Below are 67,354 nucleotides of genomic sequence, written 5' to 3'. Positions count from 1 at the left end.
GCACACACAGTCTCTCTAAAGGTCCATTCTCAGAGGGGCCGGCCCCCCCACCCCCCGAACCAGCGCTCAGGTGGAGCGTGGTTGAGCAGCAAGCCTGCCCAGGTGCTCCCTACAAAGAAGCAGTGTGCTCTGAGCCGCAGATGGGCAAACCCCCGGTGCTGCCCTTCATCTCGCTGAGCTTAAGGGTTTCTGGATGCATCCAACTTTGCAGCATCGCAGATGTCGAGATTTTGATGAGACCCTGGTTGACGTGGGGCCCAGTCCATGAAGGCTGGGCAGCAGGTGGCCAACTGCTGTTACAGGCAGTGGTTCCAGGCTCTTCTGTGTGTGTTTGCTGGCCAAGAAGTAAGCTATCTTGAGTGCTCTGTGTAGAAAACCCTGCCAAACTTCAGAGGATGGACCACAGAAGGAGATCGCGGGCTCTCCTACCACCCCCTCAACTCCCCTCGGATCCAGGGAGGCAGGTACAAGTCCTGGGGTCACGTTTGACCTTGACTGGTTTTTCTAGGTTCTTTTGTACATTTTTCAGCAGAGGCGGAGGGAAGACCCTCAGGGTCAGAGCCTAACAATGATCTTGACCTTCAACAACTGGCTCCTCCGACCCCTCCCCCTCCCCATATGAAGGGCGGATCCCTGTCTGTTGGCGCTGAGGCGTCCACTCCAAATCCTCCCAGGGCCTCAGGTCCTGTCCCAAGCCCAGCACCCTTCCTTACAGATGCTCTAAGGGATCAGTCTCCCCTCCCCCAGCCAGCCAGGGTATTCAATTCAGCCCAAAGGCTCCTCTGCCTCAGCCAGGGCGGTACCAGTTGAGACAAGTCCCAGAGGGTCTAGACCACCAAGGCCAACCAGGAGGTTTGTATGCGAGCACCTCCCCGCTTTCTTCCTCTGATCTGTGTAATCGGAAAAAAATAGTTACAGCACAGCGTTCTGTACATGCCTAGGTACCCAAGTTCCTTGTTGGGGTGGGATCTTATCAGGCAGATCACCTGTTAGTGCTAATCCAGCAATTCCTGATTTTTTTTCCCCCTGGCTGCACCAGAACTTTCTAGTATATGGAAGTTCCAGGGCCAAGGATCAAACCGGCGCCACCCCAGAGACAAGCCAGATCATTAACCTATTGCGCCACAGCGGGAACTCCTCCTGTTCTTTTTACGAGATCATTTTTATTCTTTCTCTTTTTGAAAATAAGAATAAACATGCAATATATGGTCTCTATTTATATGTTAAGATTCCATTCCTGGGTGAGCTGAAACTGTAACTAAGTTGTGTCTCAGTTTGGTGACTTGGGGCTGAACATAAGTGACTCTGGGGCCTGCTGGGTTGGTTTTTTTCAGGGTTTTGTGTGTGTGTGTGTCTTTTTAGGGCTGCACCTGAGGCATATGGAGGTTCCCAGGCTAAGGGTCCAATTGGAGCTGAAGCTGATGACCTACGCCACAGCCACGGCAATGTCAGATCTGAGCCACATCTGCAAACTACGCCACAGCTCATGGCAACTGTGGCTGGATCCTTAACCCACTGAGTGAGGCCAGGGATGGAACTTACATCCTCATGGATACTAGTCAGGTTCGTTAACTGCTGAACCAGGACAGGAACTCTGAGGCCTGCTGTTTTTAACAGCTTACATACATACATGGAGGTGTATGTATGTGTGTGTGATTCCATTTATTCTTTTTAAAACCACCCATATACAACCAGTCTTTTCTCCCTTCCTCCCTTCCTCCCTTTCTTGCTTCCTTTTTTTTTTTCTTTTGTGGCTGCCCTGTAGCATACAGACTTCCCGGGCCAGGGATCAGATCTGAGCTACAGTTTTGATCTATGTCATATCTGGGGTAACACTGGATCCTTTAACCCACTGTGCTGGCCAGGAGAGTCAACCAGTGTCCTGGAGCTGCAGAGATACCATCAATCCTGTTGCATTATAGTGGGAACTCCCACACACACCTTTTTCTTTTTTATTTATTTATTTATTTATTTATTTTTTATTATTCAAATGAATTTATCTCATCTGTAGTTATATAATGATCATAACAATCTGATTTCACAGGATTTCCATCCCACAGAGCAAGCACATCCCCCCAACCCCCAAACTGTCTCCTCCGGAGACCATAAGTTTTTCAGTGTCTGTAAGTCAGCATCTGTTCTGCAAAGTTCGATCTGTCCTTTTTTCAGATTCTACATGTCAGTGAAAGCATTTGATGTTGGTGTCTCACTGTATGGCTGACTTCACTTAGCATGATAGTTTCTAGGTCCACCCATGTTGCTAAAAATGCTGGTATTTCATTCTTTTTAATGGCTGAGTAATATTCCATTGTGTATATGTACCACATCTTCTGGATCCACTCCTCTGTCGATGGACATTTAGGTTGTTTCCATGTCTTGGCTATTGTAGTGCTGCAGTGAACATTGGAGTACACGTGTCTTTGCGAGTCGTGATTTTCTCTGGGTAGATGCCCAGGAGTGGGATTGCTGGATCAAATGGTAGTTCTATGTTTAGTTTTCTGAAGAATCTCCATACTGCTTTCCACAGTGGTTGCACCAATTTACAATCCCACCAACAGCACACACATCTTTTTTAAAAAGACATGAATGGAATCATATTGAATTTATTTTTCCGTGATTTGCTTTTTGCACTGAATACATCACAGTATGTCATGTCAGCATATGTAGAGCCATCTCACCTTTTCTTTTTTTAACATACATACTTTTAAAATTAGAAGGTGGCTGTTTGTGCTCTTTGAGCTGTTGTTTTTGTTGTTGATGATGCTGATTTAGAAATTGGAGGCAGGTGATGAGAATGATTTGGAGAGAGGCTGGTGAGGTCTCCCACCTGGACTGGACGTGAGGTGGCCTGTCCAGAAGGAGCACTGCTATTAACCAGGCTGTGTCCTGGGATGGAGGGGGTCCTGTAATATTATTAGGCCTTAGCTCCTCTGCAAGGGAGGGTGGGGAAAGTTGTGGAAAAATCCCCAAATTCATCCTTTTGAAATGATTTCCATTTTGTTTTAGATTTTCATAGCACAAGCCTATCAAACCTTCAAGGATGTTTTAATGATGTTAAATGGCCCTCCCTTCCCTTTTTATTTCTTTTTCTCTTTTCTAAAAGAATCAAAGGGGAACTTCAAATGTTTAGAATGTCAATTTCACCCAGTTCAATGCTTTTCTAAATGTTGCCAAGAGAGAAATCCCCAGAGGCAAACATGTCAAAATGATCTTTTCTGAAAGGGGAGGAAAAAGCATTTCAAATGGTGATCAGCAATATTCTTGACATATAATTATAGCTTTTGAAATCCTGTGTCTTCCAATTAATTGTCCTAAGATCACAGTTGGGCTTTGATTTCTCAGAACTTTAAAACAACCTCAAATATAACATTAACTGGTGATTTTTCATGAGAATAGCACAGAATCTCCTTCCTAGTTAGCTTGCGTAAGTTAATAAAATGGACCACACGGTAAGCATCGGTGGGACTCAGGACAGGGGTCAAGCGGCTGTGCGGCTGTAGTCCTGCCTGGCTTAGAGCTTTTCCAGGGCAGTTCTGCTCGCCTGGCCTCAGCTCTCACTTAACCGCTGAGATGGCTGGGGAGATGCATGAGCAGAGATTAAGATGAGATGTGAGAGGAGTTCCTATCGTGGCGCGGTGGAAATGAATCTGACTAGGAACCATGAGGTTGTGGGTTCTATCCCTGGCCTTGATCAGTTGGTTAAGGAACTGGTGTTGCTGTGAGCTGTGGTGTAGGTCGCAGATGCAGCTCGGATCCTGCAGTGGCTGTGGCATAGGCCAGCAACTGCAACTTCACTTCGCCCCCTAGCCTGGGAACCTACATATGCCTCAAGTGCGGCCCTAAAAAGCCAAAAAAAAAAAAAAAAGTTGTGATGTGAGAGATATTAATCTTTCTTGTGTTAGTGCACAGGGGATTTTACATAGTGCAATTCTCTTGGCAAAAAATGCCAATGTGACTTTTTTTTTTTTCTGGATTTTTACGGCCACATTTGCGGCATATGGAGGTTCCCAGGCTAGGGGTTGAACTGGAGCTGTAGCTGCTGGCCTACAGCACAGTCACAGCAACACAGGATCCTTAATCCACTGAGCGAGGCCAAGGATCGAACCTGCGTCCTTATGACTGCAAGTCAGATTCGTTTCCGATGAGCCATGATGGGACCTCCTGAAAATCATTTAAAATTAATGTCAAGATAATGTGACTGACTTCTTGCTCCAAAATACATTTCTATGTTAATTTTGGCATTTTCTTGTTAGCTTCTTATTGTCTCATGTGTCTGGGGATCCTCAATTATTCATATTTACTCTTGTCACAACTGTCCTTCATGCAGCTGCTCCTCATGATGGGCTGCCGTGGGCTACACGATAGCAGCAGAGGCGTTATGGTAACCAAGTCAATTTTCCACTGAAATTTTCTCTGACAGAACAGATAATTCTAACCCTAATGTACTGGAAGCTTTGCAGTCAAGAGGCCATCACTTCTTACCTCTGCATGTCACACATCTTATTCAATAATAATAGAAATATAATAACTGAGAATTTTATTTAATAAGATAAACATAAAAACTGAAAATTGTTACTTCAAAACATTAAGCAAATGAATTACTATATTCATGATAGAATTTTTCCCCCAAGGGACAAGGGAGAAAATATATATTAAGCAACTTTCGTAAATTAATAAATATTAAAACAGTCTAAAATGAATTTTATATTGGCATTGCATATCCTAATTTCCGTATCTAGATCAGTTGGATAAGCCAACTTAATTATTTGTGTGCTTGTTATTTATTGTAGATTTTTAGGGCCACACGCATATGATGGCCCTAAAAATCCAAAAAAAAAAAAAGTGACATTGGCATTTATTAAATCTGTCATGATTTTCAGGTATTTCCCTGTTAAGCTTTCAAAAGTACATGTTTAAGTTCTAATAATTTTTCAAAGATTTTCCATAATTTTATTTTTGTTTACCAATGAACAAATTCTTTGGACATGCTGCTTTAGGCAGGAAAGTCAGATAGTATTATAATGAGATAAACATCAACAACATAAATGACTATTCTTCAATTTTTTTCTTTCTTATCCTTTCTAGAGCATAACTATTAAATCAGGCTAATTTAATCAGTCTAATCAGATTAATCTGAATGTCTTTTTTTTTTTTTTTTTGTCTTTTTGGCATTTCTTGGGCCGCTCCCTTGGGATATGGAGGTTCCCAGGCTAGGGGTCGAATCAGAGCTGTAGCCACCGGCCTACGTCAGAGCCACAGCAATGCAGGATCCGAGACGCATCTGCAACCTACACCACAGCTCAAGGCAACGCCAGGTCCTTAACCCACTGAGCAAGGGCAGGGACTGAACCTGCAACCTCATGGTTCCTAGTCAGATTCATTAACCACTGCGCCACGACGGGAACTCCTGAATGTCTTATTCTAAAGACTCAGAACATAACAATGCTTCACGTTGACAGGTTATTCTTACCTAATGAACATTCACCAAATTAACGTGGCATAGATCACTTGTTAAATTGAAGGAAAAAAAACCAATTTGGCTTTATATAAAATGTATTTAGAAATATGAAGTAATTATGAAAACTGTAATAGTTATTAAATGTTTTTCTTACTCTTATACTTAAAATAACTTCTCTGTTATATACACACAAAAACGAAATATCTAGCTACCTATCTAAAGATCTACGTATCTATATTCCAAGCACTGCTCCAAGAATTCATATGAAAATGCAAATGACTTGGACTATCCAAAGAAACCTTGAGGAAGAACAAAATTTAAGAATTTACTTGGATTTCCCTTGTGGCACAGTGGGTTAAGGGTCCAGCATTGTCACTTTGTCATTGCAGCAGCTCAGGTCATTCCTGTGCTGCGAGTTCAATCCCTGATCCGGGAACTTCCACAGGCCCTGGGCACGGCAAAAAAAAAAAAGAAGAAGAAGAAAAAGAATTTACTGTATCTGACTTTTAGATTGCTATTAAGCTATAGCAATCAGTGTGGTCTGAGTGTAATGACAGACAAATCAATGGAACTGAATAGAGAGCCTAGAAATAGACCCACATTCATACAGTTATTTAATTTTTGACTGAAAGAGATCAATGAGGAAAGGCTTTTCAATAAGTGGTGTTGGAAGCACGGATATTCATATGGAAAAATTGAACTTCCACCTATACCTAATCATTACCCAATAAGTAATTCAAAATATGTCACAGACCTAGACTTTAGAGCTAAAACTACAAAGCTTCCAGAAGAAAACACTAAAAAAAACTTCATGACCATAAAATAGACAAAGATTTCTTAGGACCCAGAAAGTAGTAACTACAAAATAAAAAGCTGGTAAATTAGATTTCAGCAAAGGTTTAAAAGTCCTCCTCCCTGAAAGGCACAGTTAAGATAAATAATCAAACAAGAAAATATTTTCAAAATATATATTTAATAAAGGATGTGGGTCCATAATATACAGAGAACTCCTTAAACTCAGAAAAACAAAAAAAAAAGAGTTCCCATTGTGGCTCAGTGGTTAACGAATCCGACTAGGAACCATGGGGTTGTGGGTTCAATCCCTGGCCTTGCTCAGTGGGTTAAGGATCCAGCGTTGCTGTGAGCTGTGGTGTAGGTCGCAGACGTGGCTCGGATCTGGCGTTGCTGTGGCTCTGGCGTAGGCCGGCAGCTACACTTCCGATTTGACCCCTAGCCTGGGAACCTCCATATGCAGTGAGACTGGCCCGAGAAAATGGCAAAAAGACAAAAAAAACAAAACAAAAAAACCCCCACTATTTTTTGGAGTTCCCTGATGACTCAGTGGGGTAAGCATCTAGCATTGTCATCACCATGGCACAGGTTTGATCCCTAGCCCAGGAATTTCCACATGTCCAGGTGTGGCCAAATAAATAAATAAATAAATATTTTAAAACTTTTTTGGGGGGAGGTGTTCCATCGTGGTGCAGCAGAAATGAATCCACCTAGTAACCATGAGATTGTGGGTTTGATCCCTGGCCTTGCTCAGAGGGTTAAGGATCTGGTGTTGCCGTGTAGGCTGCAGACATGGCTCGGAACCCCAGTTGCTGTGGCTGGGAACCTAGCCTGGGAACCTCCGTATGCCATGGGCGTGGCCCTAAAAAGCAAAAAAAAAACAAAACAAAACAAACAAAAAACCACAAAAAACAAAAACCCCAAAAAATAAAAAACCTTTTTTTTTTTTTTTAGTTCTTCTTTAGGGCCACACCTCCAGCATATGTAGGTTCCCAGGCTAGGGATCGAATTGGAGCTGTAGCCACCAGCCTACACCACAGCCACAGCAATGCAGGATCCAGACCTTGTCTGTGACCTACACTGAAGCTTGCAGCAACACTGTATCCCCCACCCACTGAGCAAGGACAGGGATTGAACCTACATTCTCATGGATACTAGTCGGGTTCGTTTCCTCTGCACCATGATGGGAACTCCTAAAAAACTATTTTTTAAAGAGGCAAAAGTTTAAGCAAACACCTTACAAAGGAAAATGAATTAAAGGCCAATAAGCAAATGAAAAAGTGCCCAATATCATTAGTTATCAGGAAAATGCAAATTAAACTACAATTCAGTTACCACTACAAATAACCAGAAAGGCTAAAATTCAAAACATTGACAACACCAGCATGGTGCAAGCTGAAATAGCGGAATCCCTCCTACATTTTTTGTGGTATGTAAAATGATGCATCACTTTGGGGAAAAAAAAAAAAACCTACCTTGTGACTCAACAATTTTATTCTTATCATTTTACCCAAGGGAAATGAAAACATGTTCACAAAAAGATCTGTGAAAGAATGTTTTTTTGGGAGACAACGCCTCATGGCCCTCTGGTTTTCTGAGCTGAGCAGAAGCACTGGCTGCCTTTGTTCTGAGCTATGTTTGTCTAGAGAACAGCCTTGGAAGATAAAGGACAATCTTGAGAGGTTCAGATTCTCTAAGCTTGGAATTTAGTTCCCACGATATGACTGTGTATGGGGGCACCACTTGGAATTGGGGCTTAGCGCCCTGGTGTGAATACTGCTGCTATTGCTGTGAGCAATGAGACCCAGTGTCTGAGGCAGGAGACCCCGGTCTTCCTCCAGCATCCATGAAACTCTGATGGGGTAGTCGGTTATCCTGCAAGTGGGGTAAAACCCCACCCTGCCCTGTTCTTGACATGTTCATAGCAGCCTTTTATCTTAATTGCCCTCAAGTGGAAACCAGCCCAGTGCCTGGCGATGGGAGAGTGGATGAGATGAATTGTGATGTCCGTCAACGATGGAGTAACCCTCAGTAGAAACAAGAAGGAACTATGGAAACCCCACCATGTGTGACTCTTGAGCACAGGCTGAGTGGAAGAAACCTTACCCACAAGAGTGCTGACTGTACGATTGCTCTTACAAAAGTTCTAGAATAGGCAAGATGAATCTATGGCATACAAAATGAGAATGGCAGCAGAGCTGGGGACTCTGATTCCTGGGGACCAGGAAAGGGCGTGATGGAATGTTTGTGGGTAATGGAAGTGTTCTCTATCTGGATAGGTTTGGGGTTGAGTGTTGTGTTTTTTTCTAAACTCACAGGATGGTACACTAAATACGTGTCTATTTTACAATCTAAAAATTTCCCTTAGGGGATCCCGTTGTGGTTAAGTGGGTTGAGAACACGGTGCTGTCTCTGTGAGGATGCAGGTTCGATCCCTAGCCTCGCACATGGGTTAATAATCCAGTGTTGCTGTGGCTGTAGTGTAGGCTGGCAGCTGCAGCTCTGATATGTCCCCTAGCCTGGGAACTTCCATGTGCCACAGGTGTGACCATAAAAAGAAAAAGATTTCCCTTAAAAGAAAAAAAGCTATAAACAAATATTGAGATATAATTCAGTACATGACATAGGCGAGGGATTAGGGATAAAATGTACTCATGTTTGTAACTTTGAAATGCATTAAAAAAAATAAGATCTGGAAGTTCCCGTCATGGCGCAGCAGAAACAAATCCGACTAGGAACCATGAGGTTTCGGGTTCGATCCCTGGCCTTACTCAGTGGGCTAAGGATCTGGCTTTGCCGTGAGCTGTGGTGTAGGTTGCAGATGCAGCTCGGATCTGGCGTGGCTGTGGCCGTGGCGTAGGCCGGCGGCTACAGTTCTGATTAGACCCCTAGCCTGGGAACCTCTACATGCCGTGGGTGCAGCCCTAAAAAGACAAAAAGACAATAAATAAATAAATAAATAAATAAATGATAAATAAGATCAGAGTTCCTTGGTGGTCTAATGGTTAGGATTCAGTGCTCTCATCTTTGTGGCCTGAGATTAATGCCTGGTCTGGAAACTAAGATCCTACATCAAGCCACTGCATGTTGTAGCCAAAAAAATAAGAAACAATAAGGTAGATTGAAGGGTGGATACATACATGAGTGGAAGACAAATAGATATGTGACCAAATAGAGCACCATATAAACAACTGTAGAATCTAACAGTGGGTATATCACCGTACAGTCCTGCCCACTTCTCTCTATATATAGAGAATTTTCATTTAAAAACTTGGGGGAAAATATACATTAAAATTCTAATGGGGGTAGAGATATTTTACTGTGAAAGGAGTTTGTTAATGAAAAATATGGGGACTGTTACTTAGGTTAGATAAATCTGTCTTTTCAGTTCTTGCAATCAAGTCATAAATCCAGAGATGTCTCTCGTACAGGAGAGAAACAGAAAAATGAAAGATGATGGCAAAGTTTCTAGCTGAGTTAATAGAATTTTTAAAGTGTGTTCATTAGCTACTAGTTGAGAGGAAAGCATCTTTTAAAATGATCATGGATATATATGAATATTATTCAGCCATGAAGAAGGATGAAATCCTGCCATGTGTGACAACATGGATAGTCCTCGAAGGTATTATGCTGAGTGAAATAGATCAGAGGGAGAAAGACAAAGACCATATGATTTCACTCAGATGTGGACTCCAAAACAAAATAAAAAGGGAGTTCCTTTCGTGGCACAGTGGAAATGAATCCAACTAGGAACCTGGCCTCGCTCAGTGGGTTAAGGATCTGGCATTGCTGTGAGCGGTGGTGTAGGTCACAGATGAGGCTTGGATCCTGTGTTGCTGCGGTTGTGGTATGGGCCAGCGGCTACAGCTCTGATTCGACCCTTAGCCTGGGAACCTCCGTATGTCTCACATGTGGCCCTAAAACAAACAAACAAACAAACAAAAAGAAACCCCAAAACCAAAAAAGCAGACTCAGCAAAGCAACGAAGAAATAACAAAACAAACTCATAGACACAGAGGACAGAACAGTGGCTGCCAGAGGGGAGGGGTTGGAGGTGGGTGAAATGGGTGAAGGGGGTCAACTGTATGGGGATGGATGGTAACTAGACTTTCGGTGGGGAGCACTCGATAGTGTATACAGATGTTGAGTTACAAGGCTCTACAGCTGAAATTTATATAATAAACTTAAGAAGCTATCATGGACAAGTTTACTAGTAACATGATCCATACAAGTCATCCCCTAAGTCCATTAATATTCTAATAAGCTGATCAAAATTTTATTAAATAATTGACATTTATTTTTTATAATTGTCTAGGTTTAGATAGTTCAATTTATAATGCTGTTGCATTATACTTTATATGTTGTGTGTATGTCTTTGAATTTATGACATAATTTTGATCACATCTGTAATGATTTTAATGTTGAAATAAATGAGGAAATTGGATTAGATGACCACAGATCTCTTTAGCTCAATATTTTGCCTTTTGTCTCCTGAGCAGTTGCTTCCTTTTCTAGACAGAAAACATCATTATTTTCTTCCTTCATAATGCATCATTTTCATAAATAGTTCAAATAATACAGAGTGAACACATTCTCATCGATATTCCATCCAGATAACTAAGCTTGCTGCTTGTTTTATGTCATGGACATCTTTCATGCCAAAACATAAAGATACATGATATTTTTTAAAAGTACATAGTATTCTATTGCAATGAATCTATCATAATTGATATAATCAATCCCTTGTTGATGGACTTTTGGGTTCCAATGTTTCCTTACTAAAAATAACAATATTGGGAGTTCCTGTTGTGGCTCAGTGATAACATGTCTGACTAATATCAATGAGGATGGGGGTTTGATCCCTGGCCTTGCTCAGGTTAAGTATCTGGCATTGCCATGAGCTGTAGTGTAGGTCGAAGATGTGGCTTGGATCCCATGTTGCTGTGGCTGTGGCTTAGACCTATAGCTGCAGCTCTGATTGACCCCTAGCCAAGGAACTTCCATATGCCGTGGGTGCGGTCCCAAAATGCAAACAAACAAAAAAAACCAAAAAAAACCCCTCACAATATTATAAATATTCTTGTGCACGCCACACTTGACCTATTATAACCTTGGAATAAATTTTCAGATCACAGCTTACCCACACGTTACATTTTGTTAGATGTTCAAAATTTCTCTCTTGGAAAGCTGCCCCAATTTACACTTCCACCAACAGGGTAAGAGATTTTTAGCTACTACTTCAGCTTCTAGAAACCCAGAACTCCTATCTTGCACAGTAAAATATTTAACAAAGGAACTCTTAAATATTCACTAGAGGGACATTTCTCATTCTTTATTTAGCAGAAAGACTCCAAGCCATTTCAATCAGACTCAGTAAAGGTTATTTCAACTGATACTCCTTCATCATAATTAGGCCCACACATAAACTTTCCAGGGAGATGGTAGCCCCCCCTGGCTTTTGAAAGCCTGTCTAGTTTTAAGAGCATTTCAACAGCCACCATAAGAAAATCCTTTTGATGGCAAACTTTAAAGCCTTGTGTTGGTTAAAGGTCTTTCCTTTTTGTTTCAACTTCAGTTAAAAAATGGAATTCCTTTACTTAAAAACTAGATTTTTCAGTCCTTAAAGGCCTGCTTCCCCTAGCATCGCTGAATCCAACAGGGCTGAGATGCTATGTTCATAAACATACTCCTCCTGTTTAGAAAGCTCAGGGCAGCCACTGAAAGAAGGAGGGGGTGGAGCTCCCACTGTGGCTCAGCGGGTTAAGAACCCAACTAGAATCCATGAGGATGTAGGTTCGATCCCTGGCCTCACTCAGTGGGTTAAGAATCCGGTGTTGCTGCAAGCTGCAGTGTAGATTGCAGATGTGGCTCTGATCCCGAGTTGCTGTGGCTGTAAAAGAAAAGAAGAAAGAAGAAGTGGGTGGAGAAAAGAAGTGGGAGGGAGGTTGGGGGCAACAACCTACAAAACCATTAAGAGCTTCAGAAAGACAAGGAGCTAGGGAGTTCCTGTTGTAGTGCAGCAGAAACTAGTCTGACTAGGAACCATGAGGTTGCAGGTTTGATCCCTGCCCTTGCTCAGTCGGTTAAGGATCTGGTGTTGCTGTGAGCTGTGGTGTAGGTCGCAGATGGGGCTCAGATCTGGCGTTGCTGTGGCTGTGGTGTAGGCCAGCAGCTGTAGCTCTGATTCAACCCCTAGCCTGGGAACCTCCCTAAAAAGACAACCAAAAAAAAAAAAAAAAAAAAAAAAAGAAAAGAAAGAAAGACGAGGAGCTAAAAGTGAATGTTGAGTCACGAATAGCATATCTCTGTGGCTCTGGTTGCAACCAGAGCCATAACCACAGACAGACCAGGAAACTGGAAAGTCTAATGCTCTGTTAAAAAGCCCTGTGCAGTTTCAACTCTTCCAGGCTTCATCCAGTCCAGCCTGCCCACAGTGTGTGGAGAGGTTTAGCAGCTTGCCCAAGGTCACCTATAAGTAGTTAGGGACAAATCCCAACTCTGCCCCAAATCTAACTTTGGGGACCATTTCATGGCATTGGTGCATACTATTTTGTCTAAGTGCCAGAACAGCCTTACAAAGTATCGAGTTTGCCTTAGGATCATTTCTACAAATGACCTAATTGTGACAACAAGTAGTTCACAGAGTAGAGGTCAGCAAAGCATGGACCAGGGGTCAAACCCAGTCCTTCATTTATTTTTCTAAATAAAGTTTTTTTGGGAACATAGCCACACTTTAGATACTGTCTACTGCAGGTTTGCATAGCTCTAATAGAGATTTACAGTTTGGCTTCCAAAATGTAACAAACTCACTCTCTGGTCCTTTAAAACAAAGCTTGAATACTCATGTTGCAGCAGAACAAAGGGTGGGGGAAAAATGTAATTGTAATGTATACACGTAAGGAAAACTTGATCCCCTTGCTGTACAGTGGGAAAAACAAAAACAAAAGCAAAAACAAAAAAACAAAGCTTGATGATGGAGCTCCCGGTGTGGCAAAGCAGAAACAAATCCGACTAGTATCCATGAGGATGCGGGTTCAATGCCTGGCCTCACTCAGTGGGTTAGGGATCTGGCATTGCCATGACCTGTGGTATAGGTCACAGATGTGGCTCGGATCCCAAGTTGCTGTGGCTGTAGTGTAGGCCAGCAGCTGCAGCTCCAATTCAACCCCTACCCTGGGAACTTACATGTGCCACAGGTGCAGCCCTAAAATGCAAACAATAAGTAAATTAAATAAACAAATTAGGAGTTCCCGTCCTGGCCCAGTGGTTAACCAATCCGACTAGGAACCATGAGGTTGCGGGTTTGGTCCCTGCCCTTGCTCAGTGGGTTAACGATCCAGCATTGCCGTGAGCTGTGGTGTAGGTTGCAGACGCGGCTCAGATCCAGTGTTGCTGTGGCTCTGGTGCAGGCTGGTGGCTGCAGCTCCGATTCGACCCCTAGCCTGGGAACCTCCATATGCCGCAGGAGTGGCCCAAGAAATAGCAAAAAGACCAAAAAAAAAACAAAAACAAAAACAAAAACAAAAAAAACCAAATTAAATTAAATAAAAGAAAGCTTGCTGAAGCAACATTCGAACTTAGTTCTGTCAAAAAAAAAATACTTTCTTTTGTGTCCCATTAACTCATTTAATTTTACCTGTAACAGATTTTTGGCAAAATTTTAGGCAGTATTTGTCTTATCCTTGTAGACAAGTTAGAGCACTGGGGCCTGGGTGATAGTACATTTATTGCTAGTTCAGTGTCTCTACAGAAAGGTCAGTCCAGTCACTCCAACTGAGCCTTCCCAGTTTTATATATGTTATTACATATGTTACATTTTGTTTGGTTGTGCCTCAGGCATATGGGATTTCCTGGGCCAGGGATGGAATCCATACCATAGCAGTGACCTGAGCCACTGCAGGGACGCTCTTGGATCCTTAACTTGCTGTGCCACAGGGAACTCCCGAGGAATTCTTGATTATTGGTCAAAAGTTAGCCAGGCTCAAAATGTAAAAATAGGAAACTTCAATTATGTAAATGTGCAGTGACCCAGTGAACTGTTTGGGAGTCAAGACTCTGGTGCCAGTCCTAATGATACAGGTAGCAAGCGATCAATTTTTCTACTATGTTCATTTAAGCGTGGGGTTGTCTTTAGACTATTTTATTGAACTCTCATATCTTAAAAAAAAGTATCATTGAGATATAATTCATATACCACAAAATGAACACTTTTAAGGTCTATAACTCATGAAGGATTTGTCTGTATTTCTATTGTGATGTTCTTGGTTTTGGTACTAGGGTGATAAGGGCCTCATAGAATGAATTGGGAAATCTTCCTTCCTCCTGTTTTATTAAAGGCTATTAATAGCTTTGGGGGTTTCTCTCCCTTAAAATATTGATAGAATTCATCTGTGAAGACCTTTGGACATGGTGTTTTCTTGTGGTAAGATCTGTATTTAGTGACTCAAGTTTTTTACCCCAATACATATCAATTTAGATTTTCTTTTTTCTTTTGTTAGTTTTTGGTAATTTGCTCTAATGCCTCCATTTTCATCCGTATTAGAACTTATGATGTTCATAATATTTATTTACAATCCTTTTCCTTTCTCATTTCTATATTTGTATCATCTCTTTCTTTCTTAGTCTAGCTAATGGCTTATCAATTTGATCTTTTCAAAGAATCAGTGTTTGGGTCCTTCTCTCTGTTTTCTTATTTTTAAGCTCATTGATTTCTATTCTGATCTTCACCATTTGCTTACTTCTATTTAATTTAGGTTTGATTCACTCTTTTGCTACCTTCTTGAGGTGGAAACTTCTTGAGGTGAAAATGTAAATTGGAAGCTTAAATTATCTTCCTTCTATTTTGTTTTTAAATGCTATGAATTTCCCTCTAAGCATGGTTTTAACTGCCTCTCTCTCTCTCTTTTTTTTTTTTTTTTTTTTTTGTCTTTTTAGGGCTGCACCCACAGCATATGGAGGTTCCAGGCTAGGGGACCAATGGGAGCTGTTGCTGCCGGCCTATGCCAGAGCCACAGCAATGCCAGATCCGAGCCAAATCTGTGACCTACACCACAGGTCACGGCTACACCAGATCCTTAACCCACTGAGCGAGGCCAGGGATCCAACCCGAAACCTCACGGTTCCTAGTTGGATTTGTTTCTGCTGTGCCACGATGGGAACTCCTTAATGTCCTCTCTTAAATTTTATATGTTGTGTTTTTATTTTCATTTAGTTTTATATATTTTCTAATTTTCCTTGTGATTTCTTCTTTGGCCTATGGGTTATTTAGAAATGTGTTGTTTAATTTCCAAATATTTGGGGATTTCTTAGTTTCTTTCTGTTATTCATTTCTAATTTAATTCCACTGTAGAAGGAGAATATATTTTGTATGTTCTCAATTCTTTTAAAATTTATAGGAGTTCCCATTTGACTCAGAGGATTAATAACCTGTTGTTGTCTTTGTGAGGGTGCAGCTTCCATCCCTGGCCTTGCTCAGTGGGTTAAGGATTTGGTGTTTCGGCAAGCCGTGGTGTAGACTACAGATGCAGTTCAGATCTGGTGTTGCCATGGCTGTTGCATGGGCCATAGCTGCAACTCTGATTTGACCCTTGGCCTGGGAACTTCCATATACCATAAGTGTGACCATAAAAAAGAAAAAAAATATATATATAGACTTTTGGTTTGTGACCTACCATATAATCCATGCTGGACAATGTTTCATCTGTGCTTAAAAAGAATGTGTATTCTAATGTTGCTGGATGCAGGTATCTATAGTTGTCAAATATTTCATGTTGGCTGACAGTGTAATTCAGATTTTATATACCCATTGACTTTCTGTCTTGTTCTATCAATTGCTAAGAGGAATTTTATATCTCCAACTGCAACTGAATTGTCAATTTCTCCTTTAAGTTCTCATGATTTTTGTTTTATATTTGCTAGAATTTCCTTCCTTCCAAAGGCTATATAATATCTCATTGTACATATATAGCATGTTTTATGTACTCATTCATCCATCAAAGGACAGTTGTGGTTGCTTCCACATATTGCAAATAATACTGCTATAAACATGGATGTACAAATATCTCTGATTTCAATTCTTTTTTTTTTCCTTTTCTTTTTATGGCCGCACCTGCGGCGTATTCAAGTTCCCAGGCTAGGGGTCGAATTGGAGCTGCAGCTGCTGGTCTGCACCACAGACACAGTGACACCAGATCAGAGCTTCATCTTGGACCTATGCCACAGCTTGCAGCAACGCTGGATCTTTAACACACTGAGTAGGCCAAGGGTGATACCCACATCCTCAGGGAGACTATGTTGGGTTCCTAACCTGCTGAGCCATAACAAGAACTCCTGATTTCAGTTCTTTCTGATATGTACTCAGAAGTGGAATTGCTGGATCAAATGGTAACTTAATGTTTAATATTTTGAGGAACCACCATACTGTCTCCCATAGTAGATGCACTATTATATATTCCCTTCAGCTGTCAAAGCCAGGGGTTTTTGACCTCCCACCACAAATCAAGTCCATCCCCTCTGGCAGCAAAGCTACTAGTTTTCTTGGCTAGTCCCATCTACACTAATAAAACTACCATGATAGGGCAAAAGGGCAGGAAAGAAGCAGCCTCAGGCAATACAGTCACAGACATCTACTGTTCCTATTAGAACTTTTAGCAGTTTTTCATGAAGAGATGTTTCCCAAACCGTCTGATTTCCAATGCCCCGAAATGGTTTTGACAATTCTGCCAATTTTATACTTGTTTTGTATAGAGAGGAATTGTTGACTTTGTCATACAGCCATAGCTGAAAGTCTCTTCCACAGTTTCTCTTTAGGTAGGAAGCAGTGTTAGTCAGGACCTTTCAACATTATGTAAAATAAATCCAACTGAACTAGGATTTTCAGAATTTTGAGTCACAGAAAATCTCCCAATACAAACTGGTTTAAATAATACAGGAACTTTTGTTGTTGTTGTTGTTGCTTTTTAGGGCTGGAATGGAAGCTCCCAGGCTAGGGAGTGAATCAGAGCTGCAGGTGCCAGTCTACTCCACAGCCACAGATGCTGTGATGCAGGCTGCATCTTTGACCTATACTACAGCTCATGGCAATGCTGGATCCTTAACCCACTGAGCAAAGCCAGGGATCGTACCCATATTCTCACAGATGCTAACTGGATTCTTAACTGCTGAGCCACAACGGGAACTCCAACACAGGAAATTTATGGCTCACAATTCTAACGTCTATAGGATCATCTACAGGACAGGTCAAACAGGTGAGATGGGATAGTGCAGCTCTAATGTGCAGCAACACAAGGGTCTCCCAGCGCACGTTTGACAGTACTGACTTCATCATCAGGCTGTACTGGTGCCTCTCCAATAAACCCTATCCCTCCAGGCTTTCCTCTTTAGGAGCAAAACAGCTGCCACAGTTGCAGACCGCATAAACTTTCACCATACCAGAAGAGCAAGAATGCTGCAGTTTACTAGAAGCTCCAACCCAAGTCTCAGTGGATCTCGTCGGCTCTGACTGAGTTAGGTGACCATCTCTGAAAGCCTCCACCACCAAAAGGAAGAATTATGCTGTGTGGCTTAAATGGGAGGAATAAATTGCAGGAGGCAACCAACAAATATGTTCCATAACCACACAAATTAGCCCTAAATAATAATAAATAAATAGCTGCATTGGCTCTCTCGGCTAGGTTCACATACTCAAAGCACTTTAGAAAGAGGTATGCTAGCCATGCCCTCTGAAACTGAAACACAGTCTCCATGCGGTCAGCTGTTTGTTTCCTCCCTCCTCCACTAGCACTCCAAGTCTCCTTTTGGCTTCATTCATTGCTGCTGCACAAAGGCCTCTTTTTGTTGTGAAGAAGGTGGCGGTCAGCTGTTGCTACAGTAAGATGCAATCTTCCCTCCCTTTTTTGTGTTCATATAACAATTTCCAGCAAGGGGTCAATAATGCCCAACTTGGATCAGTCCTATCCCTTGGCCCAGTCGGTGCTGCCAAAGGCAGAGTATTCTAACTGGCTTGGTTAACGTGCCGATCGATCCCAGTGGTGAGGACACTGTGCTGTTGCCAGTGAGGCAATAAGAAAATTTTAAAGCTGTCAAAACAATGGCAAGCACAGACCAACTTGGTATTTTATTTTTATTTTTATTTTTCCTTTTTCAGATAAAAGTTTTCATGGGTCCTGGAGATTCATGTATCTCCAGACTTAAACAGAAGCTTTTATTTTATTTATTTATTTATTTTTGTCTTTTTGCTATTTCTTGGGCCGCTCCTGCTGGCATATGGAGATTCCCAGGCTAGGGGTCCAATCAGAGCTGTAGCCACCGGCCTACACCAGAGCCACAGGAACCGGAATCCCAGCCGCGTCTGCAGCTCAGCAGCTCACGGCAACGTCGGATCGTTAACCCACTGAGCAAGGGCAGGGACCGAACCCGCAACCTTATGGTTCCTAGTCGGATTTGTTAACCACTGCGCCACGACGGGAACTCCCAACTTGGTATTTTAATTGTGGGCTCTTCTTGAAGGTCAGACAAGGTGGCTGCACTTTATTGAGAAGGAAATGTAAAGTACGAGGGAGACCTACTGTTAGCCTTGAGTAAAGAGCAAGGCAAGATGGATTAGAGAGGTCAATCTAAACATGGAATGAAGTTCAGAGGAGCATCGCAGGTGGGAATGTGAGGATCGGGAAGCGCCATCTATTCCGGTTTTATCATTCCTCTAATAAACCGCCACACTTTATGAAACAGTAACAGTTAAAGGCCCCTGGTTTCCAGCCATGCATTAGCACAATTCTTCCAGCTTTTGTGAAGGCGTTCTGGAGGAAGTACGGTTATTTTGGTCTTCTTCTAGATTCAATGCTTTTGGTTGGCAAGCTAACCGTGCGATGGGCAGTTCTAATTAAGGAGCTCCTCGGGAAACGCCGAGCCAGAGAAGGCGGTGGGAACTGGGACCCCGTTGCACCGCAAGACCCGAGGGTTTGCCTTCTGGACACTAATTTCAGGGATGCCGAGGTCAGTCCCGGCACGGAGTCTACACAAGTTTCTCCGCGGAGGCCACGGCGCTCCCTGTGCCGCAACCCGCAGCCAAAGTCCCCACGGAAGCCGAAGCCTCTGCGCCCAATCGGGGCGGGGGGAGGCCCCACCCAAGAGCGGGCCGAGCCGGCCTCCGGGCCGGTTTAACTGGTTACGGCTGAAACCCGCCGGCGGGAAGGTCTGAGCTTCCGCAGCTAAGAAACACGTTGCCCTCCTCCAGTCCGCGGCCAGCACCGCCCCAGCGATCCTCGCAGACCTCGCTTGGGCAAGGTGCGCGTCGCCCGCCACCACCAGGAACTGCGCAGGCGCCAGCGGACTCGAGCCCGGCGCGTCCTCTCGCGCGCTCCCAGCTCTCCCCAGCGGGCGCCGGGACCGGGCAGGCGTGGTGCTTCCTGGGTGTTGTAGTGCGCTTCCTGGCGGAGGACTGCCTACAGCCTCGGCTATGGGTTTCCGTGGACTACCGCTCCCAGCGTGCTCCACGCTGGGGGCATAGGGCGCCGGCCCTCGACGGCTCCGGCCTTCAGCGCCGAGCTGGGGACCCGGGAAGCCGGCTGCGGCGGAGAAGGAGTGCGCGTGCGCGCTGGCCCGGCTCGTCCGGTTCTGTCCCAATCATTGTAAACAGGCGGAGGCTGGGGCGGGGTGGGAATGGGGTGCCAGAGGCCGGCCCAGGGCTTAGCGAAGGAGGTGGTTGCGGCGGCGGCGGCGGCGGCGTGAGAGTCGGGAAGCGGCGGCTGCGGCAGGGCAGGCGCTCACTCGGCGCGGGCGCAGGTCAGTGGCGAACGGTGGGTGGGCGGGGGTCGCGGCGTATGTCAGCCTGGAGCGGGGCCAGGCTCCTGGCCGGCGCGGCGGGGGCGGGGGCGTGGCTGCCCTAGCGGGCTGGACCCGGCGGGTTCCTCCGCGTTTCGCCCCCACTGCCGGTCTCTCCCGCTCTTCAGCTGGCCTATCGGGACTCCGCGGTGTGTCCGGGCTCTTGGGTCTAGGGGAGGAGGGTGGGTTTGGGGCTCTGCCTCAGGCAGCCACTGAGCGCGGGGATGGAGCTTGGGGACTCGGCCCTTTACGTAACCGCAGCGGAACTGTGACCGGCCTCTAGTGCTGCCAGGTGGGCGGGGAGGGGCTCGCGGTCTTCCACCGCCAGCGCGGGAGCGGCAGAGCTCCGGGGCTTCCGCGGGACCGATCCGAGGGGAAAATTCTTTTCACAACCTTGTCTATTAGGTTTGTGCTTAAAGGCTTTATTGAGGTCAGCATACCCCCCACCCCCCACGCTTGGTCGTTGTGAGAGTGAAACAGGTTTTACAAAATTCCCGCACCTCTGCTTTACCTGAAGTCATTATGCTGCTTCAGGTTCTGGGATTCATGACCCAGAGCCTTCCTCTTGAGCAAGCAACATGTCTCGGGCCTGGTGGAGTTCTGGAAGGTGATTAAAATACTAATTCGAGGGATTTTGAACATTCTTTTGAAAGAAGCACAGTCATTTGGACACTGAGTTAACACACCGACTCGCCCCATTAGCAGAGCTTTCGCCGATTTTTTTTTTATTGAGCGGAGCGTGCATGTCCCAGGGTTGCGGCCCTTGGGTGACATTCTGTCCCACTGGGCAGTTATTCACGGAATATTCAAGAAGTCATAAGGGACAGGCCCACTTGTGGTTTGGTGGTCCTGGAGGCAGCAGTACTTCTAAAAGAATAAGTGGACCTCTGAATGAGAAAGGTGACTTCACTTTTTGCCTTTCCAGTTTTCTAGATGATTAATTAATTCCTTTCTGAGTATTTTCCTGAGAATGCGTAATTGCTGTAAACTGAATTGGTGAGTAGTCGAGGTAGGAAGTTAGTAGAAGGGTTCCCACTTTTCATAGTAGCCCGTTTGACAGTAACTGTTGAGAAGTAATTCTTTAAACAAAGTATCTTGAAGCAAGGTGACATAATTTATGATCTTTTCTTCAAAATAGCATTTCTCATTTTACATCCTCCAGGGACCACTTCTCTTTTAATTTAGAAAAATATAAGTGGTATTAGAAAGTGCATATTAACTTTGATTTATACAGTTGTTTGCTTGGCAAGGAAAGATTGGGCCCAGAATGTCACCCCAAAGTATGTTCTTTCTTGAAAGGAAATCTGGGATAGAAACTTTTGTTAATATATGGGAAATTGCAGATCACTTAGTGTAGAGGAATTTTTGTGTAGCAGGTACTGTGAAGATGGCTTAGAGATAGATAAGGTACTGTCCCTGCTTTCTGTGTGATAAGACTTTATCTCTTATTTGAACTGTCTGCAAGTCCAATGTGTTTTTAAGATCATTTTCACTGGAGAAAGGATGGGCCACAGTGGGTGTACAAAGGAGGTAGTGGTCATTTTATTTTTAAGGGAGGAGAAGGAAAGATTGAGAAAGGGGGCACTAGGAAGAAAAAGTGTATATTGGAGGGGATGAAAACGGTAGGTGTACAGGCACAGAAAGCATGGGCATTTAGGTAGGAGAAACTGCAGGAGTCTCAACTTCCGTGAATCGTAGGGTCTGCAGGTATAGATAGCAAGGGTACAGGGTGGTGGCAAGATCTGAAACTGGGAACTTAGGCAGAGACCAAATTAGGAGTAGTCTGTAGATAAGCAAAGTAATTTATCTTGAAGCAAACAGGAGTTGTTGAGACAGGATGGAGAGGCCTTAGCCAGCTCAATCCGTTTTAACTTCTTGCTGTGTGGTAGCCATTGTATTAGGAACTTGATGTCCTTAAACTTAAAGAAGGTTTAGGCATGACTGAGACAGAGATCACTGGAAAGGAAATTCAGGCCAAGGAAAAGTTGGACCTGATGAGAGCAAGCCTGCACCCTTATAAGTGTGGGGCATTCTCAGCAGCTGTAGCGGTGGGTGTATGGTGCTAAGCAGCAGGAGATGACACTGTACAGATAGATCTTCAAGTGGGCTGTGCCATTCTAAGGATTCTCAAGGTTGTTTTATTCTCATAGATAATAATAGAGCTTATGGATTTTAACCAGGAAAGAGTCATGATAAGCTTTCCATCTTATAAAGATCATTCTGGTATCGTATAGATTTCAGAAGGGGTGGAGGGAAGTAAGGCACCATGCAGGAAGACTGGTGAGGAGTTTTGGTGACAGATATTGAGGTGACAGATAAGGGCCTAAGCTGAGGCAGGATCAATGGAGAACAAGGTTAATAGCACAGCTGTTTAGAAAGTCAAATGAATAGGATTCAGTAACGGTTGGATTTGGAGAGTGTGGTTGGATTTGGAGAGTGCGAGAACTAGTAGGATAGGATGACTTGGGTTTTAACTTGGGTCATTGACTAGACACTGGTTAAGGTATATGAAGACAGGGAATTCAGGAAGAGGAGCAGATTTGGGGAGGAACAATGTTTTAGCTCTTTGATACAGTGAGTAGTTGTTACCTGTAGAACATGTGGGTGGAAACACCTGCTACAGATTTGGGTGTGTGGGTTTGGAGTAGGAAAGAGGTCTTGATAGGAGAGTTATCAGGCTGTATTATATAGGTGGTACTTCAAGTCTTTGGCTTAGGTGACATGACGGAAGAGTTTACTGATGGGGAGGCCATGGAGAACAACAGTACCTGTAGTCAAGTGGAGGAAGGAAGAAGAACTGGAAAGAGAAATCATGAGAAAGTGTCATAAAAGCCCAGATGGCATCCTTTCAAAAGAAAGCTGTACTTCACAACTGGCTCTCCAGAAAAGATAAGAATAAAGGAGGCTAGACTTAAGTGCTTTGAGAACTTGACTAAAACATGAATTGTTAGGAGTCTGTAGAATTTGATCACCAAGTGAGAGCAATTTTGTTGAATCCTATTTAATGCTACCATTCAGGGAAGGAGGTAAATTTGATTGAACTGAGTTAAGGAAGGTCAGAGAGTGGAGAAGGCAAATGTAGATTATTTCATGGGTAAACAAATTTTAACTGTGAAGAGAAGAGTAGAAAGAAGTGTTAGCAGAGGGTAAGAAAGGGTTAGGAAGGGATTTTTAATTTGGTAAAGACTTGAGCCTGTTTTTTTTCTTATAACATCTTTATTGAGATATGTAACATAAACCAGTCCTTTTAAAGTGTACAATTCAGTGGCTTTTCATATATTCACAATTGTGCAAACATCTCTACAATCAACTTTAGAGCATTTTCATTACACCTCTTATTCATTATCAGCCACTCACCATTCTCCCTGCTCCCACCTTCTAGCAACCATTAATCTACTTTCTGTCTCTGTGGTTTGTCTGTTCTGGACATTTCATGTGCATGGAATCATATATGTGATCATTTACGACTGCCTTCTTTTACTCAGCATCGTGTTTTGAAGGTCCATCTGTACTGCAGCATGTACCCCAACTCCATTCCCTTATATTGCTGAGTAATATTCCACTGTCTGGTTAGACCACATTTTTTGTGTATTTTGATGAATGTTTGTTTCTACTTTATTAAGAATAATGCTGATGTGAATATTCACATGCAAGTTTTTGTGTACATACATGTTTTTCTTGTTCTTGGGTATATACCCAGGAGTGGAATTGCTGGATCATATAGTGACTTTTATGTTGAACAGTTTGAGGAACTGCCAGACCATTTCCCAAAGCAGCTGTACCATTTCACTATTCAGTGTAAGGGCTCTAATTTCTCTGTATTCTCACCAGCGCTTGCTATTTTCTGGCTTTTAAAAGCTTTAGCCATGCTGGTAGGTGTGAATTGGTATCTCATTTTGAGTTAGATTTGCATTTCCCTGGTGGCTGATGATGTTGAACATCTTTTCATGTGTTTATCGGAAATCTGTATATCTTCTTTCGAGAAATATTTAAGTCCTTTACTTATTTTTTTTAATTTTAATTTTTGTCTTTTTAGGGCCACACTGTGGCATATGGAGGTTCCCAGGCTAGGGGTTGGATTGGAGCTGTAGCTGCTGGGCTACACCACAGCAACGCAGGATCTGAGCTGCATCTGCAACTTGTATACACAGCTCATAGCAATCCTGGATCCTTAACCCACTCAGCAAGGGTAGGGATCTAACCTGTATCCTCATGGATACTAGTGGAGTTCGTTAACTGCTGAGCCATGACAGGAACTCCTCTTTGCTTATTTTATTTTATTATCTTTCTAGGGCTGCATCCGTGGCATATGGAGGTTCCCAGGCTAGAGGTCAAATTAGAGCTGTAGCCATTGGCCTACACCAGAGCCACAGCAATGCAGGATCTGAGCCACATCTGCCACCTACACCACAGCTCAGGGCAACGCTGGATCCTTAACCCTCTGAGCAAGTCCAGGGATTGAACCTGCGTCCTCATGGATGCTAGCTGGGTTTGTTAACCTCTGAGCCACAATGGGAGCTCCCCCCTTTGCTTATTTTAAAATTGTTTTTTTGTTGTTATTGAGTTGTAAGAGTTTCTTTATATATTGTGGATTCCAGATAGATCTTTATCAGTATATATGATCTACAAATATTTTCTTCCATTGTCTGGATAGTTTTTTTACTTTCATGGTAGTGCTCTCTGATGTAGAAAAGGTTTCAATTTTGATGAAGTACAATTTATCTGTTTTTTTCTTCTGTTACTCATGATTTTGGTGTCATATCTAAGAATCCATTGCCAAATCCAAGGGCATGAAGGCTGAGAGTGCTTTCTTCTAGGAGTTTTATAGTTTTAGTTCTTAGAGTTAGCTAAGTTGTTTTACTTTGAGTGAATTTTTGTATATGGTCCTTTTGTCTTTTCTTTCTTCCCCCCCCCCCCGCCCCCCGCATATGGAAATCTAATCATCTTGTCCTCATCTGTTAAAGAGACCAATCTTTTTCTATTGACTAGTTTTGATACCCTTGTTGAAAATCAGTTGACCATAGATGTTCGGGTTTATTTCTGGGCTCTCAAGTTGATTATATAGGTCTATGTGTTTATCCTGATGCCAGTACCACATTGTTTTGGTTACTCTAGTTTTGTAATACCTTTTGAAGTCAGGAAGTGTGAGTCTTCAAACTGTGTTCTTTTTCATTATTTGTAACCATTCAGGGCCCATTGCAATTTCATATTAAACTAAGGATCAGATTTCCATGACAGTACAAGTACCGAAAGAAGAAACCTGCCACCCAAGAATTCTTTGTCTGGCAGAATTCCTGAGTGGGTGCTTAGCCCTGGCATACAGATTTCTGGGAATTTGTTGGTGCTGTTCAGGGTCTTTATCCCCCCAGACATCTCATTGCTCAGCCTTTTCCTTTCCAGGTTTTTGGTCTTTGTGTTTGCCCCAGCTGTTACCTGTTGCTTCACCTGCCCCCTAGTGCTCTTAGCCCTGGGGGAGTTCAGAGTTAGCAGCCTTAGGTGAGGTAAAGCAAGCCTTTTCAGCTGTCTTTGGGAAGCCTGGAATAATAATTTCAGTTTGTTTGCAAATGAGGTTTGTTCTGCTCTACCAGTGCTGAGAATGTGGCCTGTTATTTTCAAGGCTGCCCCAGATCTGGGGAGCCCAGGATAGGACTACAGTAAATTAAATACCGCAAAGTTCTATGTTTTTACCAAGGTTCACCTATTTTTCTTGAATAAGCACTCCCTGGATCGCTGTAAGTTTTTATGAAAAAGCTGAATCTGACCCATCTTAGTTGCTTTTATGGAGGGGTGGACTTTAGGAGTTCCTTAAGCTATCATTTTACCAACATCACGCCATCTATTTGTTTACTACTCCATTCATTTTTTGGGCTGCCTCTGTCACTATAGTTCACGTGAGTGTTTGTAAACAGCATATAGTTAGGTTAGTATTTCCTCTCTTTTTTTTCTAAAAACTTTTAGGTACTTGTAGAGATGCACATAATAAAGGGTTTTTTGGCCATCAGAAACAATGTTTTACTTTTGTTTGGGAGATGAGGTTTTAATGTAAAATTGCTAGGTCAGAATATTAATTTTTGGTAGATACTGCTAAATTGCCCTTCTAAATGCATCAGTTTACACTTTTACCTGTTTAGTGTGTGAATATGTCTCTTCCTTCATACTCTCCCAATGTTGGGTATCGAACTTGTTTATCTCTAGAAAATTGTTGGGTAAAAAATTTTCGGTGCTTTCATTTTAAAAATGCTTGTGTGCTTCTTGTTCAAATCTTCTACCATTTTTTTCTGTTTTTCTTTTTTTTTCCTTTTTAATGAATTTTGTAAAATATTTGTCATCTCTAGTGCCAGTATTTTTTCCTAGGTTTCTTCTTGGCTTACATTTGCTCATGGTGTTTTTAAATTGTACTTACGATTTTCTGAAGGCCATTGAAAATGGGAGTCAAGGAAAGAAAATAGAGCAAAACTCTTCCTTCTTCAAATCTTATGGGATGGGAAATACAGTTTATAAAATCTCAAATTTTGTCCAGATATTTTTATACCTTTGTTTTTGTATAATTAATAGCACAATTAAATATTGACTAATAATTATTGCTACTTGCTGAGTACCTACTGTATACCAGGAATGCCATTTTATTTAATTGTGGCAACGCCTTGCCAGGTAGATGTAAGTATTTCTTTTTACAGGTAAGGAAACCTGGTCTATGAAGGATGATGGCATTTAGTCACACCCACAGCTGTGCCATTTACTTCCTCTTTACCTAATTCTCTCTCCATCAGGGTATTTCCCAGTATTTTTACTGAGGGATGGGGGCTTGGGTGAGATGAAAATAATTGTGTTTTTCTCAGCCATTAAAGATACTGCTGAAGGGATCACAACTTAATATTTTCTTATATATTTTTCCAGAGATGTTTTATATAAATATAAGCAAAGAATGTGTAAACATGTATACATTCTATTCTAGATAGTCATAGTATAAATTGTGGCATAAGTGAATCAGTATTGTTGAGTGCTTACTCTGTGCCAGGCACTAGGCCTGTTTGTTTATAATTTGAGTGAAATCCTTCAAATTGATTACTTTGAAAGGTTGTGCAGATATTTAAATATGAAGCTTTTGCCTTAAAGGTAATTAAAAACCAAAATACTAGTGGAATTGATTTGCAATTTCTTTTAGAGATGATACCATGATGTCATGAAGCAGGACCATGCATTATCAGTTACAGTTTAAGTTAACTCAAATGCATCACGAATTGAGAAGTTCCTGTTGTGGCTCAGCAGGTTAAGAACCCGACATTGTCTCTGTGAGGATTCCGGTTCAGTCCCTGGCCTTTATTAGGTGGGTTAAGGATCCGGCGTTGCCGTGAGCTGTGGCGTAAGTCACAGACTCGTCTCAGATCCTGCATTGCCCTAGCTGTGGTGTAGGCCAGCAGCTGAGGCTCCGATTAGACCCTTAGCCTGGGAGCTTCCATATGCCTCAGGTGCGGCCCTAAAAAAATAAAATAAAAGCACTATAAATTGAGAGCCAGATATCGTGACCAGTTGAGAATAAAACTATATACCATTGCCATTATTTAAAAGTGAGGTATGTTTGTTAGTTATAAAAACAATGTTTTTGTTTGGGACTCTCTTTAATCATTTTTTTTATGACTAGAGCACTTGGGCCAACCTGCCAGTGATAGGTGCCTTTATGTAAGTATGTTTGGATGAGGAACAGCTATTGGGAAGAAAGAGGGAGAGGAAGATGAGGGAAGAAAGCCCCCCTCCCACCCTTTCTGGGAAGAAACGTTTTTAAGGAAAATTAATGAATTGAAGCTGTAATTTTAAGGTGTTTGAAATTTTCAGTAGTTCCCTCCAAAGCAGAAGTAGTGAATCAAGAACTACTTAGGAAAATTATTGGAAAAGCAAGGGTGAATATAGAAGAAAAAGCTCACTGAACTCCATTTTGTTATCCCTGTAGTACGGTAACAATTAAAAAGCAGCAGATACCATACTATGTTTTTCAACTATGTTTAGTATTTTAACAAAATTATGTCATGGCATTAGATTTAGATTTTGTTTCCTTAGGTTACTTTTTTTTTTTTTAATTGAGACTCTTTTAGAGCAGTTTTAGCTTCACAGCAAAATTGAGAGGAAGGTATAGAGATTTCTCATATACTCCCAGCCCCCCACAGGCACAGCCTCTCCCATTATCAACACCCCCAGCAGATGGTACATTTGTTACAATTGATGACTTGACATTAACACGTCATTGTCCCCTGAAGTCCATAGTTTACATTACAATTCAGTTTTGGTGTTGTACATTCTGTGGGTTTGGACAAATTGATAACAACATCTATCCATCACGATGGTACTGTACAGTATTTTCACTGCCCTAAAAATGCTCTGAACTCTGCCTGTTCATCCCTCTCTTCCTCCTTCCCCACTCCTGGCAACCACTGATCTTTTTATTATCTCCATAGTTTTGCTTTTTCCAGAATGTCACATAGTTGGAATCATGTAGTACGTAGCCTTTTCAGATGGGCTTCTTTTACTTAGAAATATGCATTTAAGTTTCTTCCTTGTCTTTTCATGGCTTGATAGCTCATTTCTTTTTTAGTGCTGAATAATATTCCATTGCTTGCATTCTAATACAGTTTTCTTTTTAAATTTTATTGGCATCTAGTTGACTTACAATGTATTAATTTCAGATAAACAGCAAAGTGAATTAATTATACATTCTTTTTCAGATTATTTTCCTGTGTAGGTTATTACACAGTATTGAGTAGATTTCCCTGTGCTATACAATAGATCCTTGTTACTTATTTATTATATATAGTAGGGTGTATATGTTAATGCCAACCTCCTAATTTATCCCTCCCCCCAACATTTCCCCTTTGATAACCATAAGTTTGGTTTCAAAATCTTTTGAGTCTGTTTCTGTCTTGTGAATAAGTTCTTTTGTATCATTTTTTAATTAGATTCCACATATTAGTGATCTCATGATATTTGTCTTTCTTGTCTTACTTAGTATAATAATTTCTAAGTCGGAGTTCCTGTCGTGGAGCAGTGGTTAACGAATCCGACTAAGAACCATGAGGTTGTGGGTTTGATCCCTGGCCTTGCTCAGCGGGTTAAGGATCCGGCATTGCCGTGAGCTGTGGTGTAGGTCACAGATGCAGCTCGGATCCCGCATTGCTGTGGCTCTGGTGTAGGCCTGTGGCTACAGCTCCAATTAGACTCCTAGCCTGGGAACCTCCATATGCCGCAGGAAGCGGCCCTAAGAAAGGCAAAAAGACAAAAAAAAATAATAATAATAATAATTTTTAAGTCTATCCATGTTGCTGCAAATGGCAATATTTCATTCTTTTTTTTATGGCTAACATTCCATTGTATATATGTACCACATATTCTTTAGTCATTCCTCTGTTGATGGATGTTTAGGTTGCTTCCATGTCTTGGTATCGTAAGTAGTGCTGCAGTGAACACTGGGGTGCATGTGTCATTTCAAATTATGTTTTTCTCTGGATATGTGCCCCGGACTGGGGTTGCTGGATCATATGGTATTTGTATACTTAGTTTTTTTCAGGAATCTCCACTCCATACTGTTCTCCATAGTGGTTGTACCAGTTTACATTCTACCAGCAGTGAAGGAGGGTTCCCTTAACACCGTTGTATTTATTTGTCCATTCACCTACTAAAGGACATCTCGGTTGCTCCCCACGTTTTGGCAATTATGAATAAGCATAATTCTATAAGTTAGTTGCTATAAATAGCCATGTGGAGGTTTTATATGTACAGAAGTTCTCAACTCATTTGGGTAAAAATCCCAGAAAATACCAAGGACATGATTGCCGGATTGTACGGAAGGAGTATTTTTTTTTTTTTTTTGTCTTTTTGCTATTTCTTTGGCCGCTCTCGCGGCATATGGAGGTTCCCAGGCTAGGGGTCTAATTGGAGCTGTAGCCACCGGCCTACACCAGAGCCCCAGCAACCCGGGATCCGAGCCGAGTCTGCAACCTATACCACAGCTCACGGCAACGCCGGATCGTTAACCCACTGAGCAAGGGCAGGGACCGAACCTGCAACCTCATGGTTCCTAGTCGGATTCGTTGACCACTGCGCCACGACGGGAACTCCCGGAAGGAGTATTTTTAGTTTTGTAAGAAACTGCCAAACTGTCTTTCAAGGTGGCTGTACCATTTTGCATTTCCACCAGCTCTGAGTGAGAATTCCTGTTGCTCCACATCCTTGCCAACATTTCGTGTGGTTAGTGTTTTGAATTTTGGCCATTGTAATAGTGTACTGGTATTTTATTTCTTTTCAAAGGTCATTTTAAAAAAAGTTGAGATATAATTGACATATTAGTTTTAGTTCTGCAACATAACTGTCGATATTAGTATATATTGTGAAATGATCACCACAGTAAGTCTAGTTTATGTTCATCACCATACATAGTTAATAAAAATTTTTTAAAGGAAAATAATTTTTTAAGATCTAGACTTACTTTAATCATGTTAATTGTTGGGTTTTTCTTTGTTTTTGGCTGCCCCCACAGCATGTCGAAGTTCCTGGGCCAGGGATCAAATCGGTCCTGCAGCTGTGACCTGTGCCACAGTATAGTAGTCCTGGATCTTTAAGCCACTGCACCACAGCAGGAACTGAAAAAAATAATTTTCTACTTCACTCTTAAATAACTAAAAATAATGGTTTTGTGTGTGCCTGCTAGACACTGCACAACTAATAACACTTTTCAATCAGATTGGACATCACCGTCTATGTTTCTTGTTCCGTGTTAATTTTTTTTTTTTTTTTTTTAATCATAGGTACCCTAGGAAACCCTGGTTCAAAAAGGTACGTTTTTTTGTTTGTGTGGGGTTGGGTTTTTTTTTTTGCCTTTTTTTTTTTTTTTTTAGGGAATGCACCCTTGGCATTTGGAAGTTCCCAGGCTGGGGTCGAATCAGAACTGCAGCTGTTGGCCTATGCCCTAGCCACAGTTACATGGGACCCAAGCTGCGTCTATGACCTATGCCACAGCTCTCAGCAATGCTGGATCCAAAAAGGTACATTATTGAAAGGAATGCGCGAGATTTATGATGAAACTACACTTCTTTTAGCTGGTAGTTTGCACAGCATCTGATAGATTCTAAGTAGTGCTGTTTCCCTCATGACCGCTGATGCATTTGCTTCCAGTGCTATGGGTGCTGGTGCGCTGTCTGGGACCATGAGCTAGATACTTTTACCCAGTTTCTGTCGTAGCCTGTGGTGTGCGTGTTCTACATTATTAAGTAACATCTGTTGGTCTCCCTACCCCCCAGTTAAGTTCTGCTTTAAGATTTACTTGAGCCTAGATTATGTGATTATGAAACACTGCCCTCTCTCTGCACCTCCGCCCAAAGGATACACCATTACTTTAAAAATGTGCAGTTTTAGGAGTTCCCTTTGTGGCTCAGCAGTTAACGAACCTGACTAGGATCTATGAGGATGCAGGTTTGCTCCCTCGCCTCATTCAGTGGGTTAAGGATCTGGTGGTGCCATGAGCTGTGGGGTAGGGTCACAGCTGTGGCTGTTGTATAGGCTGGCAACTGTAGCTTCTGTTCGACCCCTAGCCTAGGAACCTCCTTGTGCCGCGATTGTGGCCCTAAAAAGAAAAAGAAAAAAAAAAAAGGAAAAAATGCTCTTTTACTGTTAAGTACCAAATGATATTTATTATGATTTTTTCAATAGGAAAACTTTTTTTGGTCCTCTTTATTGGATTGCTTGCTGATGATAGCGTCTTGATTTTGTTTGAAGGCAATGAGGGTGTTTCTCCCCATAGTTATTATACATACATACTCTGATCCTGACGGTTGTAGAACTCAGTTGTGTCCTTCCCAGCCTTTCATCTTGTTGGCAGAAGGTGGAACTTTTTCTAGCTGCTAGATCCTATGTTTTGGCTGCTTATTTTCCAACACCTGACATTTGGATCCTCAGAATTTGAATATTCATTTTGAATAATGGACCCAATTTATGCTCTTTAGATTTCTGTTTCACCTGAGGATTGATTTTACATATTGCATTATATCAGTTTCCTAAAATAACTTGTGAAGTTTTCTGTTTTCTTGTTAGTCCTGTAATGTCGCCATTAAAAAGACATTCATACACCAGTTCCCGTTGTGGCTCAGCAGTTAGTGAACTTGACTAGTATCCATGAGGATAGATTTATCCAAAAGTTTGTTTGGATGAGCACCTGGGGTAGGGAAGAGACTACAATGAAGATTAATTCTGATGATATATAAGGGTACAGAAAAGAATAACTCAAGAGTAAAATCTCAGGAGTTCCCATCGTGCTCAGTGGTAATGAACCTGCCTAGTGTCCGTGAGGACACAGTTTCGTTCCCTGGCCTCGCTCAGTGGGTTAAGGATCCGGCATTGCTGTGACCTGTGGTATAGGTTGCAGACGCACCTCAGATCTGGCATTGATGTGGCTGTGGCCTAGCCTGGCAACTGTAGCCTCTGATCAGAACCCTAGCCTGGAAACTTCCATATGCCATGGGTGCAGCCTTAAAGAGACAGAAAACAAAAAGAGTAAAATGTCTGTTAAAGTACAGACCTAAACAAATGTTAGGAGCTTTGAGAGGACTAATTATATAGCAGCTCCATGGGCTGATAGTTGGTCTGTGGGGTGTGCATGAGAACCTACTGTCAGTCCTGTGGACATGGATACTGGGCTGTGTTGTAGCACTTGGGTCATAAACATCACCTGTATCGTTGTGGAAGGATTTCACTCTGGTTGACATGAAACCCTCTAAACCTTATCTGTCTCATCTGAATGATTTTTTTGTCCCATCTCAGTTTGTAAACCTAAATTTTCCCCCCCCCTTTGTTAGCAGTATTCATGTTTTAAGAGAAACCCTTGACTGGTAAAGTTGCCTATGGTATATAAAACTTGCCCCAAGTGGGGAGAGGGCTGACTATGTCTAAACGGTTTTTGGGGGCCTGGGATTTTGGTCACCGCTCGGCGGAGGATGCTGACATGTTGCTGCATGAAGAGTTCACTTGTCCCTGTGGCTCCACTGTCCCTGGTTCCTCTGGTCCTTGCCCCTTGTGCTTTTCCTCTGCTCCTTTTGCTTTGCCCCTTTAACTGGAGTAAACCGTAGTTGGGAGCATGACTGTTTGCTGACTTCCGTGAGTCCTTCTAGCAAATTGCCAACCCTGAGGGTGGCCTTGGGGACGCCTGCCTTGTAGTGAAGACATATAGTGCAGAATGCTATTCCTGCCTCATTCTGGCACCCTTCCCGTTCTTAGTTTTTTATTTTAGCTCTTTTGGTGTTTATTTTCTTATACATAAATACTTAAACAGGTTTTTCTGAAGGTAGCGGTTTTAGATGTTGTGTATTAACCAGGTGTTACGGTAGATGAGGATCGGGTCTCTGACCCTTCCCTAGGTGCCCTGTCTGCAGCATAATCCTGCCCTGCACAGTGCTTGCTTGATTAAATCAGCATCCATCCTTTGCATTGTGATGATTGGGCAAGTACTGTGTAATACTGAGCTGGACAGGATTATCCTCCAATTTCATCTTCTCATCCACACTATTTTTTTTTTTTTTTTTTTAGAGCCTCACCCTCAGCATGTGGAAGTTCTCAGGCTAGGGGTCGAATCAGAGCTACAGCTGCCGTCCTACACCATAGCCACAGCAACTGGGGATCTGAGCCATGTTTGTGACCTACACCACAGCTCACTGCAAAGGTGGATTCTTAACCCACTGAGCGAGGCCAGGGATTGAAACCTCATCCTCATGGTTCCTAGTTGGGATCATTAACCACTGAGTCCTGAAGGGAACTCCTCACCCACATTTAGAATTAATGATTATCTCTTATTTTTATGTGCTTTTTCCTTTGTTCTTAAGACAGATTTATTCTTTTCTTTTTTTTAATTTTTAATTTTCCCACTGTACAGCAAGGGGGTGAGGTTATCCTTACATGTATACATTACAATTACATTTTTTTCCCCCACCCTTTGTTCTGTTGCAACATGAGTATCTAGACAAAGTTCTAAATGCTATTCAGCAGGATCTCCTTGTATATCTATTCTAAGTTGTGTCTGATAAGTCCAAGCTCCCGATCCCTCCCACTCCCTCCCCCTCCCATCAGGCAGCCACAAATCTTTTCTCCAAGTCCATGATTTTCTTTTCTGAGGAGATGTTCATTTGTGCTGGATATTAGATTCCAGTTATAAGTGATATCATATGATATTTGTCTTTGTCTTTCTGACTCATTTCACTCAGTATGAGATTCTCTAGTTCCATCCATGTTGCTGCAAATGACCTTATGTCATTCTTTTTTATGACTGAGTAGTATTCCATTGTGTATATATACCACCTCTTCCGAATCCAGTCATCTGTCAATGGACATTTGGGTTGTTTCCATGTCCTGGCTATTGTGAATAGTGCTGCAACGAACATGCGGGTGCATGTGTCTCTTTTAAGTAGAGTTTTTTCCAGATAGATGCCCAAGAGTGGGATTGCAGGGTCATATGGAAGTTCTATGTATAGATTTCTAAGGTATCTCCAAACTGTTGTCCATAGTGGCTGTACCAGTTTACATTCCCACCAACAGTGCAGGAGGGTTCCCTTTTCTCCACACCCCCTCCAGCACTTGTTATTTGTGGATTTATTAATGATGGCCGTTCTGACTGGTGTGAGGTGGTATCTCATCGTAGTTTTGATTTGCATTTCTCTTTTTTTTGGTCTTTTTGCTATTTCTTTGGGCTGCTTCTGCGGCATATGGAGGTTCCCAGGCTAGGGGTCGAATCGGAGCTGTAGCCACCGGCCTACGCCAGAGCCACAGCAATGTGGGATCCGAGCCGCATCTGCAACCTACACCACAGCTCACGACAACGCCAGATCGTTAACCCACTGAGCAAGGCCAGGGACCGAACCCGCAACCTCATGGTTCCTAGTCAGATTCGTTAACCACTGCACCACAACGGGAACTCCCTGCATTTCTCTTATAATCAGCGATGTTGAGCATTTTTTCATGTGTTTGTTGGCCATCTGTATATCTTCTTTGGAGAACAGTCTATTCAGGTCTTTTGCCCATTTTTCCATTGATTGATTGGCTTTTTTGCTGTTGGGTTGTATAAGTTGTTTATATATTCTAGAGATTAAGCCCTTGTCGGTTGCATCATTTGAAACTATAGACAGATTTATTCTCAAAGCTCCAGTGGTTCTTTACCACATCTTACTACTCTTTTCCACACTGTCACATGTCTGTGATTCCCATTGTCCTTGGAGCCCTTCCTTCTCCTGGGTCACAGGGGCTGTCACTGGCTGGTCACAGGCATACTTTTCCTGGGGTTCCTTGCTGCATGTCAGGGTTGAATCTCAGGGTCTCAGGGCATTGGGATTCTTTTTTTTTTAGGGCCACACCGGAGGCATATGGACGTTCCCAGGCTAGGGATCAAATTGGAACTGCAACTGCTGACTCACACCACAGCCACAGCAACACCGGATACTTAACCCACTGAGCAAGGCCAGGGATTGAACCCGCATCCTCACACTGATACTAGTTGGGTTCGTTACTGTTGAGCCATGACGGGAACTGCTGAGGGTGTCAGGATTCTTGAGCAAACGCAGGGAAAGTTACAGTCCTTGCCGCTCTGTGACTGAAACATCTTTATTCTATGTTTGAATGGTTGTTGGAATTAGTTTTCTTGTCAGTGTTGAAGATAATCCTCTACTGTTTTGTAAGTCTCTATAATCTGTTGACAAGCTGATCGGGATTCTTGGTATGTAGCAGTTAGCCCCATCCCTGCCTGGCAGCAGTCTTCAGGATCACCCTTGTGTCCCTGTGCCCTGAGACGTCATGCTGTGCTCTGGCCTGGGCCTTCCTGTATGGTGCGGGGCACTCAGGCACTCTAGATGCTCATGTCCTCTACTTCTGAGAAATTTTGCAGAGCAAGACTGTATTGTGTGTGTGCAAATACTGCTCATGAAGTTGGACGTTCCCAAGCAGTAGGTGAGGCCGGATAGTGTTCAGTATGTGATGTACTCATGAACCAGTGTGCGGGTTCCCTTGTAGAGATTTGGACTAGAGACTTTGAATTTACAGGTTACTCTTAAAAACAGTAAAAATGAGGAAAAGCTGCTCCCAGTGAATTGCGGCCAGGTATTTATTAGCAAAGAACATTTATAAAATATTGAATTTATCTAACTTTGTAGACTAGTTAAGCAAGCTGTTGGTTTTCTGGAATGGGCCTTTTTCTCTGTAGATATTATCAGGTTTCATAAATGATTGGAGTTATTCTCAAATCTCATTTCAGGAGACTTTAATTTAGCAGTCTTTCTTTCCTACTTCTTTTGCTTTGTCCTTTTGCATGGGTGACTGACTTCTCATTATGTGTGCTGATTACTACTGGTATATGAGCAGAGAAGACTGTTTTAAGAACAGTGTATATCCTAGTTCTTTGGAGGAATGCATGTTTTTAAACCATTGTTAAGTTTGAGTCTAGTTTTATGAAACTGTTTTTTGGCTTTACCTCAGTTAAAACTGTCATAACTAATTTTAAAGGTATACTTTTTGGCGTTCTAAAGTAGAATTCTAGGTGTATGGTTAATACCTTTTGTTCGTTATTGCAAAAGTAACATCTTTTACCTTCAGTTCTTAGACTGATGTCAGCCACAGGCTTTTAGTTGGGAAGTATTGGAAATAGACGTTCCTGTTGTAGTGATTTTGGGTGTGGGCTGGTGGGATGTTGATGGTAATGATGGAAATAGTAACGTTTGAGAAGGATAGTTTGTATTTTTTAATGGCTCGTGATCATCTCTATGGAGCATCCATGGCTTTTTTCCCCCCAATCTGAGGGATTTTATTGAGTATTTTATGTTCAGTGTTATGCACAGTTTAATGTTTCTTGGTGACAGCATGGGTGGATCTAGGGCATTATGCTAGATGAAATAAGACAAATACTCTATGTGATCTGACTTTTTTTGTTTTTCTTTTTAGGGCCACACCCATGGCATATGGAAGTTCCCAGGCTAGGGGTCTAATTGGAGCTATAGTTGCTGGCCTACACCACAGCTACAGCAACATCAGATCCTTAACCCACTGAGTGAGGCCAGGGATCAAACCCATGTCCTTGTGGATTCTAGTCTGATTCTTAACCCGCTGAGCCACAATGGGAACTCCCCGTATGATCTCACTTATATGTGGAGTCTAAAAACAAAACCAACCAAACAAAATGAAAATAGACTCATGGAGAACAAACGGGTGGTTGCCAGAAGGCAGGGGTGCTGGATGGTTGAAATAGGTGAAGGGGATTAATAGATACAAACCTCTTATAATTAAAAAAAAAAAAGCCACAGGGATGTAATATGCAGCATAAGGAATAGGGTCAATAATAATAACATAATTTTGTGTGAGGACAGATGTTATTAGACTTATCACAATAATCATTTCAAAATGTATGTAAATGTCAAAGCACTAGTATACCTGAAACTAACAATATTAAATAACAAAATATATATTTCCATAAAGTCTTAACAAACATATACATACATGTAGCCCACTTGCCTGTCAATATAGAGAACATAGCCATCAACCCAGAAAGTTCTCTCTTGCTACTTTGTACTCAACCCCTGCCTCTTCCCCACACCCCCACAACCACAGTTCTAAATTCTTTTGACAGAGATGAGTTGGCCTGTTCCAGAGGTTCATATAAATAGAATCATATGTTATGTAATCTATTGTGTCTGGCATCCTGTCTTTTTGAAGTTCATCTGTTTTGTTGTTTGTCTTAGTAGTTAGTTCCTTTTTAAAAAATGCTAGTATTCCATTGTGTGAATATGTTACAGTTTATCCAGTCTTGTTAATGGAAACGTGTTTCTAGTTTTTATCCATTATGAATAAAGTTGCTGTGACCATGTCTTTTTGTGACTGTATGTTTCGTTTCTCTTGGTTAGTAATCAGTCACTCAGGAGTTGAATTACTCCATTTTTATGCTAAGGGTTTAACTAAATGCTACTGCCAGATACTTTTCCAAAGCTTATCTTCCCACCAGCAATGTATTAAACTTTCTTGCCAAGGTTAGGAATTGTAGCTGTTTGAATTTTAGCCATTCTAGATGGTGTCTATTGATAGTTCATTGTGGTTTTAATTTCCATTTCTTTGGTATTTAGTGATATAGAACTTTTTTTCATGGGCTTACTGACCAGTCATATATTTTCCTTTGTAAATTGTTTGCTCAGCTCTTTAGCTCATTTTTGTTTTGGATTGTTTCTTTATCGTTGAATTGAAGGAATTCTTTATATATTCTGGGTCTAAGTTACTGGTGATTCTTTGTTGGGGGAGGACCCAGATCCTTCCCACACTGTAAATGTGTTCTCCACATTTTTGCTTTGACTGTTCATTTTCTTCATAGTGTCCTTTGATGAGCAGAATTTTTTTTTTTTTTTTGGTCTTTTTAGGACTGTATCCGTGACATATGGAGGTTCCCAGGCTAGGGGTCCAACTGGAGCTGTAGCTGGTGGCCTACATCACAGCCACAGCAAAGCCAGATCCGAGCCACGTCTGCATCTTACACCACAGCTCACGGCAATGCTGGCTCCTTAACCCACAGAGCAAGGCCAGGGATCAAACATGCATCCTCATGGATACTAGTTGGGTTCGTTAACTGCTGCTAAACCATGATGGGAACTCCTGACGAGCAGAAATTTTTACCTTTTGGCTGCACCCGTGGCGTGTAGAAGTTCCTGGGCCAGGGATCAAACCCATGCCACAGCAACGGACCCCCCCTCCAATAAAAAACCCCAGAGATTGAGGTCAAAGGCTGGGTTCGTCCCATCTTTGTCTCATCTTGGATATAACATGTGGAGAGCATGGAAGAGACTGAATCTTTCCTGTGTGCTCTGTGCAGTGTTACCTGCTAGAGCTCCTGAACTATTAGGCCAGGCAGCCACGTGCTGAGGTGGTTCAAACCCATCAAGTCACATGCTGTGCTTGAGGTGTGCTTCAGGGACTCTGTGGGCACAGAAGTGGAGGGCATGGCTTAGACTGGGTGGGGTGGATCAGGATGGGGGGTATTCCTGGAGAAGATATTACTGGTACTTGATCTCTTTTTATTTAATTTTGGCTCTGCCCATGATGCATGGAAGTTCTGGGCTAGGATCGAATCTTTGCCACAGCAGTGACCTGAGCCACAGCAGTAACAATGCTAGGCCACCAGGGAACTTTTTTTTTTTTTTTTCCTTTTTGGGGCCACACTGCTGCATATGGGAATTCCCAGGCTATGGGTCAGATCAGAGCTGCAGCTGCTGGCCAAACCACAGCTCAGGGCAACGCCAGATCATTAACCCACTGAGGGAGGCCAGGGATAGAACCTGCATGCTCATGGACACTAGTTTGGCTCTTAACCTGTTGAGCCACACCAGGAACTCCTCTTTTGGCATTTTAAAGAAATTAGCTATCATAATTTACATTTTTTTTCCACATATGCCTCTCTTTTGACTTGGTTTATGGTCGGATTTATCAGTCTTGTCATTTGTGTTTACCGATTTTTTAAATTGCAAAATAATCTTAAAAGTGAGTGCAAAGAGGAGTTCCCCTTGTGGCTCATCAGTAACAAACCCGACTTGGATCCATGACGATGTGGGTTTGATCCCTCATCTCGATTGGTGGGTTGAGGGTCCAGTGTTGCTGTGAGCTGTGGTGTAGGTTGTGGACAAGTCTCGGATCTGGTGTTGCTGTGATTGTGGTGTAGGCTGGCAGCTGTAGCTCTGATTAAACCCCTAGCCTGGTAACTTCCATATGCTGAAGGTGTGGCCCTAAAAAAGCAAAAAAAAAAAAAAAAAAAAGAAAGAAAGAAAAAGAAAAGAAAAAAAAAATGAGTGCAAAGAGAAACAAGTGGTTCTGATAGTTTTTAAAATAAATAACCTAAAGAGAAATAAGAAGTAATCCAAGTAACTATTTTTTTTTTTTGTCTTTTCAGGGTCGCACCCGCAGCATGTGGAGGTTCCCAGGCTAGGGTCGAATCGGAGCTGTTGCCTCTGGCCTACACCAGAGCCACAGCAACACCAGATCTGAGCTGTGTCTGCGACCTACACCACAGCTCATGACAACACTAGATCCCTGACCCACTGAGCAAGGCCAGGGGTCGAACCTGCATCCTCAGGGACACTAGTCAGATTCGTTTGTGCTGCACCACAACAGGAACTCCTGCGAACAAGTCTTGAATTCTTCTTACATTTGTTTTTTGTAGCATCCATTTTAAAAAAAACTTTTTTTGTGTGTATTTTAGGATTAAGCAATGAGGGTTCCTTTATTTCTTCAGCATAGCCCCAGGACAAGATAAAATAGCTGTTATCAACTGTCTAATGCAGAATGGAAAAGCTAATGATCAGTAATTGTGTGACTCACTAAATACATCACTTTGCCTGTTTTGTGAATTTTAATTATGATACCAAATTATTCATGTATAGTTATATAAATAGTCTCCTTACTTTATTATTAATAGTTGGTTGGTCATAAGATTTTATGTTGACTAGCAACCAAAGTGAGCCCCTTACAATGGTGGGTTCTTTTTAGAGGGAACTCTCTTGTGCTTGGAGAACTCTAATTTTCATTTGGTTCATTTTTGTAACACTTGAAGATCCAGTGCTTTCAACTCTGAGAACCAAAATGTGTGATGCACAAATGTAACTTGAGATGACAAAATGAAAGACTGTCTTTAAAGGGGTTGTGAAGGAAAAACATTTTTATTTTTATTTTTTTGCTTTTAGGGCTACACCCACGGCATGTGGAAATTCCAGGCTAGGGTCTCTAATCGCAGCTACAGCTGACGGCCTACACCACAGCCACAGCAAAGGGGGATCTAAGCTGCGTCTTCGAACTACACAACAGCTCACAGCGACACTTGGATCCCCAACCGACTGAGCAAGGCCAGGGATCGAACTTGCATCCTCATGGATACTACTTGGATTCCTTTCCGCTGCACCATGATGGGAACTCTGGAAAAAATTTTTGATTTGTAAATACTGGATTAACTGTGTTGTGTGCATCTGTGCTGTTGTGTTTGGGCGGCTGTCAGGTGACGGTGCTCTTTCTCTCTCTGCAGGTGTGATGGACAGGTGACGGAGAAGCCCTCTACACTGTCATCAGGAAGGCAGCATGACCGAGTGCTTCCTGCCCCCGCCCAGCAGCCCTGGTGAACACCGCCGGGTGGAGCATGGCAGTGGTCTCACACGCACCCCTAGCTCTGAGGAGATCAGCCCCACCAAGTTTCCTGGGTTGTACCGCACTGGCGAGCCCTCACCTCCCCATGACAACCTCCATGAGCCTCCTGATATAGTGTCTGATGATGAGAAAGACCATGGGAAGAAAAAAGGAAAATTTAAGAAAAAGGAAAAAAGAAGTAAGTTCCCTTTTCTTTTTGCTATAGCTACATATCTATATATATATTTTTTTTTTTGGCTGCCGTGTGGCGTATGGAGTTTTGACCTACACTGCAGCTACAGCAATGCTGGATCCTTAACCCACTGTGTAGGGCTGAGATCGAACCTGTGACCTGGTGCTGCAGGGACACCGCAGGTCCCATTGCTCCATAGTGGGAACACCTGTATTTTAGATATGTTTCTGCTCTAATCACATGTACCTGCTATCCTGTAGAAATATACCCAAAGACTCCTGTTTTATGTTTTGTTTTTTTTTTTTGTCTTTTGCCCTTTTAGGGCTGCACCCTTGGCATATGGAGGTTCCCAGGTTAGGGGTTCAATCGGAGCTACAGCTGCTGACCTACACCACAGCCACAGCAACTCAGGATCCAAGCCGTGTCTTCGACCTACACCACAGCTCACGGCAGCACTAGATCTCCAATCCACCAAGCAAGACCAGGGATCAAACCCGAAACCCCATGGTTCCTGGTCGGATTGATTTCTGCTGTGCCACAACAGGAACTCTGGTTTTATGTTTTCTTGTTTAGGGTCTTAACTTTTGTTTACAGTCTTACTCTCAGCAATAAAAATTTCCACAAATGGTAAAGTTTTCTGGTGGAGGTTTCTTAAATTGGTCATTTAAAATAATGTGTAAGAAGTAAATATTGAACCTTTGTCCTTATGGAAGCTTACATTCTTGGTGAGGATGGGTGGGCCAGGTGGGTACACTGTGAAGCAAGTCTGTATTTTTTTTTTTTTTTTTGTCTTTTTGCTATTTCTTTGGGCCGCTCCCGCGGCATATGGAGATTCCCAGGCTAGGGGTCGAATCGGAGCTGTAGCCACCAGCCTACGCCAGAGCCACAGCAGTGCGGGATCCGAGCTGCATCTGTGACCTACACCACAGCTCACCGCAACGCCGGATCGTTAACCCACTGAGCAAGGGCAGGGACCGAACCCACAACCTCGTGGTTCCTATTCAGATTCGTTAACCACTGCGCCACGATGGGAACTCCTATATTTGTTTATCTTAAGCAAATGCTACATCGCACCCCCTCTCTGACTCCTGTTCTCTAGGGGGCGCATTGTTTAAACATAGCTTTTTAGTTATAAACAAACCAGGTGAATTACTCTAAGTTAAGCGTTGCTTTGAGTTTCACCATATTTTTAAGTTAACTTGTTTTTGGAGCATAACATTTGACGAGAGTGCACAAATTGTGTACAACTTGATGAATTATACAAAATGGATACACTTGTGTAATTAGGATGGACCCTGAAAGTAGAGCATTATCAGCACCCTAGAAATTGCCTTTTGTTGCCCTTCCAAAGGGCATCCCCAGCATAGCTCAGAACTGCCTGATCTTGGACTTTTGTATCTGGAAGTAGGTGTGCTTTTGTGTAGAGTTTCTCTCTCTTTTTTTTTTTGGTCTTTTTAGGGCCGCATCTACAGCCTGTGGAAGACCTGGGGTAGGGGTCAAATTGGAGCTGCAGCTGCTGGCCTACACCATAGCCACAGCAGTATCAGATCCAAGCCTTGTCTGTGACCTATACTGCAGCTGTCAGCACCGCTGGATCCTTTAACCCACTGAGCAAGGCCAGGGATCAAATCCACATCCTTAAGGATACTAGTCAGGTTCTTAACCCTCTGAGCCACCATGGGAACTCCTGTGTGGAGTTTCTTTTGTCCATTGTTACCTCTCTTAGTCCATCCCTGTTATTCCCCATGGTAGTAACTTGTTCATTTTCATTGCACTAATATACTGGATTCTAGTTATCCATTCTACTGTTACTGGTCATTTGAGTTTTTTCAGTATTAGCTGTGAACGTCATTGTACATGTGTGTGCATTTCTGTTGAGTATGTGCTTGCTCACAGGCCATACTTACGTCAGTATCAGTGGACCCTGCAAAGTAGTTTTCCAGAGTGGTTGTGCCAGTTGGCACTCCCACCAGTAGTGTCTGAGAACTCCACTTGCTTTTACGTCATGGTATCATGCCATTCTGGTTGATGTGGGATTTGAGGTATTTTAATTAGAGGAAAATTCATGCAGTATCTTTAATCTTTAAATAGCTTGTATGGTAGTTGGCTAAAGAAAAGAAAATGAGAGTTTTATTTTATTTATTTATTTATTTATTTATTTATTTTTTTATTATTTTCCCACTGTACAGCAAGGGGGTCAGGTCATCCTTAGATGTATACATTGCAGTTACAGTTTTTTCCCCCACCCTTTCTTCTGTTGCGACATGAGTATCTAGACATAGTTCTCAATGCTATTCAGCAGGATCTCCTTATAAATCTATTCTAGGTTGTGGAAAATGAGAGTTTTAGATGTTAAAAAGAAAAAACAAACCAAACTGGATAACTCTAATACGATTCAAAGCAGCTGTCAGTTTGTGAAAACCAGGGCTCCCAGTGCAGGGAGGTGGCCCCCATCCGGAAATTAGGGAACTTCCTGGTTCTGTCCTCCCCAAGGGGCTTCTGTTTCTGCTCCTGTCTCCAGAAAGAACTTAGCACCTGGAGACAGGAGAGCGAATTGTGATGGGATGATGGGGGGATCTAGACAGTAGTGCATTTTGTGGCCTGATTGGAGATTGTTTCAAATTCCTGGGGCCAGATGTGAAAAAAATCTAAGCAAAGTAAGTTAGAGGATATTATATGGATGATGAAAAAATGCTCTGTATTACAGAGGATTCTCTCCACTAGCCCTTGGTGTAGATAATAAATAAATAAAAATAAGTAAATTATTGTTTATAATAATTAAGTTTGTAAAAATTCCCATTACACACATGTGAAATAAAACCAATTGCAAGGATAACTGGCTCTTTGCACGTTGCCCTCTTGTCAGGAGATGTCGCAGCAGCACCTCATTGTAGCTGAGCAGTTCCAGGAGGGCTGGGCCCGTGGGCTGGAAAGCCAGGTAGCCAGGGCCAGTGGCACTTCTTTGGTCCTGTTTTTGGACGTTAAAAATGGAGTTTGGGAGTTCCTGTTGTGGCGCAGCGGAAGTGAATCCGACTAGGAACCATGGGGTTGTGGGTTCGATTCCTGGCCTAGCTCAGTGGGGTAAGGATCTGGTGTTGCTATGAGCTGTGGTGTACGTTGCAGACGTGGCTCAGATCTGGTGTTGCTGTGGCGCTGGCCTTGGCTGGTGGCAGCAGCTCCGAATGGACCCCTAGCCTGGGAACCTCCATATGCCAAGGGTGCGGCCCTAAAAAGACAAAAAAAAATGGGGGGGGGGGACAGTTTGACGTTCAGCAGCCATGACTTACACTTCCTGCATTTCCTTTGTCAGCTGAAGGCTATGCTGCCTTTCAGGAAGATAGCTCTGGAGATGAAGCTGAAAGTCCTTCCAAAATGAAGCGGTCTAAGGGGATCCATGTTTTCAAGAAGCCCAGCTTTTCTAAAAAGAAAGAGAAGGATTTTAAAATAAAGGAGAAACCCAAAGAGGAAAAACATAAAGAAGAAAAGCACAAAGAGGAAAAACATAAAGAGAAGAAGTCAAAAGACTTGACAGCAGCTGATGTCGTCAAACAGTGGAAGGAAAAGAAGAAAAAGAAGAAGCCGATTCAGGAGCCAGAGGTGGCTCCGGTAGACGTTCCGAGTCTCAAGCCCATTTTTGGAATTCCTTTGGCCGAGGCAGCTGAGAGGACCATGATGTACGACGGCGTCCGGCTGCCAGCTGTCTTCCGGGAGTGTGTGGACTACGTGGAGAAGCACGGCATGAGGTGCGAGGGCATCTACCGCGTGTCAGGTACGTGTCGGGTGTGGCCGCTTCCCGTCGGGCCAGGTGCTCGCATGACGTGTGCCACAGCCTCTGTGGTTGCTGCTTCCTTCCATTTGGATGGACCCTGCCGCATGTGTGTGCGTGTTTTCCACTGTTCCCCCCATCAGGAGGATTTGCACTGGGGTCAGTTTGCGGCAGCCAGAGAGTGGAAGTGAGCATGTGAGTGGCCCTCACCTGCTGCCCTTTCCTGGCGCTCGGCCGGCCTCTCACCTCCATGCCTCTGAGAGGCATGCAATGGTCTCCAGCAGGAGGAAGGATGCCTGGGCTGAGGATGCCTCTTGGCCAGGAGACACAGTGACCACAGCCATGAGTATTTCCTGAGGGAATGAAATGTTCTCAGTAAGTGTTTAGGCCCAGATGTGAGTGCTTCCCTATGTAAGTGAAATTGAGCTTCTATTTCTCTACATTCTGTATGTATGAAACTTACCTTTCATACCTGGTGAGAATGTAATTTACATTGGGTGTCTAAACTCAAGCAACAAATACTGTCTAGGGTAAAAAAGTAGATTTCTTACGAAGAAGTATGGCTTTTGTGTTGGTTTAGGATGAGAGTCCTGACCCGTGTGACCTCTGTGCTGTGGGTCATCATGTCCCATGGTTCTGGAGATCTAGGCTGTAAATTTCACTGTTGCTCACACACATTTCATGGTGAGTGACATCATAACACACTTAGAATGTATAAAGAGACTGGATTTATTTTTCCATTTAATTGGTTTGTATACATTTCTAGAAGGTAGATTTGATATTTAAGTTTTGTTAAGAACTGGCAGGCATGTTTGATAATTGGGGAGACTGTTACATAATCCTACAGATAATGTTACCATTTCAGAATATTTTGCAGAAATGCTACTCTTGTATAGAAAATGAGACAAACAGATTAGGCACTGGATTTGGGTTTACAAGTTGGTTTTTTTTTTTTTTTTTTTTGCTTTTTAGGGCCACACCCGCAGCATACGGACGTTCCCAGGCTAGGGGTTGAATCAGAGCTACCTACAGCTGCCAGCCTACACCACAGCCACAGCAATGCAGGATCTGAGTCACATCGATGACCTATACAACAGCTCATGGCAGTGCCGAATCCTTAACCCACTAAGTGAGGACAGGGATCGAAGCCTCACCCTCATGGTTACTAGTCGGATTTGTTTCTCCCGTGCCACAATAGGAACTCCGACAAGTTCTTAAGTTACATAAAAATAAACACATATAATGAATTTGAAATTTGACTTTTAAGAAAAATTTATGATGGATTTGTAAAGATCTGAACAATACTAACATAGCTGCTTCTCTCGTGATTTTGATAGGCATGAAGAAGTTTTGTTTTAGGCGAAGGATTCTGAAGAGGTCTTAGAGCTTTGTTCAAAGGGTTCTTTTGTCTTTGACCTATTTTTGATGTTTGCCCTCTTTCGGAGCCAGAGTTGTGAAACTCCTCTCTCCATGTGTCAGAGCATTCAAACTGAGCTGCTCCCCTGTTGGTTGGCTCCTTGGGGACTGAGCTTCTGCTTTGATCAATTTTGTATTTATTTTTGAAGCTCTGGCAGTGTGCTGTGTTCAGCCCTCTGTGGACTACAGAGTTATGGCTGTGACTTTTCTTTTTGAAGGCTGATAATACTGGTTTCTGCTAGAGAACTTTGGTTCTCATTTATTCACATGTAAGTTCCAGTTGTAAAACTAACAAATTTTGCTTATTGTCTTTCCGTACCTGGGACGCTGTATTTGAAGCGTCCAGTTTTTGCAGGGAAAACATGTTGATAACAAACCAAATTCTTACTCTAAATTGTTCACTGTGCAATCTTCTGAACAGGCATTGCTGGGGGAAAATTTGAAATCTGTGAAATATATATGCGAGAGAGGGAGGAGGTCTTTGTCAAGAATTTCTTTTCTTTTCCGTTTTAGGCTGCACCCATGGAATGTGGAAGTTTCCGGGCTGGGAGTCGAATCAGAACTGCAGCTGCTGACCTATACCACAGCCACAGCAATGCCAGATCTGAGCCACGTGGGCAACCTACACCACAGCTCACAGCAGTGCCGGGTCCTTAACCCACTGAGAGAGGCCAAGGATTGAACCCGGCTCCTCATGGATACTGGTTGGATTCTTAACCCACCGAGCCACAACAGGAACTCCAAGAATTTCAGTTAAAGTTAGGAGTCACCATGTGTTACTTATGAAAGTAGGAAAATAGGAATTAGTTTCTAACTTTCCTGCCTCAAGATAAAGATTGTGAAAAAAATAAGATTCATATTGTTGGAATTCCTCTTGTGGCACAGTGGGATAAGAATCTGACTGCAGTGGCTTGGGTTGCCGCGCAGATGAGAGTTCAGTCTCTGGCCTGGGGATTTCCATATGCCGAGGATGCCTCCATTAAAAAAAAGAAAAGATTCATATTGTTATTTTCATACTCAGAGTTGCTGATTTTATTTCACCAGTGCTGGATAAGTTACTGATGTATTGTGGTCCCATTGAAAGGTTTACACATAAGATAAGAAATTTCAGAGCCCAGAGGTAAGCATAGTTGATTATAAAATTCTCTTCAAATTAAATGACACTGGAGTGTCATTTACATTATAGTCTGTCAGCCTTAATTTGTGGCTTGTTTCCAGTAATTGGCCTGTTTTTGATTTTTTGCTGTTGTTTTTTATTTTTGTTTTGTCATTTTAGGGCCACACCCGTGGCATATGGAGGTTCCCAGGCTAGGGGTCCAATCCGAGCTGTAGCCTCCGGCCTACACCACGGCCACAGTAATGCCAGATCCAAGCTGCATCTTCGACCTACACCACAGCTCACGGCAACTCCGGATCCTTAACCCACTGAGCAGGCCAGGGATAGAACCTGAGTCCTCATGGACCCTAGTCAGATTCATCAACTCTGAGCCACAACAGGGAACTCCTTTTTTTTTTTTTTTAATTGACGCGTAGTTGATGTATAGTGTCATGTGTTTCAGGAGTACAACATGCTGATTCACTATTTTTTTATTTTTTTTATTTTTAATTTTTTTTAATTTTATTTTTTGTCTTTTTGCTATTTCTTTGGGCCGCTCCTGCGGCATATGGAGTTTCCCAGGCTAGGGGTTGAATCGGAGCTGTAGCCCCCGGCCTACGCCAGAGCCACAGCAACGCGGGATCTGAGCCCCATCTGCGACCTACACCACAGCTCACGGCAACGCCGGATCATTAACCCACTGAGCAAGGGCAGGGATCGAACCCGCAACCTCATGGTTCCTAGTCGAATTCGTTAACCACTATGCCGCGACGGGAACTCCTGATTCACTATTTTTAAATGTTGTGTTCCATTTATAGTTATTATAAAATGTTGGCTATATTCCTTTTGCTGTACAGTACAGTCCTTGTAGCTTATTTATTTTATGCGTGGTAGTTTGTACTTCTTAATCCCACCTGTATCTTGCCCCTCCCACCCCCTTTCCCCACTGGTACCACTGATTTGTTTTCTATATCTGTGAGTCTGTTTCTTTTTGTTATATTCACTACTTTGTTTTATCTTTTTAGATTCCACATATAAAGTATTTGTCTTCCTCTGACTTCATTTAGCATAACAACCTCTATCTAGGTCCATCTGTGCTATTACAAATGGTAGAATTTCATCCTTTTTTATAGCTGACCAGTAAATCTTGGCCTAAAGTTTTAAGTGTTAAAAACCACAGAAAGCTACTTTGTACTCATGAGCCATCACTGTCACTGAGTTAGGTCACTTAAGTGCAGATTGGGCTAAAGACTTAATTAAATAGTGTCTGAAAAACATTGGTGTATGTATGTTTCTTTCTGTCTACTAAGAAAAGCAAAACAATTCAATTTTAGTAACCCACATTTTCCTTTTTTTTTTGCTGGTTCCTAGGTTCAGATTAAGAAAACATGCAAAGAATTTAAACTTAAAAATCAGATGGGTATTATTTAATGAGGACCAACAAGAGTTTATATAGATAGTGAACTCACCTTTTGCATTTATTGAACAACTTTACCTTCTAAAAAAGTCATTACCAACAAGTTTTTGGAACAGGCTTACATGTACCAAGTTGCATTTTATGGTGTTAGTCTTGTGACTAGTTCGAAAAAGCAGTTGGCCCCTTGTGTAGAGCAAGGCTTATGCTTGGAGCATAGTTTAGTTTTTGCCAGAATTTGTACCTATCTTTAAGTTAAAAATTTTTTTTTTCCTGAATTGATTGGCATATTTGGTTGCTTTGATTTTTTTTTTCTGAATATTGAGTTTTTTCATTATCATTTCACTTTTGGTTAAAGTCAACCTCCTAGTATAGTCTTTTGTCTTCTCTATGGAGGAACTCTGTGCCGGTAAAAAGCCCCATTAGTGGTTTGTTACTGTCTTGGGGCCTCTTCTCAGACCTCCCTGGGGGGTGGGTGCTGTGGCAAAGGTGGCTGTATGTTTGATTTTTTTTTTCTCCTCTTGACACTTTCCTTCTCATCTGAATTGGAATGTTCTCAGGAATTAAATCCAAGGTGGATGAGCTGAAAGCAGCCTATGACAGAGAGGAGTCTCCCAACCTGGAGGAGTATGAGCCCAACACTGTGGCCAGTTTGCTGAAGCAGTACCTTCGGGACCTGCCTGAAAACCTGCTCACCAAGGAGCTCACGCCCCGCTTTGAGGAGGCCTGTGGGCGGAGCTCGGAGGGTGAGAAGGTACAGGAGCTCCAGCGTCTTTTGTGGGAGCTGCCCGAGTGTAACCAGCTCCTCATCTCCTGGCTCATCGTGCACATGGACCATGTGATCTCCAAGGAGCTGGAAACAAAAATGAACATCCAGAACATTTCTATAGTGCTCAGCCCAACTGTCCAGGTACACGGCCTCTCTGCACTCAAGCTGTGCACACGGGCCCTCTGGGCCAGCCCTGGGGTTTCGGGGACGCGTCCTGTTGCTGAGCCACACAGAGCAGTGAACCAGAGGCTTAGCCTGGATGTTGGTCTTTTTCTGTTACAGTGTGGACAGTGTTGACATGTCAGATAATGAGCATGTTGGCCTATTGGCTGTAGCTGTGAAATCTGCATATTGTCCCATCTTTGGTGTGGGTTTGTGAACCAGTTGCTGATGACAGTGAACTGTCCATAGAGGAGGAGGAGCCCACAGTATCTTCGGGTGACGGTGACCCGTTCATCTACAGGACGTTAAAGATTTAGTTATTTCATCAGATAGTGTTACCACTTAATCATATCACACAGAATATCACACTCAGGCACACAGAGGCCTCCTGTTACTTATCTGATCAGGGGTTTAACCTGAGGATATTCCATTCACAGAGAGAGGTCCTGGAGAAGTATTTTGTAGAATCTTAATTTGAGGAGGCATTTCAGGGAGGTGGGTGATGTGTTGTTTGGTGTCTCTTTATAGCATAAATTCTTGGCCTTCATTTCTTGCTGCTCACTTGGTGCTGCCATAAAGCGTGTGTTTTCCTTTAATTTGAGTTACTGATATTTCACTTAGGCCAAAAAAATAAAGGTCAGAAAAATGGGGGGGGGGTATTTTAAGCCCTATTTTTGGCCAATATATCAGGTTATAATTGGTCATTGTTATAACACACAGTTGTATGTAAGTGTATATTTTCTTTTACTGAAGATTCCTTCATTGCTCATTGATTATATTTTGGAAGCCAAAATGTTTCTCAAATTTCACATTAGGTTTTCAGAATTTGGTATATATGATGTTACCTAATATTACTGTAATGGAGAGGATGGTATCAGAAGATGCAGGTGTGTTTTAAGAGTACGCTTTAGGTAGGAAATAATGTCTTTTACTAGCTTGTTAGCCAGCCAAACATCCTGGTCTCTTAGTCTGACCACAGGCTCTTCGAGGGCGCCCAGAGGTGGTGGCTTCTGGAGTGAGGCTCCCACTCAGCCAGCTTTGCATCTGTAAGTGCTCTCACACTTCTCAGGAGAGCCAGTCCTGTGAGTTAAAATGTCCCACAGTAACCTGAAAATAAAGCAATAAGATTTAAAAAGTCAGTGTTACAGTGCTAAAACAAATCGAATTGATGCTCATCAGCCTCTGCACCTTTTTCTTGGCTTTTCGCCCAGTTCCTTATAGTCCTTGACTCCATGAATTAACTCATACTTTCTCCTTCTCTTTAAATTGGCCACTAATTAGCAAAGCATGTCTGGTCCCTCCTGAGGATTAAAGAATGCACTTAGGCAGCAGACCAGTTAAATGAAATAAAATGAAAGTTTTAATAGTTTTCTTGCATATCTTTTGTCTCTTAGATTAGCAATCGTGTCCTCTATGTGTTTTTCACACATGTGCAAGAGCTCTTTGGAAATGTGATACTGAAACCAGTGACAAAACCTCTTCGATGGTCTAACATGGCTACGATGCCCACACTGCCCGAGACCCAGGAGAGCATCAAGGAGGAGATCAGAAGACAGGTGTGCACCCTGCTGCGCTCGGCCCAGAGTCTGCCCTGCACTGACCCTGAGGGAGGTGGAGATGACCATGACCCTCTTAGTCACTGAGCACTTCCTTTGTGCCTAGAGCCGTGTTAGGCACATGGAAGCCAGAACTCTTCCTTGGCACTACTTCATGTCAGTTAAGTCAGAGTGTCATGGTGGAGAGAGCACAGGTTTGGAGACCAGAAGACCTGGCTTTAAATTCTTGTTCTAGGAGTTCCCGTCATGGCGCAGTGGTTAACGAATCCGACTAGGAACCATGAGGTTGCGGGTTCGGTCCCTGCCCTTGCTCAGTGGGTTAACGATCTGGTGTTGCCGTGAGCTGTGGTGTAGGTTGCAGACGCGGCTCGGATCCCGCGTTGCTGTGGCTCTGGCGTAGGCCGGTGGCTACAGCTCCGATTCAACCCCTAGCCTGGGAACCTCCATATGCCGCGGAAGCGGCCCAAAGAAATAGCAAAAAGACAAAAAAAACCCAAACCCCCCCCCCCAAAAAAAATAAAAAAATAAATTCTTGTTCTACTCCTAATTAACTGATTTTAGGCACATGGCTTAACCTCTTTAAGTCCTGGTGATTGCACTTAAAAATGAGTCCTCTCTTAGGTTTGAGGTGAGGATTCCCTTAAATGAGATAATGCATTAAAGATGTTCAGCATGGAGTTCCCGTCGTGGCCCAGTGGAAATGAATCCAACTAGGAACCATGAGGTTTTGGGTTCGATCCTTGACCTTGCTCAGTGGGTTAAGGATCTGGTGTTGCTGTGGTGTAAGCCGGCAGCTGTAGCTCTGATTGGACCCCTAGCCTGGGAACCTCCATGTGCGGAGGGTGCGGCCCTAAAAAGACAACCCCCCCTCCAAAAAAACAAAAAGCTGTTGAGCATGGTGTCAGGTATGTTGTAAGTAGTCCAAAACTGTTAGCTTGTATGGACAAGGCTGCTTTATCAGCCTTATTTTACGGAAATTTGGGGAAGTTAAATAACTTAATCTGTGTCACCTGGTTACTAAGCTATAGAACCAGGATTTGACCCAATCATGTGCTTTCCCATTGTGCTACTGAAACAGTGCCATTTGAGGGTGTGTGTGTGTGTGTGTAGATGAATAAGAAATTCAAGACTAATAAAAATATATGCATTTGATTATAATGTCTTTTATTTGAATACAAGTAATCAAATCAAATCCCTGTGTGCTTTTTTCCCTCTTCTCTGCACTGAGCTCCCATTTCTTGTTATTTGATGATGTGTTGGGGGAAGGGATGTGACTTAACCACTGATGAACTGCCATAAATTGATGGATTAGAACCCAGTGCTCAGGCAAGACAATTAATGATTTTTCAGTCAGTGCCTTGAAAAATCGATTTGTGCTATTATGTCATTTCTTTAATGATAACTGAAAAGTAGTTGGTTCTGCATCTTTTGAAATCACATGTGGTTTTAAGATGAAAAGACATAAAATACTATTCAGCATGTGGTATATTGTGTTCTAGGAGTTTCTTTTGAATTGTTTACATCGAGACCTGCAGGGGGGAATAAAGGATTTATCTAAAGAGGAAAGATTATGGGAAGTACAAAGAATTTTGACAGCTCTCAAAAGAAAACTGAGAGAAGCTAAAAGACAGGTGAGTAAATTTATTATTTTGGCACATCATGTTTATAATAAAATATAAAAGGAATGCACCGTAATCTTTTATATACCATTTTCAGTTATTTTTTAAAAGTACAATTATATACATATCTTTTTTAAAACCTTTTTTTATTTTATTTTGCTGTTTAGTGCCACAGCTGTAGCCTTTGGAAATTCCCAGGCTAGGGGTCCAGTCAGAGCTACGCTGCCAGCCTGCCACAGCAGTGAGGGATCTGAACCACATCTGCGACCTGCATCACAGCTCATGGCAACACCAAATCCTTAACCCACTGAGCGAGGCCAGGGATCGAACCTGGGTCCTCATGGATACGAGTTGGGTTTGTTTCCACTGCACAACGGGAACTCCTATACATATCTTTTTTTTTTTTTTTTTTTTTGTCTTTTGTTGTTGCTGTTGTTGCTATTTCTTGGGCCGCTCCCACGGCATATGGAGGTTCCCAGGCTAGGGGTCGAATCGGAGCTGTAGCCACCGGCCTACGCCAGAGCCACAGCAACGCAGGATCCGAGCCGCGTCTGCAACCTACACCACAGCTCACGGCAACGCCGGATCATTAACCCACTGAGCAAGGGCAGGGACCGAACCCGCAACCTCATGGTTCCTAGTCAGATTTGTTAACCACTGCGCCACCACGGGAACTCCCTATACATATCTTTTGAAGGAACTTCCTAGATAGGAAATTTGTTCACATGTTCCTAGTTCTGGATTATTGATCCTTCAGCTTGGTATCAGGGAAATGCTTCATTTAATTTAGAAAGTTGAGTTTTTTAATTGGACTGTTTTACTAAAAGATGTTTTGTCATTTCCTGTTGTCCCTGAGAAGCAGTCAGATGGTGATACATTTCAAAGGCTGCAGGGGAGTTTGAGGAAACTCAGTAGGGGACTGGAGATCAGGCGGGATCTTCCTTAGCTGGCAGTGGGCAGGGGGGCATGTGCCCCCTGACGAGCTGGGGGTTCTCGACCCAGGCCGTGGTCATCCCTCTAGTTCAGTGCATATTGCCTGACGCTGGGGCTCTGAGCTTTCTGGCCTAGCTGATGCTAAGCTCCCTAATCTCTGGACCACTTGCAGCCCTCATACAGACACAGTGGCTGAATCCAAGGAGCATGAGTTAGCACTTATTAGACTGGGACAGCATGGTCATTGCAGTTGTGGTTGTGTCCAAAGACAAGACGACAGCCATGTCCTTTTGTGCTTTGAGGCTGACACTTAGCATTTCTGTGGAGATAGCTCTGTCAGACTGGAAATAGTGATGAGATTTCAACACACGCACTCAAGGTCTCGTGGACGCCTTCTTTGTATTTTTCTTCCCTCTTTTCCCCCACTTACCAGATTATCTTTTGTTTCCAATGGGTTTTTTTTGTTTGTTTGTTTGTTTTTTGTGGGTTTTTTTTTTTTTTTTTTTTTTTTGTCTTTTTAGGGCTGCACCTGCAGCATATGGAAGTTCCCAGGCTAGCAGTCAAATTGGAGCCACAACCATTGACTTACACCACAGCCACAGCAACACCAGATCCAAGCCTCATCTTCGACCTACACCACAGCTCACGGCAATGCTGGATCCTTAACCTACTGAGCGAGGTCAGGGATCGAACCCACATCCTAATAGATACTGGTCTGGTTCTTAACCGGCTGAGTCCTAATTGAACTCCCACTAATGCCTATTTTAAATGAATTAATGATTCCCTTCATGATTCAACCTGGAATCAGGTTTCACTGAGCGACCAGCCAGGCCTCATGTAGTTGTTCGCTATGTGGCATTGCCAACCAGCCTTTGGTGGAGGGTCTCTGATCCTGGACAGGGCTAAGGTGGGCTCAGCTTTCCTTTCTCTTGCTTCTGCGTCTCTCTTGGATAAAGATACTGTGCCCCAGCAAACTAGAACCATTATAGGAAGGGATGGATTATGTTTGCTTTGCCAATTTCTTGATGCTATCTTTTCATGTCTGCTCATTAATTCACAAAATGTCAAAAGGGTCTATCAAGTTGGTTTCAACTTTGAGGAATAAATGACTTAAAGATGGCAAAAATATAATTCATTACATTAACAGACTAAAAATAAGAAAAAAATGCAGAATCATGTCAATAGATGCAGAAAAAGCATTTGGCAGAATTTGACATTTAACTCCTGATTAAAAACTCTTAATCATTACCTTTTCAGCCTGATAAAGGACATTTACAAAAAAAAAATGATTTATTTATATTGTACTTGATGGTGAAAGTCTGAATATTTTCCTCCAAGATTGGGTGTATAAGCAAGGATTTCTATTTTCTGGAGGTTCTAGCTAGTGCAGTAAAACAAGAAGGATAAAAGGCATACAGATTGGAGAGAGAGCAGATGATATAAAGATGATATTTATACATAGATGATATAAAGCCTGAGAAATCTGTTAAAAAATCAAACTAGTGTAGCACACAAGATCAGATATACATGTCTATTGTATTTTGGTATGTTAGCAGTGAACATTGGGTCATGAACCTAAAATGAAAAAAGATGTAAGTAAGGACATTTAAAAAATTATATATCTCAGTATTGTTAAGATGTTAAGTTTTCCTGGATCTGTGGATTCAGTTCCAATCAAAATCTGAACAGGTGATTTTGGTAAAAATTAACGAGCTCTTCCAAAATCTGTATGGAAATACACATGACCTAGAACAGTCTAAACAATTTGAAAAAGGATGCGTTGGAAGGCTCACACTATCTGATACTACGTCTTACTAGAAAGCTACTATGATCAAGACGGTAGATACTGGATTGGACACATGGAGGAAAAAGTACAGAAACAGACCAAGACATACGTAGGCAGTTAATTTTCAACAAAGGTGCTAAGACAATTGACTGGGATTTTCTTTTTAAAAAAATGGTGCAGGAACAATTGGGTATCCATATGCAAAAAAAAAAAAAAAAATTAGGAGTTCCTGTCGTGGCGCAGTGGTTAACGAATCCAACTAGGAACCATGAGGTTGTGGGTTCGGTCCCTGCCCTTGCTCAGTGGGTTAACGATCCGGCATTGCCGTGAGCTGTGGTGTAGGTTGCAGATGCGGCTCGGATCCCGCGTTGCTGTGGCTCTGGCGTAGGCCGGTGGCTACGGCTCCGATTCGACCCCTAGCCTGGGAACCTCCATATGCCGAGGGAGTGGCCCAAGAAATAGCAACAACAACAACAACAAAGACAAAAAGACAAAAAAAAAAAAAAAAAAAAATTAACTCAAAATGAATCATACATTAAGACTTAAAAAAACTTCCGAAAGAAAACGCTGGAGAAGATCTTATTTCCTTTGGTTTGGGGAGTGATTTCTTAAATAGGACACAAAATCTAGGAACAATAAGAGAAAAATTTGGTGAATTACACTTCAACAAAATATGTTCTTCAAAAAGACACTGTTAAGAAGTTCCCCTTGTGGCTTAGAGGGTTAAGAACTTGACATAGTGTCCGTGAGGATGCTGGTTCCATCTCTGGCCTCACTCATTGGGCTAAGGATCTGGTGTTGCCGCAAGCTGTGGCATAGGTCACAGATGCCTTGGATCTAGTGTTGCTGTGGCTGTGGTGTAAGCCAGCAGCTGCAGCTCTGATTTCAACCCCTAGCCCAAAACTTCCTTATGCTGCAGGTGCAGCCCTAAAACAGGGAAAAAAGAAAAAAAAAAAAAAAAAAAAGACACTGTTAGGAAGATGAATATGCAAACCAGAGACTATGACAAGACATTTGCAAAAAACACATCTGATAAAGGAATTGAACTAGAATATATTAAAAACTCTTAAGAGTTAAGAGAAACCTTTTTTTTTTTTCTTTTTCGGGCCACACCTATGACATGTGGAAATTCCTGGGCTAGGGATCGAATTGGAGCTGCAGCTGCCGGCCTACACCACAGCCACAGCAATATAGGATCTGAGCTGCATCTGGGCTGAAATTAAAAATACCAAGTAGTAGTTCCATTTGTGGCTCAGTGAGTTGATAACGTGACATAATGTCTGTGAGGATGTGGATTTGATCCCTGGCCTCACTCAGTGTGTTAAGGATTCAGTGTTGCTGCAAGTTTTGGAGTAGGTCACAGAGTGGCTAGGATCTGGTATTGCTGTGGCATAGGCCTCAGCTGAAGCTCTGATCCTACCCCTAACCTGGGAACTTCAGTGTGTTGAAGGTGTGGCCCAAAAGAGAAAAATAAATAAAAATACCAAGTGTTGAGAATGTGGAGTAGCTGGAACTCTCCTGTATTGCTCTTAGTTCAATCCTTTTGGAAAGCTTGGCAGTTTCTTTTAAAGTTAAACATCAAGTTGCCATATGACCAAGCACTTCCACTCCTAGGTATTTATCTAATGTAAAAAGGCACATACCCCCGCATGCAAGGCAAATACATAGTGTTTATGGTGAGCTAGATAAATAGCTCAAAACTAGTTCAGCTGGTGAATTGATGAACAAATTGTGGTACATTCATATCATGGCATATTACTCAGCAAACTGCTGATACAGATGACACAATAGATGAATCATAAAAGATACTTAATCCAGTTTATGTGAAACATAAAAGGCAAAAAGCAAAGCATGGAAGGGAAAGGTCTTGGTTGCCAGAGGCCAGCAGAAGGTAGAAGAGCCCATGGCGGTGACTGTGATGATAGTTACTTGACTGTTTATTTTTGTCAAAACCAGTTGAACTGTGTGTTTAAAATTGACCCCTCCCTAACCCGCAAAAAAGTATCACAGAAGGTAATTTATGTGGAAGGGTTCCAGAAATGGTGAGCACATTAAACAGAATTGAACACTTTTTCTCCCAGTGGAGCCACAGACTGAGATCCACATGTTATTTTCAAAGCCCAATTAATGAATGCCCAGCTCTCCAGATGGTTCTTCTGACTGTGTCACTCTTACTTTTTCAAATCCAGGAGATGAGAAGGGAACTTCTAGAATGGTGATATGTGACTTTGTCAAATGTGTTACAGTAGGTTAACCAGTGTTTTCAATTTCTCTTACTTGACAGGAGTGTGAAACCAAGATTGCCCAAGAAATAGCCAGTCTTTCAAAAGAGGATGTTTCCAAAGAAGAAATGAATGAAAATGAGGAAGTCATAAATATTCTTCTTGCCCAGGTAAGCTAGTCTTTTTCTCTATTTTGCAAGATTCTTTAAAAAAAAAAAAAAAAGAATTGTATATATTTAAGGTATACAACATGATGATTTGATACACCTGTATGTAGTGAAATGATTACTAGTCAAGCTAATTCACATTATCGTCTCACACAAGTTCACCTATCTTTTGGGATGGGTGCACTTAAATCTGTTGTAGCCTATCTTCAGTATCAGTCCAGTGTTGTTAGCTGTCCTCATCCCTCCTTGCCCATCAACCTAAGTGCAGCTTTGTGGTTTTTGATCAATACCTCCCTGTTTCCCCCACCCTCCAGCCCTTGGTAACCACTATTCTACTCCCTGATTCTATGAATTCTGCATTTTTTAAGACTCCACAATTGAGTGAGATCATGCAGTATTTGTCTTTTTCTGTCTGGCTTATTTTACTTAGCATAATGTCTTCCAGGTGCATTTAAACTGTATTAAATGGCAGGATTTCCTTTTTATCTGAATAGTATTCAGTCTGTGTATTACATATTTTTTTTATGTGGGTGTGTTTTTATATATACGTATTATAAATAGATCACATCTTTATCCATTCATCCATTGACCATTGGGTTTTTATATTTTGGCTTGTGAATAACGCTACAGTGAACTTTGGGATGCGGATATTTCTTCAGTGTCCTATTTTCACGTACTTTGTATCTCTATCCAGAAGTGGAATTGCTAGATGGTGTGATAGTTCTATTTTTTATTTTTGGAGGAACCTCCATACTGTTTTTCCTCGTAGGTGCCTCAGTTTACATTCCTACCAACAGGGTTCCCTTTCTCCACATTCTTGCCAACACTTGTTGTCATTTGTTTTTTGATAATAGACATTCTGAAAGGTATGAGGTGATATCTCATTGTTTTGATTTGCATTTCCCTGATGATCAGTGATATTGAACATCTTTTCATATATCTGTTGGCCATTCATATGTCTTCTTTTGGGAAATGTGTATTTAGATCCTTTGCTGATTTTTTTATGGGTTGTTTGTTTTCTTGCTATTGATTGAGTTCTTTATATATATATATTAACCCTTTATTAGATGTATGGTTTGCAATATTTTCTCATTCCACAGGTCGTCTCTTTACTCCTTTGTATCCTTTCCTATGCAGAAGCTTTTAGTTTGATGCAGTACCATTTGTTTATTGTATATTTGCACTTTTAGAGTCATATCTAAAAAAATTATTGCTCAAACTATAAACTTCCCCCTATGTTTTCTTCTAACAGTTTTATGGTTTCAGGTGTTATAGTGAAATCTTTAATTCATTCTGAGGTCATCATTGCTTATGCAGTGAGACAAGGACTCAGTTTTACTCTTTTGCATATGGAAAACCAGTTTCGCAACATAATTTAATAAAGAAGCTATCTTTTCTCCCTTGTATACTGGCATCCTTGTCAAAGATCAGTTGACCACAAAGGTGTGGATTTATTTCTGAACTCTCTTCTGTTACACTGGTCTATATGTCTGTTTTTATGCCAGTACCACAATGTTTTGATTGTAGGGTGATACCTCCAATGTTCATCTTGCTTAAAATTGCTTGGGCTATTATAGTCTTTTGTTGTTCTGTCTGAATTTTAAGTTTTTTTTTTTTAATTTCTGTGAGAAACACCATTGGAATTTTGATAGAGATTCCACTGAATCTGTAGATCACTTTGGTAGTATGGAAATTCTAACAATGTTATTTCTTCCAATCCATGAACATGGGATGTCTTTTCATTTATCTTTTGTGTTTTCTTCAATTTCCTTCATCAGTGTTTTATAGTTTACAGTATACGAATCTTTTATCTCTCTGGTTAAATTTATTCTAAGCGGGTTTGATTGTTTGTTTGTTTATTTGTTTTTTGCTTTTTAGGGTCTACCTGTGGCACATGGAAGTTACCATGCTAGGGGGCGAATCAGAGCTACAGCTGCTGGCTTACACCACAGTTCCCAGCAATGCTGGATCCTTAACCCACTGAGCGAGGCCGGGGATCAAACACACATCCTCATGGATACTAGTCAGATTCATTTCCGCTGAGCCACAATGGAAACTCCTTAATTTATCATGATCATTTTTGATGCCATTATAAATGGAATTATTTTCTTAATTTCTTTTTCGGGTAGTTGTTATTGTATAGAAATGCAGCTAATTTTTGTATGTTGGTTTTCTATCTTGCAACCTTACTAAATTTGCTTATTAGTTCTAACAGTTATGTGGTGCAATCTTTATGGTTTTCTTTGCTTAAGATCATGTCACCTGCAAGTAGACACTTGTACTTCACCATTTGGGCACCTTTGCTTCTTGTTCCATTGCTCTGACCAGGACTCCCAGTGCTTTATTAACAGAAGTGCTGACAGTGGACATCCGTGTCTTTTCTGATCTTAGAAGAAGTACTCTCAGCTTTGCACTGGGGTGTGGTGGTATCTGTGGACCTGTCATATCAACATATCATGTCAACATATGTTCCTTCTGTATCTATACCCACTTTGTTGATGGTTTTTATTGTGAAAGATGTTGAATTTTGTCACATGCTTTTTAACCTTTGGATACAATGTGATTTTCATCCTGTACTTTGTTAATGTGGTGGTGCATCATATTCATCTATTTATGGTGACCCATCCTTGGATCCCAGAGATAAATCCCACTTGATCATGGTGTTAGGATCTTTTAAATGTGTTGTCGAGTTTGGTTTGCTAACATGTTTTTTTAGGATTTCTGCATCTGTGCGTGAGGGATAGTGGCCTGTAATTTTCTTTTGTTGTGGTGTCTTTGGCTCTGATGGGGGTGACGCTGGCCTTGTAAAATGAGTTTGGGAGTGTTCCCGCCAATTTCCTATGAGTTTGATTAGGATTGGTGTTAATTCTTTCTAAAAATTTGGTGGAATTCACCTGTGAGCCATCTAGAGGTCCTGCTCTTGGTTGGGAGGTTTTTGATTACTGATTCATCTCCTTACTCATGATTGGTCTGTTTGATTTTCTACCTTTTTTTCAGTCTTGGTGGGTTTTGTACCTCCAATAAGAACTTACCCTTTTTTTCTAGATTATCCAATTTGTTGGCATATAAATGTTCATAGCTGTCTCTTTTAATCCTTTGTATTTCTGTGGTATCAGTTGTAATGCTTCCTCTTTCATTTATAATTTTATTTAAGTCCTCTCTATCTAGGTAAAAACTTCTTAGTTTTGTTTATCTTTTCAAAAAACCAATTCTTCATTTCACTGATCTTTAAGTATTGTTTTTCTGGCATCCTTTTTTTTTTGAAATGTATTTATTATTTTTTCTTTTCATGGCTGCACCTGCGGCATATGGAAGTTGCCAGGCTAGGGGTTGAATCGGAGCTGCAGCTGCCCGCCTATACCACAGCAACACTGGATCTGAGCCACATCTGCGACCTACACCCCAGCTTGTGGCAACACCAGATCTTTAACCCACTGAGCAAGGCCAGGAATCAAACCCGAATCCTCATGGAGACTACCTCAAGTCCTTAACCCACTGAGCCAAAATGGAACTCCCATTTTATTTTTGTTCTGATTTTCGTATTTCCTTCTTTTTGCTCATTTTAGATTTAGTTTGTTCTTTTTCTAGATCCTTGAGGAATAAAGGTACATTGTTTGAGATCTTTTTTCTTTTTTGTCTTTATAGGGCCGCACCAGCGGCATATGGAAGTTCCCAGGCTAGGGGTCCAATCCGAGCTATAGCCTCCAGCCTATACCCTGGCCACAGCAATGCCAGATCCAAGCTGCATCTGCAACCTACACCACAGCTCATGGCAACTCTGGATCCTTAACCCACTGAGCAAAGCCAGGGATCGAACCCGCAACCTCATGGTTCCTAGTTGGATTCGTTTCCACTGCTCCATGATGGGAACTCCTGAGATCTTTTTTCTTAAAGTAGGCATTTATCACTATAAATAACTTCCCTCTTAAAATTGCTTTCTCAGCATCTCTTTTTTTTTTTTTGTCTTTTCAGGGTCGTACCCTAGGCATACGGAGGTTGCCAGACTATGGGTCGAATCGGGACTGTAGCTGCCAGCCAGCACCACAGCCACAGCCACAACCACACCAGATCGGAGTGGCGTCTGCAACCTACAGCACAGCTCACAGCAGCATGAGATCCTTAACCCACTGAGCAAGGCCAGGGATCGAACCTGCATCCTCATGAATACTAGTCAGATTTGTTTCTGCTGAGCCACGATGGGAACTCCCTCTCTGCATATCAAGTTTTGGTGTGTTGTGTTTCCACCTTCATTTGTCTCCAGATGATATTTGATTTCTTTTCTGACTCCCCTGGTTGTTCAGGAGTATGTTATAAGACTTCTTAAGGTCATTTTATATTGTAATTTGAAAAGCTGAACTGCAGAGGTGTGATTCTTTGAACCAAACTTTAAAGATTTAAAGGTTTTAGAGGGACTTGGCCCTACTTTTATGTGGAGTTTGCTTAAATGTTCAGCTGGAAAGAAACTCCCTTTTGTACTGTGTGATTGCTTCTTACTGGACACTGTTATTGATGTTTTACTTAATCTCTTTTCACTCACACACAGGTCTGAGTTACAGTTATTTTCTCTATAGTTTAGTGGTACTTGTTCCATATTACTGAGATTAGACTTTGATATTTTAAAACATAATTTTCCTGATTCACAACTTTTGAAATCCTTGACATACAAGGATACAGATTTTAGCTGGTAGTTGTTGCTAGTGACTCCTCTTAGATATTCTGGTTTTTGTCTCTGTGGGTGAAAGTCATTGTTGGAGATGAGCTGTTTGCTGATTCATTCGTTGATTTGACAAAGAACACCTGAGCATCTCCTGTGTTCCAGGCAGAGCCAAAGAAGAGCTCTTCTCTCTCTCTCTGCATTTCTCAGTCAGCCTTACTCTGTTCTGGAAATTCCCAGAGTTTAACCAGAAAGGAATGAAATTTTAGGCTCTGACTACTTCGTGCTCCCGGAGACTCATGAATTGGGATACTTGGAGCCTTGCAGGTTTCCTTTTCCATCTCTTCTGAAAAGACAGTGTTTTGCCTGCCAGGGACATGTGTGTCTTCTCCCCTGAAGAGAGCGACGTCCCAGATGTGTCTGTATTTGTTTTCAACTTGACATTGTGGGGAGCATTCACTCTCATAGGTGCACCTGGGGAGACTCACATTGTGTCCCGAGAGAGACAGCTTATGCACATTGGAGGCTTTGAGTAGCTCACTTTCGAACTTGACCTTGACCCTCTCCATCCCTGTTTGGGAAAAAAAAAACTTTCGTTGCCTCCAGCTCATTTCCATGGCTTCCATCTCTGTAACCTGGGGCTTGTCTGCTTTTAGTTCTTTTCTCTCGGTTAGAGGGCTAGCTAGATCTTGCACAGATAGGGAATTTACCCCTAGGGGATCCAGTCAGTAAGAAGGCGTAGTCTGTTAAAGCAGAATGTTTACTGTTTTGTGTGTGTGTGTGTGTGTGTGTCTTTTTTGCTATTTTTAGGGCCGCTCCTGCGGCATATGGAGGTTCCCAGGCTAGGGATCTAATCAGAGCTGTAGCCACTGGCCTACGCCAGAGCCACAGCAACGCGGGATCCGAGCCGCGTCTGCAACCTACACCACAGCTCACGGCAACTCTGGATCCTTAACCCACTGAGCAAGGGCAGGGACCGAACCCGCAACCTCATGGTTCCTAGTCGGATTCGTTAACCACTGCGCCACGACGGGAACTCCAGAATGTTTACTGTTTAAATATTACCTCTGGGGGCATGGGTTGAGGACAGTGGCTTGTGGTGCAGAGATTTCTTCTGTGAACATCTTTCTATCACTAGTTCTACTTTCAGGTGATGCTGACACCAGCTGCACATCTCCAGGGTCCTTCTTTTCCTAGTGACACTGACAAAGGCCACTGTGGCCCTAAAATAGAGCCTCCCTTTACTGGGAGGTGGGAAGGCATTTAGAAAGGACTGGGAAACAGGAATGGACTGCGTCACTGAACTTAGCTTTGTGCCCTGGGTGGCCTGGCCTCATAGAAGCCTTTGCAAAACCGGGACGTGGGGTTCCTGAGTGGCATTTTGTTTTGAGAAAAACCTAGTTGTTCCTCCCAAACAACTTAGTTCACCTTTTGTCAAAGAAGCCTTTTCCTGACACACAGGAAATGGGCTATTTTTTGGTTGTGCACTACAAGCTTTACCGTCACATGTGCGTTATATGTATGGGGCTGAGGAATTCAGGGCAACATGAGACCCCAAAAGTGACATTTCTTAGGCCCAGGCTCTCAGAGGTGTTTACCAGTGATGATTATTTTAGGAGAATGAGATCCTGACGGAACAGGAGGAGCTTCTAGCCATGGAGCAGTTTCTGCGCCGACAGATTGCCTCGGAGAAAGAAGAGATTGAGCGCCTCAGAGCCGAGATTGCCGAGATTCAGAGGTACAGCAAAGCCGAGACCTGCATGGTTGTTTCAGCTCTCAGACTCTCCTGCAAAATACTTAGGCATCCAAAGTGATTTTTTTTTTTTTTTTTTTTTAAGGCCGCACTTGCGGCAGATACTCCTGGGGCCAGGACCTGAATCTGAGCTGCAGCTGCAGCAACATTGGATCCTTTAACCCACTACACCACGTTAGGGATCCACCCTGCATCTCTGCATCAGCCCAAGCCACTGTAGTCAGGTTCTTAACCCACTGTGCCATGGCGGGAACTCCCCAAAGTGATCTTTAGGTTTCTTAAGTCCTACTAGGACTGGTGTTAGAGTAGGACTCTGACCGCGGCGACCTGGTCGACCTGCTGGAAGACGGGATGCCTTTCTCCACCTTTGCTAACGTTCTACCTCTCCCCACTGCAGCCGCCAGCAGCACGGCCGCAGCGAGACGGAGGAGTACTCCTCCGAGAGCGAGAGCGAGAGTGAGGACGAGGAGGAGCTGCAGCTCATCCTGGAGGACCTGCAGCGGCAGAACGAGGAGCTGGAGGTGAGGAGGGGAGGCTGAGACTCGGCGCCTGGGTGCGGGGCAGCGTGGCCTCTCGAGTCCCCTTGGAGAGGAGCGCCTCCCCTGCTCATTAGCAGGCCTGAGTCCCAGAGAAGGTGAACAGAGATGCTGGAGCAGATGGGGCGGGTTTCGAGCCCCGGGCAGTCTGCTTCCTTTGGTCCTGACACTGCCAAGCCGCCACGGAGGGGAGGCCGGGAGCCCCAGGTGCCGTCTTAATCAGACTGTCCCCTGAAGCCCTGCTGATGTGAGTGCTCTTGATTCTGCCCCCAGATCAAGAACAACCACCTGAACCAGGCCATTCACGAGGAGCGCGAGGCCATCATCGAGCTGCGGGTGCAGCTGCGCCTCCTCCAGCTGCAGCGGGCCCGGCCCGAGCCCCTGCCCCCGGCCGGCGAGCCCGAGCCCAGCGCCGCCAAGGAGCAGCCCCTGGGAGGCAAGGAGCAGGCCTGGCCGTCACCCGGCAGGGACAGGAAGGAGACGCCCATCTGAGGGGCCGCCGCCCGCCGTCGCCAGCCGCGCTGTACATTCTGTAAAGAAGCCTCCTTCTCCCGGGCGCAGGTGACGCAGGGACGGGGCGCCTCTCCGGCCCGCGGGCACGGCTGAGTTCTCCAGATAGTGTCAGCTTCTTTGAAGATTCATTTTCTCTGTTAACTTAAAATAACTCTTTTAACCCTTGAGTGGCTTCTTTTTAAACCAAAAATCGTCTTTCTTTGCTTTTTGATCACGGCAGAATCAGGATTTTTCTCTCGTTCAAGGGGGAACTGAAGCCGGCAGCCCGCTCCTGCCCTTGTGCCACCCAGGCCTCCAGGGTCGCGGCTGCCCGTCACTCTTGCTTGTGCCTTCACACCTCTCGGTGCAGATTCTGTCCTGGGGGCTGCCTCACGGTTCCTGATGGCCGGGGGGCTCTCTCCGGGGTCCCTTCCCCACCCCGTCACCCTCTCCTTTGACAGCCCCGCACCACAGCCCCCGAGTCACACGGCGGCCTGCTTGGTCGCACAGAGCTGCCCGTGGAGTCTGCCTGCCGCCCGGGGTCAACAGAGACTTTTTCTCTGGGCCTGAGGGGGCGGCCACCTGGAACCCGAGACGTCCACACAGAGGATGTTTCTCCGACCTTCCATGAGAACAGAGCGTCGTAGGTTGCTTGCTTGGGCTAGAATGTAAGTGTCTCTTTGCCTGAATAAGCCATATCGATAGGTAGCTGTGCTCTTACACAGATTTCAGTTGTCCCTGTGGGCTCGGCGGAACTGCCGCTGGACGCCTGGTTGACCAGGTTGAGCAATAGAAACGGCTGGGCTTCGGAGTCAGCCGCCGTCCGGAGCCCCAGGGCGTCTGGGGGGCCGGCTCACAGGCACTCGGCTCAGTCCCCCTCAGCCCAGGCAGCGGCTCCGTGAGGCCAAACCCCACACACTCAAGGTGATGGAACACCCCTCGAGGGCTCTGTCCTCGCCTCCTGGTTAGTATTTATTTTCAGCACCTGTTTAATGCGGTTTTTTATCCTCTACCTATTGCACTGTTGTGACTTGTTGGCCATTATTTGATTTTTGTACGAAAAAAAGCTTTGTTATAGAAATCAGCATACTATTTTTTTAAATCTGGAGAGAAGATATTATGGTGACTGAAAATATGGTCAGGTGTCAAATATAAACATAAAAGCCTTCACTGTCCTGTCGGTCATGTTACATTCATTTTATATTTGCTGGCAATATTGAAGGTTTCTTTTTTTGTTGTGTAAACTCTCATTTCTATCAAGGTGTTATGAATTTTTAAAATTAGTATTTCGTTACAATTGTCTCAGCATTGGTTAACTAATTTTTGCCAGGACCATGATGGATCAAGCAAATAAATTCAACAGCCATTTGAGGAAAAATTTCCTGTTTTGGTACCCATTCTTTCTTTGAAATAATTGAGTGCCCTGTAGCTGGCAGGGAGTTGGTTTGCTATTTCTTCAGGGTCCAGGAGCCAAGGAATGTTCTGTGTTAACTCTCTGGCCCTCACCGCAGGCATTGCAGTGGCCCCTCTTCCACACACCGCGCTCTTGCTGTGCGAGTGTCCAGCCAGCTGCCTGGGCCTGGCCTGCAGCTG

At 42.9% G+C, this 67,354-nt stretch overlaps 1 protein-coding gene across 4 annotated transcripts; it reads left to right on the top strand.

Moving 5' to 3' along the window:
* The first annotated feature begins 19,750 nt into the window (after window positions 1-19,750).
* RALBP1 (ralA binding protein 1) lies at window positions 19,751-67,139 on the top strand. 4 transcript variants are annotated; one of them, XM_003127830.7, is made up of 11 exons: window positions 19,751-20,032; window positions 30,865-30,892; window positions 41,130-41,426; window positions 44,731-45,189; window positions 49,673-50,022; window positions 51,438-51,599; window positions 53,099-53,230; window positions 58,222-58,329; window positions 64,597-64,718; window positions 65,131-65,254; window positions 65,543-67,139. In XM_003127830.7, the coding sequence occupies exons 3-11, from the start codon at window positions 41,183-41,185 to the stop codon at window positions 65,759-65,761; spliced, it is 1,920 nt and encodes a 639-aa protein (XP_003127878.3). In that variant the 5' UTR covers window positions 19,751-20,032; window positions 30,865-30,892; window positions 41,130-41,182; the 3' UTR covers window positions 65,762-67,139. The 4 variants fall into 4 exon arrangements, with proteins under 4 accessions (XP_003127878.3, XP_005665342.1, XP_005665339.1 ...); XM_005665282.4 differs by lacking the exon at window positions 19,751-20,032 and adding an exon at window positions 20,175-20,220; XM_005665285.3 differs by lacking the exon at window positions 30,865-30,892.
* The last annotated feature ends 215 nt before the right edge of the window (window positions 67,140-67,354 follow it).

Source organism: Sus scrofa, chromosome 6, assembly GCF_054392235.1.
Source record: "Sus scrofa isolate SSC_HxYL_T2T_F1_AM1 chromosome 6, Sscrofa_HxYL_maternal_Yorkshire_Landrace_v2.0, whole genome shotgun sequence".
Classification (NCBI taxonomy): Eukaryota; Metazoa; Chordata; class Mammalia; order Artiodactyla; family Suidae; genus Sus; species Sus scrofa.
This window is presented reverse-complemented; position numbering and strand designations above follow the sequence as displayed.

Coding starts and splice junctions, on each gene's coding strand:
- RALBP1 (XM_005665285.3), top strand. CDS start 41,183: ATGACCGAGTGCTTCCTGCCCCCGCCCAGCAGCCCTGGTGAACACCGC. Junction 51,600..53,098: donor AGGAGGAGATCAGAAGACAG/GTGTGCACCCTG, acceptor ATTGTGTTCTAG/GAGTTTCTTTTGAATTGTTT. Junction 53,231..58,221: donor TGAGAGAAGCTAAAAGACAG/GTGAGTAAATTT, acceptor CTTACTTGACAG/GAGTGTGAAACCAAGATTGC.